The 72,089-nt window shown below is 43.0% G+C and overlaps 1 protein-coding gene across 2 annotated transcripts; it reads right to left on the bottom strand.

Annotated features, from left to right (window-relative positions):
• Window positions 1–16,452: 16,452 nt before the first annotated feature.
• On the bottom strand, window positions 16,453–64,590 carry zc4h2 (zinc finger, C4H2 domain containing). Of its 2 annotated transcripts, XM_078547415.1 has the most exons (6): window positions 64,448–64,584; window positions 45,946–45,985; window positions 37,418–37,589; window positions 27,460–27,632; window positions 23,646–23,808; window positions 16,453–17,833 (listed from the first exon to the last, which is right to left on the bottom strand). In XM_078547415.1, the coding sequence occupies exons 3-6, from the start codon at window positions 37,571–37,573 to the stop codon at window positions 17,720–17,722; spliced, it is 606 nt and encodes a 201-aa protein (XP_078403541.1). In that variant the 5' UTR covers window positions 37,574–37,589; window positions 45,946–45,985; window positions 64,448–64,584; the 3' UTR covers window positions 16,453–17,719. The 2 variants fall into 2 exon arrangements, with proteins under 2 accessions (XP_078403541.1, XP_078403540.1); XM_078547414.1 differs by lacking the exon at window positions 45,946–45,985 and having other exon boundaries at window positions 64,448–64,590.
• Between the last annotated feature and the right edge of the window lie 7,499 nt (window positions 64,591–72,089).

Here is a 72,089-nt window from a genome sequence, read left to right as displayed (position 1 = left end):
GATGTTTGCAAAAAGCTATATCTGGTGGCCAGGCATAGACAGTGACATTGAAAGCATGGTCAAGCATTGTCTCCAGTGTCAGCAACAACAGAAATTGCCTGTTTCAACTCCGCTGCATCCGTGGGAGTGGCCTGGTTGACCCTGGGTTAGACTACATATAGACTATGTAGGTCCATTCTTAAGTACCATGTTTTCATTGCTCATCGATACACATTTTAAGTGGATGGATGTGTATGAAATTAGATCACCAACATCGTGTGCAGCTATTGAAAAACTGCGCCAATGTTTTAGTGTACATAGCCTACCAGAAGTCATTGTTTCAGATAAAGGTACTGCCTTCACTAGAACAGAATTTCAGAGGGTCGTGAGTTTAAATGGAATTAAGCACATTAAAACAGCACCATATCATTCCTCATCAAATGGGCTAGCTGAAAGAACAGTGCAAACTTTCAAATCAGGAATGAAGAAGTTGTCCAAAGGTACATTAGAAACTTGAATTTCACGTTTTCTTCTCAATTATTGTATGACTCCTCATGCAACTAAGGGTTCAACACCGTATGAATTCCTGATGAAACGCCGCCTTCGTACAAGGTTAAGTCTGGTGTTTCCAAACTTAGAGGAGAAGGTAAAGAAGAGCCAGAATAGTCAGAAATTGAATCACAATATTCATAGCAAAGCTTGAAGATTTACTGTAGGAGATACAGTTTTCGTGCGGAATTTTGGAAATGGACCTAAGTGTTAGTTCCAGGTGTTATTGTCTCTGAACTGGACCTTTGTCAATCCAAGTGGAAATGGAAGACTGGATTGTTCGCAAACATGTGGATCATCTAAGGAGTAGAGGGAGACACTCCAACAACAGCTATTCCACCTGTAATTGATGTCAAACTATTAATCCCTGAGGTGACAGGTCGACCTAGAACAAACATACCTGATGTCTCTGTTGAATTGCCTAATCCTGAATTGCCATTGTCTAAGGATGTCCCTGATGTTGCAGTTCCTGATCATGTCGATCCATTGGGAGAATCTCAAGTTGTAGAGCTACGTTGCTCTAACCAAATTAGAAAACCACCTCAGAGACTTAATCTTTAATTGCATGACCTGTATATGTTGTGGATTCAAATATTCTTTGTAAATAAGAAATATAGAAAACTAAACGGGGAGGAAATGTAGTGATTGTAGGTATAACCTTTCCTACCGCCTTTAGGGGTCAAGTGATTGTACTGTTGTACTGACAAATAAGCCCTAAACGAGGATAATCTTAGGGGCAGAGTTTTATAGTCGTGAACCTGGTTTAAGCATGTAGCTTCTACAAGAGCTCTGCAATAAAGTTATCTGTTTCAAGTAAGAAACCTGTCCAGTACATCAAGTTTATTACATTTTGTGACTGTTACAAAGGTAAACTTTCCCTCCTTGTCCTTCTTGACCTGTCTGCAGCCTTTGACATGGGTGACCATACCACCCTCCTCCATGTGTGCCTTCACATTCTCCTGCACCTCAACCCAACCTGATGCCAACTGCCTAGGCCCTAAGCCCTGAATACCCTTGTTATATTTTTCCATCTCTCTACTTCAATTTCCTCTTCTAAGACATTCCTTAAAACCATCTCTTTGACCAGGATCTTGGTCATCGGACCTACTATCTCCTTATGTGGCTCAGTATCATATTTTGTTTTCTTACGCTCCTATGAAGCGCTTTAGGACAGTTTATTTTTCTCTCCATGCTTGTGAAAGTAAAAATCTTAAATATAATGGTAAATGAGGTTCCCCAATGCTGTGAATAGTACTGCTAATCCCCAGGCGCAACATGGTTGAAGGGAAATCCAAAATAGCCTTTTAATGTAAAGTCAAGTACCTTAGTGGAACCATGAGCCAGCATGAGCCTGCACCTTCACAAATGTGAGAAACCATTTGAGAAGGAGGGCAATGTCAATTTTTTTTTAATCTGATTGTAAGACCCTCACTAATTGGAGGCTGGAGGTTGATCACCACGGGCATGCTTTGTATGGTCATAAATCCACTGCAAGTGTTCCAGCAGCCTAACACTGATGCACAGACTGTCCCTTTACAGGTTTTCCAGAACTCGGTGTTCTCTCCTAAATTTCAAATTCAAGCTTTGAGAACCGAAACATTGGGTTTCATCATCATTGTAAGAGGAGGATGGGTGCTGCTTTTCAGCTCATGATTTGATCTTGCATTCTTCAGCTACCAACTTGAAAATGACAGGGCAGCGTGCACAGCCCGGTTTAGTTTAATCAGCGTCATTTTCCTGAACATAAGTTTCAAACTTTGGACAAAGTGTGTGACAAAGCAGCAAATTCAAGACGCGGTCAAAAAAATAAATTTTGGGAGCGAAATTGGGCTCGGTGCTGCCCATTTTTTCAGCGCAAGGTAGACTCTTAAACTACCAAAATAGCGTCTGCAATGTGCATGCAAACTTCCAACAGGAAGTCTGCTGAATGCCATACTTGTAAAGGGGTTTGTGCATGTGTACTTAACAACCACCAGCAGCATGCAGAGCAGGCATATCATGATGTTAATCACTATGTAATGTTCATTTAACTCCACCCTGCCATTTTGGCTGCTCCAGCCTTTAACTTCTTTAAAGTTTCATGAGTTGGCATGGATGCTCTAAAGGGCCAAGGGGGTAGGTGGGGGGGGGGGAATGAGTTGGCATGAATGGGGCATGGGGAGTGGGTGGGGAGTGATGGAGTGTGAGGAATGAGGGCTAGAGGGTTTAATATTAAAAAAAAAACAACTGGGATGAGATCCCAGAGAACAGAGGCAGGTCTTTTAAATATCCCCCTGTGGCTACCTCCGATCTGCATCCGGGGATGGTGTTTTAGACTCCATCCTGCACTGTACCCCACTCCCCTCCTGTGCAAAAATTGCATCATTAGGGGCACTTTTTCCTGAAGCGGGTGCGCTAAGCTGGGAAATTTCCTGACTCGAGCTACCTGCCTCAGAAAAAAATTCCGGCCCCATGTTCTTGCTATCTCACCAGGTTTATCCAGGGTACCTGAAAGGTGATTTAAGAACTCCTATAGTCTGCTCTTTAACACTTCTCCTGACATGGGCCTCATTATATTTGACGGATCTACCTTCCACCCCGTACCACCATGTCTTATAAATCTTCCAATCATCAGCCATTACTGCAAGGAATAGCCCTGATAACCAGAAAACAATCCTGAAACATGTCTTTAATTTTATGACTTTGGCTTTGTAGATTGACATATGACAAAAATGTTATGGCAGCTTCCTGGGGGGTATCTCCCATGCATGTGCAGCCTCCTGCTACAAACTTCCACTTCAGCTGCCGACCTGGCAGCTAGCTGGTTTCAGCTAGACTCCAGTTGAAGTTATAGTAATGAGGCCCAGTTGGTCCTTCACATCCACTGTGTCTTCCACTTTGGGGATCAAAACCACCTTCCCAAACAGAGGCCAAAGACTCATGTACAAGACATTCCATCCTGAATGCTGTTTTAAATTATCTTTCTTTTCTCCTTCTACAAGCCCTTCCCATTAGGCAGAAGGTTGATAGCATTTTACACATGTTATTCATACACTTCACCTTCTTATAAGCACTATGATAGGTCAAAGGCATTTATTTGTAAATTTGAGGAGAGAGCACTGGGTGAAGTACGGGTCATATGTGGAAAGTAGCAACTACAGATGGCAGCAGGGGCATAGGAAGCAGCTGACCAGTGTTTGAGCCTGAGTTGTTCCTCCGTTCATTACCAGGGCCTGCCTTCAGAACAACAGTTCATGGATGACCAAAACGCTCTCTTATAGGACAGTACTGAGCACTGAATATTGGCAAAAGTGCAAAATAAACCTCAAACCACCCCTGGCAACATGTGAAGGGTATTCACAACTGCAGAGCCCCTTGGAATGAGCCACTACCTCACAGCACCTATTGAAAAGCCTTCAAAGATGGAAGAATCAAAAGTTAACAAAAGCTACATATTAAAGTGTAACTCAGACAAATGTTCAGGAACCTGTCACAACTAGACTTGTCAGACTTGAGCTTTGATTTGAGAGCTGTGACTACAGAATTCATACATCTCAGTGTATCCTAAGTTCTGTTCTCAGGTAGATCACAGGCCTTCTTGTAGGAATAGCCTGCAATCTGTTGAAAGAAATCAGGGAGGGAATAGCAGAGCATCTGACTAAAATTCTTCAAGCCTCTTTATGTTTGTAATTTGTGCAGGAGACTGGAAAATAGTCAATGTATCACTTATTTTTATTTATTCACGGGATGTGGGTGTCATTGGCTAGGCCAGCATTATTGCCCATCCTTAATGGCCCTTGAGAAGGCGGTGGTGAGCTGCTTTCTTAAGCCGCTGCAGTCCATGTGGTGTAGGTACACCCACAGTTTCACGAAGGGAAAGAGGAATAAGCCTTATCTAACTATAAGTCAGGTAGACAAATGTCAGTTTTCAACGAACTCTTTTAGAAGTGCACAGGCTAAACAAGACGAGTCAGCATAGATCCCTCAAGGGAAAGTTTGCTGGACAAATTTGAGTTGTTTGAAGAAGTGACCAATTGGATAACGGGAATGCTATGTATATAGATTTCCCAAAAGTACACAATGAAGTGTCTCATCAAAGTTTTAGGGTGGAATTTTCCGCTCCTGCCACCAGCGGGGAATCTTGGTGGGCGGGAGCACTAAATTTGGCCAGAGGCAAATAATCTGTTTGCCGACGGCGGAATAAACTGCAAATTTTGTTCTCCAGACTTTCAAGGTGGGTTAAAGGCGGATTGAGTTTAGCGATGAATAATGTCGGGAACCCAATTTGCATGCATTAGCATTTGATGGATGCTAATTAAAAGGCCACCTCACCAGAATTAAGTTCGCCCTCCAAATTAAGTTCCCTGCCAGCGACAGCTTTCCACAACTTTGAGGTCAGTCAGTGTTGCTTTCACCTTCTTGGAGACCTCACAAAAACAGCAAACGCTACACAAGGCTGGACACGGGAGGCAGACAAAGGCTGGGGGCGGGGAGGGGGTCTGGGGGGGCAGTAGGGCAGAAGGGTGGAGCGAAGGCTTGAAAGGGGAGGCAGGCTTAGCAGGGAATAGGGTCGGGGGAGAAGTGTCTGGAGAAGCCGAGGGGAGAGGAAGTGTCTTAGAGGGCGGGTCAATGGTGCCGACGGTGGTGCCTGGGTTCTGAACTCAGGATACTGGTGATAAGAGTTATGGTCAGAGGGGGAGAGTGGGATGCGGTAGGAGGACTGGACAGGTGGCTCGGATAAAGAGGGTCAAGGTGGGCATGGGGACGGTAATGGGTGTGGCTTTGAGGAGAGGGAAGGCATGTTGGGGTGGATTATGATAGGGCTCAGGGTAATGGGGTGACAGACGGGAGAGGAGTGGTGATATTGGGTGGGCCAAGGGTGAATGGGGGGAAGTTGGTGGGTGACGGGGCAGGGTAGAAGGTGGTGGAGCGGGTTTGAAAGGTGACGTGCACCATTTTCCAAATCTGACCTTGACCATGCAGTTAGTCAAACAGTGAGCTCTCTCGAAGAGGAAGGAGGGTCCTTTAGGGTGCGTGGAGTTCAAGGTCAGCACAAGTGGCCAACTAAAGGGACACCCTAATAATTATGAGAGAACTGGATGTCAACCATACTCAATTGTGTTCCCCTTTCTGTGGTAAAGCTCACACGGCAACAGGTTTGTTCCCCACTCATGTGTCTCATAACATCGAGATCCTAGCAGTGCCTGGAGCTGCTGTTCATTCTGTGCCATTTGCTATTGGCTGCAGTAAGAAACAGGATAAAGGGAGGGAGAGAGGTGGATACCTTCAAGGGGCATGGCTGGTGGGCAGCAACCAATACGCCACTCCAAACCTCCATCCTCCCAGGTGAAAGGTCATGGCTCACAAGGGATCATGTGGTTAGTCTTTCCATGCTGCCAAGGTAATGGTCTCTCCATAGAGTCTTGAATGTAGTGGAGACAAGCAGAATAGCGTTAGAGAGAGGCTTCTTGCACATGGCTCTCATCACCCTGGTCAAAGAGCAATGTCTCCATATGCAGTCATGTATTAACGGCAGGAACACCCATCTTTGGGATGTCCTTTAACTGGAAGAGGTGGGGTGGGGATACCATGTCTAGACGGAGGTCAGGGGAAGAGCTTAGCACTGACCTACTGGCTTTGAGATGGAAGGAAACCTGTAAAGGACATGCTCACTTAAATATATCACTTCAATTTGTTCACACATCCATTGAGGTGTTGATGATGCAGGCTGCAGGCAACCCTGCCTTGGTAACGGCTCTGATTCAGATAAGGAAAAGGAGGCCCCATCGCTAGTTGGCAAAGGGGTAGGAGGAGCAAGGGCCTGAGCAGCAAGAGACAGCGGGGCCACTAGGAGGCCAAAATGCTGGCAAATATGGACCACTGCAATGGTGAGAAATGCCCCATAGGTGGGTGGATCGTAGGCTGTGTTCTTATCTAGAGATGAGCAAAAGGCAATGCCAGAGGTGCCCTCATACGCCCCAGGATGTGGTTGCTCACATCTGCCAGCTTCTCCAGCACGAGCCGCAGCTGCAGGGACACTATATGTGCAAAGCGGAGCTCCTGGTCTGCAATAAGTGAATGTCTGTCGGGGTGGCGTTTAAATATGGCGTCAGGACCTTCAATCCCATGAGGTAATGGTGGAAGAGCGACTTCCTGCCCATTTCGCCACAAGATTCATTGAGTTCCATGTGGATGTATAATTAATGAGTTGACTAGCAGAAGATTGCACATGTTCATCCATCCTGCTGCCCAGCGGGAATCATGCTGTCGTCCCCGCCCTCCACCAGACTTAGTCTCCGGAATGGAAAATTATACCTTTAATCTTTAACTCATTCCAGATTATGGCAAGATTAAATTTGTAAAAATGAGAGAAGATTTGGATTGGTTAATTGGGTGATTATATCAGGTAGCAGTTATTCCAATAAGTGTGAAAATGGTAAAAGCAAAACACTGTGGATGCAGGAAATCCAAAACAAAAACAGAAAATGCTGGAAAAACTCAGCAAATGTGGAGAGAGAAAAACAAAGTTAACATTCTGAGTCCGTATGACCCTTCTTCATTGTGAAAATGAAGTGCTTTTAAATCCTTACTTATGGACAAGGGAGCGACCATAGGTCCCCCAGACTCAAAAGAGGGTGCATGGTAAAACAAAAACAAAATGGCTTAATGATAATGCTGGAAGTATTTCACTGAGTATAAGCAAAACATCTCTCAAGAGGTTAGGGATGAGTATGAGACTAAGGTAGGAGTCATAAAATCTGATTTCTGATTGACCAAAAAGCAATGAAAAAGATTATGGATGGGTGTGGCAGTTGCCTTTTTAGTTATGTTAGGATTCAAAGAACGATGAAGGACCACATAGAACCCATAGAACCTTTGAAAAATTGTCCAGGGCAAGTTTGGGTGGAGTCTCAGGCTAGCGGAGATATTAGCCGGGTCTCATGGCTCATCATAGCTTCCTATGTGCTGCACCAACTGGCACTGCAAAGGGGGAAGGACTTGCCAGGTGCCAACATGGAGGAGCTGTACACGTCCTCTGATGAGGAGGACATTGAAAGAGATGAGGGCAATGAAGCCGAGGAAGCCAAGGATGCAAGGGAAGAGGCCATAGCATGGGCCAGATGAGGGAGGCATACACGTGAGGCAATCGTCGCCACCAGATTCCAGGAGGAGGGTGATGAGTTGTATTGAGAATCCTCTTGAACAAGTGCCCTCCATCATGGGCCCACATGAACACGAGTGTTGTTATTCCTCTCAGTTCAACCAAGCACTTCAATCTGTGAGTGAGTACTTACGCTTCAGACTCAGCATTGTTCTGATTCTTTGATGGATGATGAAGCCTTGGGAGAATGTGACCTTGCTGAGATGAGGTGCTAATAGGAGGAGGGTGTCCCGGCACCAGATGTCAGAAGGTGCTGCCTCTTCAAGCGTATTTCCAGCATCCAAGTCACTACAGCAAACTACGAGAGCCAGGAGCTGTTCTACAATCCTTAGTGGACTCGTAGCTGCATGCCTTCAGACTGACAAAGCTCCTCAAGATGATCCATCTCCAGCAATGGGACAACACATTCTGTGTAACCTTGATGATAATAGACCATAAGATAAGACCATAAGACATAGGAGCAGAAATTAAGCCATTCGGCCCATCGAGTCTGCTTCACCATTCAATCATGGCTGATAAGTTTCTCAACCCCATTCTCCTGCCTTCTCCCCGTAACCTTTGATCCCCTTACCAATCAAGAACCTATCTATCTCGGACTTAAATACACTCAATGACCTGGCCTCCACAGCCTTCTGTGGCAGTGAATTCCATAGATTCACCACTCTCTGGCTAAAGAAGTTTCTCCTCATCTCTGTTCTAAAAGGTCTTCCCTTTACTCTGAGGCTGTGCCCTCAGGTCCTAGTCTCTCCTACTAATGGAAATATCTTCCCCACGTCCACTCTATCCAGGCCTCTCAGTATTCTGTAAGTTTCAATCAGATCCCCCCTCATCCTTCTAAACTCCATCGAGTATAGACCCAGAGTCCTCAAACGTTCCTCATATGTTAAGCCTTTCATTCCTGGGATCGTTCTCGAGAACCTCCTCTGGACCCTCTCCAGGGCCAGAACATTCTTCCTGAGATACGGGGCCCAAAATTGCTCACAATATTCTAAATGTGGTCTGACCAGAGCCTTATAAAGCCTCAGCAGCACATCCCTGCCTTTATATTCTAGTACTCTCGAAATAAATGCCAACATTGCATTTGCCTTCCTAACTACCGACTCAACGTGCAAGTTAACCATAAGAGAATCCTGGACTAGGACTCCCAAGTCCCTTTGCACTCCAGATTTCTGAATTCTTTCCCCATTTAGAAAATAGTCTATGCCTCTATTCTTCCTACCAAAGTGCATGACCTCACACTTCCCCACATTGTATTCCATCTGCCACTTCTTTGCCCATTCTCCTAACCTGTCCAAATCCTTCTGCAGCCTCCCTGCCTCCTCAATACTACCTGTCCCTCCACCTATCTTTGTATCATCTGCAAACTTAGCCAGGATGACGTCAGTTCCTTCATCTAGATCTTTAATGTATAAAGTGAAAAGTTGTGGTCCCAACACTGACCCCTGTGGAACTCCACTAGTCACCGACCGCCATCCTGAGAAGGACACCCTTATCCCCACTCTCTGCCTCCTGCCAGACAGCCAATCTTCTATCCATGCTAGTACCTTGCCTCTAACACAATGGGCTCTTATCTTACTGAGCAGCCTCCTGTGCGGCACCTTGTCAAAGTCCTTCTGGAAGTCCAAGTAGATAACATCCATTGGCTCTCCTTTGTCTAACCTACTCGTTACCTCCTCAAAGAATTCTAACAGATTTGTTAGGCATGACCTCCCTTTGATGTAACCATGCTGACTTTGCTCTATTTTACCATGCACTTGCAAGTATTCTGAAATCCCATCCTTAATAATGGACTCTAAAATATTACCAACGACCGAGGTCAGGCTAATCGGCCTGTAATTTTCCGTCTTTTGCCTCACTCCCTTCTTAATCAGGGGGGTTACATTAGTGATTTTCCAGTCCTCTGGGACCCTCCCTGACTCCAGTGATTCCTGAAAGATCGCCACTAACGCCTCCACTATCTCTTCAGCTATCTCCTTCAGAATTCTGGGGTGTAATCCATCTGGTCCAGGTGATTTATCCACCTTCAGACCTTTCAGTTTTCCTAGCACCTTCTCCTTGGTAATGGCCACCATACTCACCTCTGCCCCCCGACTCTCTTGAACTTTGGGGATGTTACTCGTGTCTTCCACCATGAAGACTGACGCAAAGTACCTATTCAGTTCCTCCGCCATTTCTTTGTTCCCCACTACTACTTCTCCAGCGTCATTTTCCACCTTCCCAATATTCACTTTTGCCGCTCTCTTACCCTTTATATATCGAAAAAATCTCTTGCAATCTTCTTTTATATTACTGGCTAGTTTACCCTCATATTTAATCTTCTCCCTCCTTATTTCTTTTTTAGTTGTCCTCTGTTGGTCTTTGTAGGCTTCCCAATCCCCTGGTTTCCCACTGCTCTTCGCCGCATTGTATGCTTTCTCTTTAGCTTTTATGCTGTTCCTGACTTCCCTTGTCAGCCATGGTTGCCTCGTCCTCCCTTTATTATGCTTCTTCTTCCTAGGGATGAATTTTTGCTGTGTCTCCCAAATTACTCCCAGAAACTCCTGCCATTGCTGTTCCACTGTCTTTCCCGCTAGGCTCATCTCCCAGTCAATTCTTGCCAGCTCCTCCCTCATGCCTCTGTGGTTGCCTTTATTCAACTGTAATACCGTTACATCTGATTTCAGCTTTTTCCTCTCAAATTGCAGGGTAAATTCTATCATTTTATGGTCACTTCCTCCTAAGGATTCCTTCACCTTAAGCTCCCTTATCAAATCTGCCTCATTACACATCACTAAATCTAGAATTGCCTGTTCCCTAGTGGGCTCCACCACAAGCTGCTCCAAAAAGCCATCTCGTAGACATTCCATAAATTCCTTTTCTTGGGATCCACTACCAACCTAATTTTCCCAGTCTACCTGCATATTGAAATCCCCCATGATCACTGTAACCTTGCCTTTCTTACATGCCTTTTCTATCTCCTGGTGTATCTTGTGCCCCACATCCTGACTACTGTTCAGAGGCCTGTAAATAACTCCCGTTATGGTTTTTTTACCTTTGCGGTTCCTCAACTCTACCCACACAGATTCTACATCATCTGACTCTTCGTCATTTCTTGCTATCAATTTAATTTCATTTCTTGCTAACAAAGCAACCCCACCCCCTCTGCCAACCTGCCTATCTTTTCGATAGGATGTATATCCTTGGATATTTAGCTCCCAGTCCTGATCCCCTTGCAGCCATGTCTCCGTAATGCCCACCACATCATACCTGCCAATTTCAATCTGCACCACAAGCTCATTTACCTTATTTCATATACTGCGTGCATTCAGATACAACACCTTCAGTCCTGTATTTCCCGTCCCCTTTCTCATTGTCGTCCCTTTATCTGATGTGCTTGAAGTTAGATTCCTAGCGCTTTCCAAACACTCTGTCCTATTTTGTGTTCTAGCGATTTTAATAGCCTCTCCTGGGCTCTCCTTTCTTTTCAGTTTTTTCATAATTTTCCATGAAGTTGAATCCACCCCCCCACAAGCTAACCTGCTACTTTGTTTCCCATTAGTCATACTTCTTGGAGTTTTATACTTCCCTCCCCCCCCCCCCCCTTTCTAGTTTTAAGTTCTGTTGACCACCCTATTTACCCTTTTCGCTAGAACATTGGTCCCAGATCGGTTCAGGTGGAGACCATCCCAACGGTACAGATCCCTCCTGTTCTCTTCAATACTGATGCCAGTGCCCCACAAAATGGAACCCCTCTTTCCCATACCACTCCTTTAGCCACGTGTTTACTTCCGTTATTCTCGCGTCCCTATGCCAATTTGCACGTGGCTCGGGTTGTAATCCGGAGAATATAACCCTTGAGGACCTGTCCTTTAATTTAGTTCCTAGTTCCTAATAATCCCCAAACAGGTCCTCTTTCCTAGTTTTACCTATGTCATTTGTCCCGACGTGGACCACAACAACTGGATCCTCCCCCTCCCTCTCCAATATCCTTTCAAGCCGGTCAGAGATGTCCCTCACCCTGGCAGGCAACATACCATGCGGGACTCTCGATCCTGCTTACAAAGGATGCTATCAATTCCCCTAATTATAGAATCCCCTGCAACTACCACTTGTCTTTTTGCTGCCCCCTCTTGAATGGCCTCCTGTGCCACGGTGCCATGGTCAGCTGGCTCATCCTCCCTATAGCCCTGTTCCTCATCCACACAGGGAGCAAGTACCTCGTACCTGTTGGACAAGGTCAAGAGCTGAGGCTCCTCTGTTCCTGAACACAGGATCCCTCTACCTGCCTCACTTGCAGTCACACCCTGCTGACCCTGACCACTGACCGAACTTGAGGTACTTAATCTACCGGGCGTGACCGCCTCCTGAAACAAAGCATCCAGGTAACTCTTCCCCTCCCGGATGTGCCACAACGTCCGGAGCTCGGACTCTAGCTCATTAATTCTGAGCCAGAGTTCCTCCAGCAACCAACACTTGCTGCAGATGTGGTCACTGCCAGCTCCCACATCATATAGCTACAGCACATCACATGCCCAGCCATCTCAACTTACATAATTTTTTCAAATTTGGTGCAGATTTCCCACCAACCAATCAGGTCACAGCTTTCCTGTGATGTCACTTTTTCAGTTTTGGCTTCAGTTACTCTATGCCCCGAGGTCACCGCTCCGGTGCTCCTCCCTCTGAGTCTGCTCCCTAGAGACAAGGCCGCCAATCCCCAAGGTAAGCTAGATTTATACTCATCGCTCCGGTGCTCCTCCCTCCGAGTCTGCTCCTAGGATTTACTCACCAATCAACTGCTTTTTCTTTAAAATCCACTTTCAGAAGAGTGTCCCTCGCAGGTCTGGTGCACTCCTGAAGGCACTGCCTCTTGCTCTCTCTTTTTTTTTAGGTTTGAGGAGGAGGGAGGGATGGAAACACTACGGCAATGTAATGTTTGGGGCTATTCCGTTCTTTGACAGTGGGTCCTCCTCAATTCCCTCCTGAGTCGCGGTGGCTGCGGTGACTTCTCCCAGAATTTTTTTTTTTGAAAAATATACTTTATTCATAAAATATCTGGAAGAACATTCCAAACCATTTCAAAATCACCATCACATAAGTACAATCAGTCACTTCTCACCAGCACCTTCTGTTGGATACTCTTCCTCCTGTTGAGTGCAAGAGTCCTTCTCCTCAATTCCCTCCTGAGTCACAGTGGCTGCGGTGACTTCTCCCAGAATGATTCAGTCACTTCTCACCGGCGCCCTCTGTTGGATAATACTGATAAGTGACACTCGGGCAATGGCAACCAAGCGTGTTAATCCGTTTTGAGATCCCTCAGTCCTCTGTATTGCCTTCTCCATCACATCGACATCCAGCACTCTCAGTTAGGGATGCGGGCCTGCATTCCCCTTGACCTTTCTATAGATGTGGACCACCTGAGGGTGACAATGTTCACATACTTGCCTGCAAAACATTAAAATGCCTCCTCTTTAGCATGGACAGTCTGCCCTCATGGCCAACCCTGGCCCTTGTGTATTCCAAAATGCTAAGACATCATAAAGCCCTTAAGGTCACGCTTCGTTGATAATATAGAGCACACTTCAGCTTCACTGCATCCTCGCTCCTATCCCATTGCTCCCTCAACATTGACTAAAGCTGCAATGTGTGCTCCCAGAGCTCCAGGCTCCACCAGCCACCAGACATCACCATTTGGATTTATCATCACTGACCTTGGTGAGAGCTTAGGTGATGGGATACTACGCAGAATGTATGACACAGCACTGCAGCCCTACATTGTGATGAGAGCCTTGTGGCCACAATACAGACAACTGCAAGGTGAGAAACGCTCAAGGTTGTAGGCTCGAGTGCCAGGACAATAATGTGGCTGCAAGGGTCAGGGCTCTGGCACATTGAGGTGGCAAGGTGCTCATACTTATTGGTGAGCTTAGCAGATGTGCACTCAGAGAGCTGGCAATGTTTGAGGCAGACAGGGGCGCACAGGAACTCTGAGTATGGGCTCATAGATTGAGAGAGCAACATGGAGGTCCAGGATATATAACTCTTCTCCATGCGCTACAACATCTCTCCTTGTACACACCTTCACCTTTCAATAATGCAGACAAGACAGGTGAACACCTCAGCCTCAATCGTACACAGCCAAGAATGAACATGACATGACCCAGCAAAGCATGTGAACGTGGTTCCTTCCACAATTACACTTTACATTAAGGACGAGGCATCACTGATGTCGGAAATTATCCGAGAACACACTGTGGTGATATGGAAGCAGGCAACATTAACCAGAGGCACATGATAGTGACATCTGTGATAAGTGGGGGGTGGGACCATGGTGTCACACCTGACTGACAACACAGTTCATCATAAAGGGATGTGAAATGGGTGTGATTCTACTTACATTGGTGAAAATTATATACATGTGGTTAAAACCTGTGCCACCGTCGTGCTCCTAATATTTCTTAATTTTCCTGACCCCACTGCTACATCTTGGTGCATCCCTGACATCCACAGTGGAGGTGGAGGCAGCCTGCTACGCCCTGTTCTGTGTGATGACTTTGGCGGTCGTCCTCTGGTCGGCCGAGACTTAAGAGGGCCCCAGCCTGATTTGGGTGCCCTGCTGTGGGGCAGGTGCACCCTCCTCAACCTGTGGAGCTTTAGCTGATGGAGTCACAGGAAGAAGGGATTGGAATCAGCTGGACATTCCTGAAGCCACCTGGGTGGATGGCCCTGGGGTGTCCAGCTGCTGCTCCTCATCCCTATGGATGCCCAAGGGCCCTTGTTTGACTCCTTGAGGAGAAGGAGCAGCCGGGGCCAGACTGATTGTTCCACAACCCCTCTTGCATAGCCACTGATGGGTGCCACCAACGCCTACACTGAAGTGCAGCTCCTGCGTAATGCAGGACAAGATCTCCATCCTATCAGTGTTGACCTAGCTGTGCTGGCCTGCTGGTGCTGTAACCTCAGACTGAATGCGGGATAGACTCCTCCATCGTACGTTGAGATCTGAGGATGTAGTTGACAACTCTTCCTGATGTTCCCATAATTGTCACTGCAGCTTGACCGACTGAGTTAGGACCGAATCTGGAAGCTCGTCGTCTGACTCAGACTCAGCAGAATCCTGGCCTCCAGCAGTCCTCCAAATGCTGGCTAGCTTGGATTCCCTGCCTCCGCCTTCTCTGGACCAGATTCTACGCTGTGCACACTAGATTGTGGCCCTTAGGCTGCTAGGTCTCACCAAAGTGTGTGTCTCTGCGCTGGTTCCTTATCCGAGGTGTCCTCGCTGCTGGAGATGAGAGCCTAGCTTCTTGATGCCCTTGGGTGCTATTCAAAGGTGCCTCTGAAAGAAAGTAGAGATAGTTAGTGCATGGCAGGTGACTGGAAGACACAACCATGCTCTCACAGTCTTGCTATCTGAGGGATGAGCTGGTGAAGGGTCCTCACTTGGGTGTGCGCCGCCGACCAGAGGCATAGGCACAGTCCTCTCTGGCCAGTGCGATAGCTCCACATAAGGAGGAGCGAGGGCCTTAATTTCTGCCACTCACCTCAGTTTGGGACCTGTCCCTCCTATTGTGTGCAAGCTCGTCCTGCATAGACACAAATGGAGGGTGGAAGCAGAACACATGCCAAGACAGACGATAAGGATGCCTGCCTTGTGTGGGTGGTGAGTGGAGCTGTGCACGGGATGAGGACACAAGCTACACAGGATATGAGCTCAGATGGAGATGTGAAGGTGTGGGTGAGTGGTGATGCCCTTGAGCTGGCAGTGTTCGAGATTCCTATGGAGTGTCATCCTGCGAATGCCTGATGGGCTTGTGAGTGTGAGAGTAGAGAATGATGAGGTGATTGACTTGCCCTGGCAGCAAGGATGAGATCATTCATCCTCTTTCTGCACTGGATTGCTGACATATTCTGTGCGGTATTAGCGCTGACCACCGATGCCACCGCCTCCCAAGCCAGGGTAGTGAGATTGGTGGACCTACTCCAGCCATGACGGGGACAGACATCCTGGCAGGCCTCGATGGCATCCAGCAGGTGTTCCAGGGAGACATCACTGAATTCTGGAACAGCAGGTTTCTTCCCTTTGGGAGCCATGTCTTCCGCAGAGCAGTCCTGGGCTGCAGGCATTGCAAAGGCTGTGCGTGGGTGCAGTTTAAATATGGCACCCAGAGCAAAAATCCACTGAGGTTACGGTGGGGTGGGCAAATCAGAAGCTGCCCATCTGCGATCTAACAGGTTTCCTGCTAATGCATAATTAATGAAGCAGGAAGCAGACAATAGAGTGTGAAAACCCGCCATTGTGCATGATGGGAAAAACACTTCTCATGCCCACCACTGCACATGGTGCACGGGAGGGAAACTCCCGCCCCTTACTTAGCACCTGTTTTCACTACTGAAGATAATGCTGTATTTCCAATGCTGATTGGTAGAGGTAATGCTAAAATTGAAACAACGGAAATTAACTGTTTGAGCTAGAATTATTGATCTTAAGGCAGATCGCTCTGCCAATCCTAAGGGCGTTCACCTTAAGAGTATTAAAAGAAACTAGATCTGCATTATGTCAGCTGCTATCTCAACTATCTTATTGCTTGATGAGATTTGGGAGTCTTTCCATGGACTGGAGTGTGACCCATATGGTACATATACTTAAAACTAAATCAGAACCTGCAATGTAGGTTATATTTTCCTGGATGAATGAGCTAAAATTAAAATGAGAAAATCTTTATCTGTATCTATCTTGTGAAAAGGAACCATAAAACAGAAATGTACAGAAAGTACATTTATTGACTAAAAGAACAACAAACATATTATCTTATTATAATTGAATCTTGTTTTATTTCATCAAAAAACCCAGGCTATTTTACACCACACCTTATTATGTACAAGTGAGGATGTAGAATGGAATTTAGACAAAAGCCTTCAAAATTCAGATAAACATCGTGCTTCTCTGTAAATTAATAAAAAGGCACATGGCAATTACAAACTTTGGAATAATTTCTCACATTAAGTTGGACTATTTGGACAATTAATCTATTTTTTTCTACTTTAATAAGCCTAGAAATTGTGCTGTGTGCAATTTTATATAAAAACTCTCAATGTACTCATATGAAATTCTCCTGCTTAGGATCCAAGTTTGTTAAAATAATAAAGCAATCAAAAAAACAAAATGTATTTAAATAGCACCTTTCACAACTTCAGGATGTCCCAAAGTGCTTCACAGAAAATTAAATATTTTTGAAGTGTAGCTACTGTTGTAATGTATGAAATGAAATTCAATTTGCACACTGCAAGGTCCCACAAATAGCAATGAGATAATTACATCTTTTAGTGATGTTAGTTCAGGGGACCAGGAATGTTCCCCAGCTCTTCTTCAAATAATGTCTTTAGAATTGTATTCACCAGAAAAAAACCTTGGTTTAACGCCTCAACTTAAAAGATGGCATCACCAACACTGTCTAGGTAATGTGCTACCTAGTCTCTGCAGTAGGGTTTGACCCACAAAGTCTGACTTAAAGGCTCATGCTATATCACTGAGCCATGACTAACACATTAATTTCATACAGTTATGTTAAGCAGTCATTTGTTAATATGGCATTGTACAATTTCTAGGCTATATCTAAGTAATAAATGCTTGCTCTTCCAAAATGGGAACTAATGCACAACTTTTAAATTTGATTAATTTAGTAAGACTTGCTCTTCAGCAAATTATATAACCATTCAACCATGGTATGGCTTAATGTACATCTACAAACTCAATACATCCATGTGGACTATTTTCTAACAATTCAGTCCAGATAGTATTCCATACACCATTTTCAGTATTTTCCCTTCTATTCATTAAATATCCATTAGCATTCACAATCAAACAATTTGACATTCTATTCTATACTATCTGAAATACAATTTTTGGATAAGTTGCTATTGACACTAGGAGGATTTATTTTTCTAAAAGCAAAATACAGCTTTGTGCTTACGACACATGAATATATAAAACAACTACATAACACTTTATTTTGCGCTCGAGTAACATTGCCACATTTAAACTTTAGTTAATTTGTGCACATTTCAATGGAGGTATTATTCATCTTGCTTTCTCTTGGGTTTTTTAGGATTACGAGACCTGCTTTTTGCTTTGCAAAGAGGGCAGATAGGTGCATTCCGATGGATTTGTTGATGACAAGACAAGCAAGCCTGTGGACACAAAGACAGAATAGTTAATGTCTATACATAGAGCAACATAGACATTGATAGTAGAGAATTGGTGTTGCTACTTAAATGAGCTGTAAGTGGACAAAAATTTGGCAGATGGAGCATAATGTGGGAAAATGTGAACTTGCCCACTTTGACAGGAAGACTGGACAATCAATACACTATTCAAATGGAGAGAGATTGCAGAATTCGGTGGTATGGAGGGATCTGGAGTGTCCTGGTACATGAATCACCAAAGGTCAGTATGCAGGTACAGCAAATGATTTGGGAGGAAAATAGAATATTGATCTTTATTGCAAGGGGAATGGATTACAAAAATAAAGATGGTTTACTGCAGCCGTACAGGACATTGGTGAAACCATATCTGGAATATTGTGTACAGTTTTGGTGTCCTAATTAAAAAATATATATAATTGCATTAGAAGCAGTACAGAGAAGGTTCACTTGACTCATTCCTAGGATGAAGGACTTATTCTATGAAGAAAGGTTGAACAGGTTGGGCCTACACCCATTGGAGCTTAGAAGAATGAGAATGGATCTAATATATTTCTATAAGATCAAATGGGGACTTGATAGGGTAGATACCTGGAGGATGTTTCCACTTGCGGGGGAGACTAGGACTAGGGGGCACAGTTTAAGAATAAGAGGTCTCCCTTTTAGACTGAGATGAGGAGAACTTTTTTCTCTCTCAAAGGGAGTATGTGGAATTCTCTTCCCTAGAGAGCAGTGAAGACTGGGTAATTGAATTTATTCAAGGCTGAGTTAGACAGATTTTTGATAGATGAGGGAGTCAAGGGTTATGGGAGGCAGACCGGAAAGTGGCGTTGAGGCCACAACCAGATCAGCCATGATCTTATTTAACGGTGGAGTAGGCTCGAAGGGCCGAATGGCCTACTCCTCCTCCTAAGTCCTATGTACCTAATATAAGCTTAAACCACATGATGTAATGGGTGCAATACTCACCTCAATCTAGCTCCACCATTGCTACCATTTTCCATAGACCTGTAATCACCAAGTGTGATCAGGTCTAAATGCTCTCTCAGACATAACGCAAGTATCAAGGAATCAAACGTAAAATTTTATAATTTGAATTTTTACCGTTGAAGTGAGCATACTGTGCTCACCCTCATCAGTCTTCTTCATTCTGTATTCTACACACAAGAGTCTTATCTCGTGTCCTATTGATCCTAGAGAATCACTTAGGCAACTGGAAAGTCATAATGGTGAAGTTGTCAATATGTGATGGCTCACCCTCCTTTCTACAAAAAGGCAATCAATCAATCAGTTCATTTTCTCCAGAACTGGTACTTGCTGTTATCCACTTACACTCCTCATTCTATCCAGCCTAGCTGTTACATACTCTTCGACATAAACGTACCAATCATGCGACAAGGATTGGTAAAACAATAATGTGACTTCTTTATTTGGAAATAAGGCTATATACAAATAATTTTAACTAGGAGGCTAAGTATACATGTCTTACTCCTATCATCTGCCGCTATAGACTGAACACAAGTCATGGGACTAATACATCACATTCTGTCAAGGTAGTAGTGATTGACAGCAGTTTAAGATATGCCTCCTTAAAGGCACATGTACATCATATCATCCTCCTTTTATTCTAAACTAAAAGTTCACCTTTAAAGCATCAAACTATTCACATGACAGCAAAGATAATAGCATTGTGTTGGATGTTATTAACAATGTATAATTTTCAAGCTGAATATATATATTTTGTGTGTTAAGGTGTTCCAGCTTCATTTAGGTTTTCTGTGTGAACTTTGGTGCTGGGAAGTCTGGATAAAGTCCTGACTGAAAGGTCAGGTCTTTTGGGTTTGTTTGAATATGTACATTTTTAATGAGGTTTTACAACCCTGAAGGTAAAGAAATCGCTTAAAAGTTTAGTGATTGTGCAGAGGAAATCACAAAGTAGAAAAAAAACTTTGCTGTTGCCTAGCAACAGTGGTCATGTGACACAGGCATAGGAAAAGGACAGAGGAGAGAGTTCAGAGTGTGTTGGAGTGAAGACAGATTTTCAGTTCTCTGAGAAGAAAACATTACAAGGCTATTAGGACAGTAGTTGACTGAATAGTCAGCTACAGTTACAGAGCTCAAGTGATCAGTTTAGCAGAGGTGCTATTGGGACACTGAGTTTAGACTGTGGTTTTGTGTGTCTCAGGGAGAGATAAGAGTTGGGTGAAAAGCATCGAGTGAATGCTCAGGAATTTACTGGAAGAAAACCATTTGCAACAGTGCTACTCCCAAGCAAGAAGCCTTTGTGTCAAGCTAGTGGTAACTCTTCATTGGTTTGTGTGTTTGTACAGATATTGCTGAGCTAAAGGAATAGTGTGAATTTGAAGAGTCTTCTTGCATTTATATTGAGATCTTTCCAACCTTTTTGTCTGGTCTAATATAGTTCATTTTTCTTATTTAATAAATATTATACTCTGTGTTAAAAGTTCATCAGCAGACTCCTGTGAATTTGTTCACTTACTTTCCTCCATGGTTTCCAAAAAAAAGTTAGGATCTATCAAGCCAGGTTTCACTCTGGGACCTGACTTGTCCGATATTGTCAGCTAGGATCTCAACACTGAAGAAATGATTATACAAAGCAATAAATTTACAAGTCTCTGAAACGCACCGGCTGCTTGCTTATCCATCCAGATTTAGATACGCTGATCTTGGCTGGAGACTGTTGTATGTATTCAGAATGCTGGTTAGGGGTGCCTTGTTCGTCTTACATCCTATTCTATTCACAATAGGACTGCTCAGTGTTTTTGGTTGTGATATTGTTCTGATTTGACATCCGTTTTGTCACTGTCATGCCATTTGCTGTTCGAACTTGATGAAATCTTGGTTCTGGGCATATGCTGACAATTTCTGCTGTATTCCATATGCCATCAGTTGGGTGTTGTACTTGAACTTTCTGTTCCATGTTCACGTTGGGTAATTCATTAGCCGCATGCTGGTTGTGCGCATCTTTTACCTTACCCTGTTTTTTGATCATGGTGTCACATACTCCTCAAGTAATCGATGAGTGATGGCTGGGGAGGTTTGTCTGTACTTGTCTGCCAAATAGCAATTCCACAGGGGAGGGAATGGTCACGCTGAGTGGTGTCACTCTAAGGTGCAACATGGTCATGTATAGATTGTCTTTTGTTTGATGGCACTTCACAATTAAGGATTTCACAGCTCAAACCATACGTTCTACCATTCCATTGGATCTGGTGTAATGCGGTGAAGTGGTATGGCTGACTCCTCACTTCTCGCGCATTGCGTTAAAAGTTCGACCAATGTGTCATGAAGATGTGCTATATGGAAATAATTTGATATCTCATTGGCTGGTTTCCCATATTAAACTTTTTTAAAAAGGGATATTTCACTGAAATACAAAGACACTGACTGCCAATGGCTGCCAATTTACATCTGTGCAGCCACAGTACATTTCATGGGGGGGTCTATGGAGGCCTCAAAAGAGTCAAAGACTTCCCTGGAGGTGTGACAAGCTTCCTTCCTATCTCATCCAAATGGAAGGATAAATCATTCAGGGGTTAATTACTGAAGCATTAAAAATGAATCACCTTGGCTGTGCCAGACATGAGCTGCTCAACTTCCTTTTAGGGATATACAACCGACATGGAGAGGTCATGTGATATAACCTTTTGTGTGGGTACTTGAGTTTGGGATTTGGCAGAGATATTCTAGCTGCTGGAGTGAACAGCTGTCTCTTGCCCTCTCTCTACATTATTCCATCTAAGCTTTGAAACCAGTTCTGCTGAATTAAAAAAGTGTCAACATTCCTACAACAGGCAGGCTTTCCACTGCAAGCCATTGGATTTCTAGAACAGTGTTTCCAAGGGAAAAGGGACATACAAACCACGGCTTTAAACCAACTGCTTTAGCTGAAGAACCAACGCTCTGGATACAATCAGTGAATGTTTATTGATGGTTTTTCAAATCTGCACTTTAACTTGGCCAAGTTTAAAATCTGATACTCTGTAAAGTTGTATGTTTTCTGCATGCTTGGAGTTTGAGTGTGTGTTTGTGCAAATTAGCGGGAAGTAAGGTGTATTTGCATATTTTTTACCTGGGTGAGTTTTGGCACAATAAAACTAACCCCTTACATGTTTAACTCAAGAATACTTGTCTCGCTTCATTCTTACAAACGGCACACAGTCAAGTGCGTACTGAATTGGCAATCCTGCATCTTTTAAAATTCAAAGCCCCGGCTATACGGGGGCGTGGGAAAAGAGGAAAACCAGTCTATCCCTCCTCACCTGGTCGGAACAAGTATATTGGGGTCTGTTGTCAGAAACGATCTCCTGTGGTGCCCCAAATAGCCTGAAGATTGAACTTAATGTGTCTGCAATGGTTGCATTAGATGTGTCACGTAATTGACAGATAAAAGGAAATTTGAAAAATAATCTGTTACAATCAAGAGATCATCTTTACGGACGCTAAAGAGATCAGTTGCGAGTCAAGATCCATTGATGTGTGGGTACCTTGTGAAGCAATTGTGGTTCTTCCCGGTTGTTTGGCATGAAGGTTTGATATGCCTCATATTCCCTCATGGCCTTTAATTCAATAGATGTATCCTGTGGTTATATTAATATATATGCTTGATTGGCAGCTGTTTTGGAGTTTAAGAGAACCATGCTTAAATCTCAACTGTCCCTTTGGTTTTAAATGTATTTCTCACACTGCCTTGCTTAATTTGAGTGGTCAGTCTGAAGCCAGAGAGAGATAGATAGACCAGAGACTCAGTGGTCACCAATAAATCCCTATGTAAAGATGAATATACAAAGAATTGTGCCTGATTCAAGGTACACTGTAATTTAGCACAGCAAATAGCACTATTTACTGTACATTTACAATACATCAGTGTTATAGTTCACTTATCCATTTGGGTTTTTGATGCCTATTAGGCAATATTTAGTCTAAGCCACAATTCAATGAAGTTTCTATTCAACCACCGTGGTATTATACTGTCTATCCCTTGATGGTCCTAATGCCATCACAGGCTTCTTTTCTTTATTGATGAACCTGTAAAATATTTTTAGGTTTATGTTCCTTGATAATTAAAATTTCATAGTTCCTCTTTGCCTTCCTAATTGTATTCTTGGATTCTCTCCTAATCTCTTTGTATTGTCTCTTAACATGCTCCTCTGCTGTCTACTTAATGTATGCTTCTTTCCTAACCCTCAATTGAGTTGGGAGAAGGGGAGAAAAATTAATAAACGTTTAATTTGTTATTATTTAGTGAATTGCTCATAAAGAACTCATTCAGTGGCTAAATCAATCAGTGCACACTAAAAACTGCAGCAAGATGCCAATTTCACTACCAACTATCAACCACATAATTCGCATGATAAAGAAAGCAAATTTACTCTACTATGGACAAATGTAACAATAAATGCCTTATTACTACTAGCGACTAATATTTTTACATTAGAGAGAGCAGTGGAAGTATTCGCCCTACCAAAATATTCAGTTTTAAAGTTTCCACACAATTCAACGTTCAGCCTTGGCATATTTAAAATGTAGCTTTGCAGGGGGCAGGAGATTTACTGTAGTCAACGTAAGCTAAAAGAGGTGTGAGGTGGCCTTCTTGCAAGGGGGTGGTCACACATAGCTTGCCTTTGATGCACATGGGTATCCAGTCTGGACCTTAAACCGGAGGGTATAGCTCTGATTTTCACGATATAAAATAGTGACAGAATAGCTGCACTATGGGACAGGATCTGGACAATGACAACTTATTAAACACATCATGACAAACTTTTATCAGCTTTACCTTCATAGGTGGTGGTTGTTGTCGGAATGTGGCCGTTTGCCGAGCATCCTGTTTCCTGGCCACCTGAAGTTGCTGGGCAGCAGCAGCAGCTGCCGCAAGTGATTCCGGGATCGGTGGCTCCTGAGGTTCTGTCTGCCATTCTGCTTTCTGCTTCTCAAAGTAACTAAACAGCAAAAACATTGGAAGTCTTACTGACTGGCATCGTCAATGGCCCTCAGGTATTTTCAGAGGTTAGTGCAAGATTAATACATTAGCAATCACCCAAATGTTCAGGCAGTTATTAATAACAGCAATTCTAGTAGAGCTATCCTGTAATATTAAGTATTTCATCTTCCACGCCCTGTAAATCCAAAAGCACTGGGTATACAATTATCCCAAGCCAAATTCACACACTTTCTCCCAAAGACACAAAATTCTTGCTGGGATATATTTCTCTGGCTGCTGTCAATCCTCCAGTACTTTACTCAAGAGACCATTCAACAACAACGTATGTGTGCGTGCTGGAGTAAACATGTCTCAAGGCAAACCTAGAAAGTGAACGTTGGGAACCTATTCAGAGGGCATCACAACTGGGCCTGATCCAGTCCTTGTCTAAAATCCACATGTGCACTTAGCAGCATGGAGGGCACTCAGAAGCAGAAACCCTGACTTTGCCCTTTCATTTGTCAAGTGCACTGAGGCCAATTATAATGTTCCAACTGCTGTCCTGGCTATCAGATAATCCAGCACAGGCCTGGAAATGGAAATGGGAGTTTCTAATCTGTATGTCTCAATGTTATATTGAGTAATGTCTCTGCATACTAAGGTGTTAAGGAGCATTTGAGGAGGATTGTGAACATAGGCAAAATGCCACTACTTTTTTGGCACAGTATAATAAAACAATGTGCTGCAAAATAGCTTTCTATCTTTAGTTTGTTCATTGCCAATAGAATACTGTTAAAAGAACTTGCACATAATGTCCAAAATGTAGAAAAATGTTCCAAGATGTTTCATAACGGCAGAATCAATAAGAATGGGCACTGAGCTAAAGGCAGATGTTAGGAGAACTGGGTCAAAGAAGTGGGTTTTAGGGAGAATCTTAAAATATGAGGGGGGGAAGTGGAAAGGAATTCCAGAGTTTTGGGACTATGCAGCTGAAGGCATGGCTGCCAATGATGAGACAATAGAGGGGTACGCGTTTGGGGAATGTGGCCGACAGAAGAGAATAGACTTGGAGGACCAGAGAGTTTCAAAGGTGGAGTGAGGGAGCTTTATGACTGCAGTGATGAGGAAGATAGGGAGAGGGAAGGCCATGAAAAAATTCGAGGCATTGGCGAATTAGGATCCAATGTAGGTTGGTAAACGCAGGAGCGATAGGTGACCAGTGTTCAGTACTGGGCAACAGACTTATAGATGAGCTGAAGCTTATGGACGGTGGGAGGCTGGCCCAGAGAGCATTATACTACTCGTGACATGTGAAAAAGGCATAATTGAGGATTTTAGCAGGGGATTGGCTGAGGTAGTGGTGTAAGTGGGGGATGTTACAGAGATGAGAGTAGGTTGTCTTTGAAATGGAGAGCATCAGTATGAAATTTGTGACAGAGGCCACAGACAAAATGGACAAAAAGTTTCCGACTTTGTTTTTAAACAAGGGACTGGACCATTTCCAGGTCCCAATGCTTTCTGAGGTCTACCCACCTGCACAATCTTCCGGGAGGCAGCCAAGTAACAGGACAGGAGGACCAATGGGGATGTCCAGTGGCCAGCAGACCCAACAGGAGATTTGGGGGGTGCTGCTGCTGTAGGAAGTTAACAGCAAGGGTGCTTCAAGATGGAGCTGCCCTCTGAAGACTTTTGAACATGTAAAAATAAAATTTGGCCACAACTGCCAAGCCATCATTGTGGAAGGAAAATCTACCAGCAGCAGCTCCGGGGCAGGGGAATGAAAGGAGGCCTCGTGGGCCCAAGGCCTGCCAGCGGGAAAGGGAGGGAATGGGCCCATTTGCACTCAGAGATCTTGACAGCAACCTCAACCTGCCCCCAAGTGGCCAACTTAATTGCCACTCATTGCTCTCAGAATGAGGTCGCATACCTTTCCACAAGTCCCCACCACTCTCACCTCCAAAGCCATCTCTGTGCAACTGATAAGATTCTGCCCAATGCCTTAGGTCCTCCCAATGTTTAATTGAAGGAATTTGTGGCTCATCTAAGATTGGTTGTTGGACAAGCAGTCTGACAACACAGAGATTCACCTCAACAACGGGTTTCTATCTTGAAGTTAAGAAAGCAGTCGACCCTGCTCCAGCAACATCTCCTTTTCCCAGTTCTCACAACAACTGCCAGAATGCTTTAAGGTGATTTAGTTAGCTAAGTTATCCCAGTATCCTTTCACTTAGGTTTGTATTATTACAGCAATATGAGAGAAAAGGAAATTATAACTTTGTCTCTATATATGAACAATAGTTCCAAGACAGCAGATCCTCCAGTAAGAGATAAGATTCAGTCTATGCACTTCTTGTACCGTGAAGAAAGCTTGTAGCACAGAGACAAAGGCCGAAAGATGTAAGCTGTGTACACACTGTAAAATGCGGCCTCAACTAAATGTGCAATCTATCTATATACACAAGTACCTACATGACATTAGCACGGGTCAGACATTCTATTGTAGTATGAGAATAGGATCTTTAAGGCAGAGCGTTCTAGAGCTCAGGGGTCATGCAGCCCCACAGAGGGCCTGGAAGTTAGCAGCTGATCACTCCAGGGCTTAAAAGCTCTCTTGGGCCATAGATCTTTCTCGAAGATAGTTGGAGCCTGGGAACCATGTTATATTATTTGAACTTTGTTTTTTATTATAGATGGAAGATCAAATCAGTCACTGTAAAAAAGCTTATTATAAAAAATACACACACGCGTGAATCATAAGCAGTTACCATCGGTGGACTAACAGCCCTTTGTTGTGACAGTAACCACTAAAAAATCCGCCAACATCAGCCCTTCTTGCTCTTTAAAGTGAGGCCACTAACTAAAAAGAGTATTTTTTTGCTGTGGGCACATGCCTACTCTGCTTCAGATCAGTCTGCTTTTATTATTAAAAGAAAAAGTGCTGGAAAAACTCAAGCCTGTCTGGCGGCATCTGTAAAGAGACCAATAAAAACTCTTCTTCTTCAGGGTTCTTTCATAGGATGTGCATATTGCTGGCAGGGCCAGCATTTGTTCCCCATCTCTAAATGTCCTTGACTTGAGTGGCTTGCTAGGCCATTCCAGTGGGCAACTAAGAGTAAACCACATCGGTGTGGATCTGGAGTCACATGTAGGTCAGACCGGGCAAGGATGGTAGATTTCCTTCCCTAAAAGGACATTAGTGAACCAGATGGGTTTTTACAATAATAAATGCTGGTTTTAATGTCACCCTATTACTGAGATTAGCTTTCAATTCCAGGTTTTATTAATTGAATTCACATTCAACCAGCTGCCATATTGAGGTGTCAGCTGTGGCTCAGTTCATAGCACCCTCGCCTTTGAATCAGAGGGTTGTGGGTTCATGTCCCACTCCCGGAAACCAAGAACTGTGATTGTACTCAAAAGAGTTGCAATCTGTGACTGTTGATAATTTGAAAGAGTTTCAACCAGCTGCCATGATTAGATTTGAACCTATGTCCCCACAGCATTAACCTAGGCCACTGGATTACTAACCACATGATAGTACCACTATGCCACAGTCTCCCCATTAGCTGTCCAAACCTATTTTACGTTACAATTATGCTTTTAACTTCAACAAATAGATAAAACAGTAAATGCCTAAAAATTGTACATCATCAAAATCAAAGATACTTACTCAAGGGAAAGCTTTTCTTCTTCCTCGCACAACTCTGGTAACCGTTGCAAACCCAAAGTCATTCTCAAGGCATCCACATGTTCTTTAAGAGGCTTGTATTCCTCATGTAGACGTCTTGTAGATTCAAGCAGCTTATTTAAGTCGTTTTCAGATTGTTTTATTGTGTTTTCCATCTACAAAGGGGGGGGGGAATTCAATTAAATGAAGCAAGCTAATCAAGTTCTTTCCCTCCGCTCTCATATTTCTCTCCAAGTTATCTCCTAGTGGGCTTTAGGATATGGTTCCACATGCTTTGGGAGTTGTACTATATCTTACTTAGGTATCCACTCTTCACGTGTGAAATGAATGAATGTTGGTGGGATATATATATCTCCATGGCTGTGCCTTCCCTGCCGTCTAAACAGACATTTTCCAGCAGGGTTATTAGATAGTCATCAGGAATGGAAATTGGTGCTAATTTGTTCCCTTTCTACTCCAGGGGCTCCAAGATCAAATCTTAACACCCTTACCTCAACCTGAGATAACATCAATTGATTCAACACAGGTGAGGACTGAATCTTTGACCTTCGTGTTATGGTTCAGCCACTCGCCTCTTTAGCTTGATGAGCCTAGTGATGTGAATGGAGAAATCACCAGGGGAATTGACCTAAGATGATTTGTCCTGATATTTTCCTTCCCTCTGAATAAGGAATGACTATCAGTGCTGAGTGCTTTCTCATTTGGCACGGTCCATACAGCATCATTATGTTCCAAGACAGCAGCCAGAAGGTTCCCTATTTCTGAAAGTCAAGTACAAGAGCTTGGACCAGATTTTCCCCTCCCACGTCCTGAGGGTCAAATTGGAGGTGAGTGGGGCTGCAATTATAAACTTACCAGGCCAATCCCGATGGACAAAAACAAAAAGCTAAAAGCTACTGCGGATGCTGGAAATCCAAAACAAAAACAGAATTACCTGGAAAAACTCAGCAGGTCTGGCAGCATTGGTGGAGAAGAAATCAGTTAATGTTTCGAGTCCTCACGACCCTTCGGCAGCCGTTCAGGGCAGGAAAATTGATGGGTCGTGACCCAATGCTCAGGTAAAATGATGTCAGGATTGCAATTTAAATGCCTACTGCAAATGCAATTTTTTCCCTAATATTAGCACTTTCATCGAGGCAGGTGGGTTCCTGAAGTCTGTGGGAACCAGGACAGGTAAGTTAATTAATGAACCTTGGGGAAAGCCTGCTGGGGAGACAGGGGCCTTCTAACAGGCAACTTTAAAAGGTCTTGCCAACTCCAAATATCATAATGTAATGGTGTATGGTGATTTAAGTATGTTTTCAATGCAGTGATGGAACAGAGGGCTCTGTCCTTAAAAGCTAAGTGTCCATTAAATTGACTAACATTGTTTAAGAGTTCACATGCATTAGAGCACTTTATCCAGCGGAGAAGGTGTTCTCATACATTCAACCATAATTGGAATTTTATTTAAATGTGTCATCTGGGCATTGTGTTTTGAATTTTACATTGATTTAAAGCCTGGGGATCTGTTGAGACTTTGGAAAAAACTGAACAGATGCCAGACTTCTTTGACTAAACTCCACTGAACCTTTGAAAAAGGAACAGATGGCTGACATCTGGTCAGGTAACTTCAAAGACTCCATTGTTTTTAACTCCATAGGTTCAGAAGATCAAGATGTACAATCATCTTGGGCGGAGATAAGAAATAGCAAAGGAAGGAAGTCACTGGTTGGAATAGTTTATAGACCCCCCAACAGTAGCTACACTGTATGACTGAGTATAAATCGAGAATAATGAGGACTTGTAAGAGAGTTACTGCAATAATTGTAGGCAATTTAATCTCCATATAGATTGAACAAATCTAATTGGCAAAAATATACTGGAGCATGAGTTTACAAAGTGTATTAGGGACAGTTTCTTAGAGCAATATGTTCTGGAACCAACCAGGGAACAGGTTATATTAGACCTGGTAACATGTAATGAGAGGGGATTAATTAATGACCTCATAATGTAGAATCCTTTAGGCAAGAGCAATTGTAATATGTTAGAATTTCACATTCAGTTTGAAGGTGAGAAATGTGGATCCAAAACTAGCATCTTAAACTCAAATAAAGTCAATTACAAGAGTATGAAGAAGACAGAGTTGACTAAAGTGAACTGGGAAATAGGCTATGGGCAAGACAATAGAGAAGCAGTGACAGACATTTAAGGAAATAATTCATACCTCTCAACAAAGATATATTCCATTGAGAAAGGAAGGACGTTGTTTAATGGAGGTGATGGGCACCTTGCCCATCGACTGGATTACCAGCGAGAGCCCCCCATGAGGCCTCTTTTTGAGAAGGCCTGCCACATTAAGTGTGAACTGGGAGGCAGTGGGCCTTTGCTGGAATCAAGGACCCCAGAGACAGAAGTCCCGTCTGCCAAAAGCTGCTGGCCAAACAGAGGCTGGCAGCTCTTTATTGCTCAACAGTGCCACAGGGAAGGTGGTGGCTACTGCTGCTGAGGCCTAGGGTCAACGTAGTGAGTGATGGCAGGATGGAAGTTGCAGGGGAGGAGTTGGGGGGGCGGGGGGGGGTGGATTGGCAGTAAGCGCAGGGGGTGGCTCTCACCTACCCTATGCCAGGTCCCTCGATTCGGCATTGAATGCCTGACAATGAGGGACCCTCCTGGAACACTGCAGCCAAACACATCAGGGTTTACTTTTTAGATTTCCTGCATGGTGAGTCTACTGCCTGCTGCTGGGTGAATACTAGCAGCAGTGGGTGTTGTGAAGAGATATTAATGTGTATAACGTTATTGGGAATTATTTTTAAATTGGACTTGTAGTAGGGTCTGTGTCTATATGTGTGTATATATGTGTGTGGCTTAATTAGATTAAAGCCAGCTAATCTGGGTGCTTTGATGTATAGTAGTTTGAGATGTTAATTAGATAAATATAAATTAAAAGATGAAATGAAATTTGCATTTGTTGAATAAACCATTCAAAAGAATGGGTAAAATCTTGCAGCTAGCTGGGAGACATCAAGCAATGGGTTTATATTACTAATAAAATTGGTGGAATGAAAGGATTATTGTTAGCAGAGGTAAAATTTAAAGTTTAGTAATACAATGGAAAATTTACATTCAAAGGGGAAGCTAGGTATAAACAGAAAGGAGTTGTGTGTGTGCAGGTCAGAGGCATGTAAGATCTAACCAGCCTGCAAGCCTACAAATGGGTCTGCAAATTGAAAGGAACCTCATTTTGAATTTGTACAGTCAAATGTGCTTTGCCTGGTATCCGTTTTATGTCTATGGGTTATTGTTGCCTTGGTGAAGATTTACCTGGGAGTGATTAATTTGGGAGTTTGTTTAAAAGTTATTACGGCAGTAATTTGTAGACATGCGTATGTGTTTAAATTTGTTGGTAAATTAATAAATGTTGAATTTTTAGTTTTATATAAAAAAACCTCTTGAGGCTTGGTGGTTTTATTCCTGAATTCAGAGCTGCTTCTCAAACATACCAATTGAAAATATAGGTTATGACAGTTGTTCAAGTTTCCCTCTGGGATTTAAACAATGCAGCCTTTACCAACTGCTGTGTCATAACAGTGGGATGAGGCCCTTAAGTGAGCATAAATCGCCCACTTAAGAGCCACAATTTGAGGCAGGAAAGTCCGCGGATGGCCTTCCTGCCATTGACTTAATTGGGGCAGTGGGAATAAGGCAGTGGGATCTCCACCTGCCACCCTCCCACTTGATTAAATGCCCCCTCATCACCAAACTCACTATGGGGGAGGGCATTAAATTCCACCCAAAGACTCTATGAGAAGGATGCACAGTCTCTGGATAACTAAGAAAGTTAAGTCTGGTGTCAAATTGAAAAAAAAAGGCTTACAAATGCTGCAAAGCTTAATGGTAGACCAGAATATTTGGAAATTTTTAGAAACCAACAAAGGGTGACTTTAAAAAAGGAAAAAAATTACAGTATGAGAGAAAACTAGCAGGACATATAAAAACAAACAAGAAAAGCTTCTACATTTATATAAAAAGGAAACAAGAGTAACTAAAGTAAGCATTGGTTCCTTAGAAGATGAGAATGGGGAATTAATGGGAAACAAGGGAATGGTAGAGACTTTGAACAAGTATTTTGTTTCTGGATCTGTCTTCACAGTAGAAGACACAAACAGCATCCCAAGAATAGTAGAAAATCAACAGGCAAAAGGGATGGGAGGAACTTATAGTAGAAAAACATACTGGGAAAACTAATGGGACTAAAGGCTGACAAGCCCCCTGACTAATGGCCTGCATCCTAGGATCTTAAAAGAAGTGGTAGCAGAGATAGTGAATGTATTGGTGGCAATCTTCCAAAATTTCCTCTATTCTGGATAGGTCCCAGCAAACTGCAAGCATAACACCCCTATTCAAGAAAGGAGGTAGACAGAAAGCAGGAAACTATAGGCCAGTTAGATTAACATCTGTCATTGGGAAAATGTGAGAATCCTTTATTAAGAAGTAGCAGTAGGGCATTTAGAAAATCATAACACAATCAAGCAGAGTGAACATGGTTTTGTTGAAGGGAAATAATGTTTAACGAATTTATTAGCATTATTTGAGGAATTAACAAGCAGGGTGGATAAAGGGGAACCACAAGATGTAGGGGTGATTTTACAGTGGGACATATTCCTCATCCCCACCCACCCCGGTTGAAAAGTCAGCAGGCACCTTGCTGACTTTAAATCTGGCCACCCCGCAGCGGTGACACGCTCAGGGCGACATTAGTGACTGGACAATGGGACTGTCCCTCAGGGCCAGGAAGTCCCACCCACCAGAGTTGCCAGCCAATCACAGTACCTACGGTATTGTGTGCAGCTTTGGTCTCCTTACTTAAGGAGGGTGTACACGCATTGAAGGCGGTTCAGAGAACGTTTACTAAGTTGAGTCCTGGGATCAAGAGGTTGTCTTATGAGAAAAGGTTGAGCACATTGGGCCTTGTGCCTATGCTCATTGGAGTTTAGAAGAATGAGAAGTGATCTTATTGAAACATATAAGATTCTGAGGGAAAAATTGCTGGAAAAACTCAGCAGGTCTGACAGCATCTGTGGAAGAAAGAAAGACAGAGTTAACGTTCCAAGTCCTTATGACTCTTCTTCAGAGTCATAAGGACTCGAAACGTTAACTCTGTCTTTCTCTCCACAGATGCTGTCAGACCTGCTGAGTTTTCCCAGCAATTTTTGTTTTTGTTTCAGATTTCCAACATCTGCAGTATTTTGCTTTTATTAAGATTCTGAGGGACTTGACAGGGTGAATGCTGAAGATGTTCCCCTCGTGGGCGAATTTAGAACTAAGGGGCACAGTTTAAAGAAAAAGGATCCCATTTAAGATCGACATGAGGAGAAAGTTCTTCTCTCAAAGGATCATTAGTCTTTGGAGCTTTCTTCCACAGAAAGCAGGTAGAAGCTGAGTCATTCAATATATTTAAGGCTGAATTAGGCATATTGCAGATCAACAAGGCAGTTAAGGGTTATGGGGAGCAAGCAGGAAAGTGGGGTTAAGGCCACAATCAGATCAACCATGATCTTATTGAATGGCAGAACAAGCTCGAGGGACTGAATGGTTTACTCCTGCTCCTATTTTTTTTTCATTCTTATGAATGCATGGCTAAGTGCCAAACCCCACTGATGGATTTGGCTCAGCAGGGGATGTTGACACAGCTGTGAAGGGGACTGTGTGCTTTGTTTGACAGTTTTGAGCAGAGAATGGGATGAAATGTTTTGAAAAAGTTTTTGAATGGCTGTTTGTTTACTTTGACAGATTAATGAGTATTTGAAGGGAGTGTTTTTTTCAAGGGGTATTTCAATGGCTATTTGTTGACTGACAGTTTTATGTGATTCTAAGAGGGGCATTTTTATTTAAACAAAGTTTGAATGGCTTTTATTTTATCTATATGAGCATTCCGAAGATTTCCCAGTGTTATTAAATGGCTCATGAGTTCTGCACATAATGGATACTCGATGAGTGGGAATGGAGGCTGCATGGGGGCATAGGATGGGAGGGGGGTGCTGAGGGCTAGTCAGCCTAACCATGTAGAGAACTGGGCCGATGTCCCAGCAAATGAAGGCAGACCTACTAACCTACCGGCATCTGCCTGTCTCCGTTATCACCTGGGGCTTGCGTAGGGGGGCAGTGGCCCTGATTCCGGAAGATGAAAATTTCATGTTAATCAGAAAATGGCCCAACTCAAAGGGGGAAATCCTGCCCCTTGTACTGATGTGTTGATCTCAACAAAAATCATATGAACAGTCTGAGCAGCTTATATTTAGGAATATGAACATACTCCCCAATATCTCATTGTACAATGTTTAACCCAGTTTGCAACAATAAAATCCTCTTCAAAAACAGAATTACCTGGAAAAACTCAGCAGGTCTGGCAGCATCGGCGGAGAAGAAGAGAGTTGACGTTTCGAGTCCTCATGACCCTTCAGCAGAACTGAGTAAAGTTAGGAGAGGGGTGAAATATAAGCTGGTTTAAGGTGGGGGGAGAGAAGTTGGGGGGGGTGTGGTAGTGGGGACAAGCAAGCAGTGATAGGAGCAGATAATCAAAAGATATCACAGACAAAGGAACAAAGACGTGTTAAAGGTCTTTCCTATCTAAGAGAATGTGCTAATTAAGAATGGATGGCAGGACACTCAAGGTACAGCTCTAGTGGGGGTGGGGTGGAAAGACTGACAGGGCATTACAGGTATAGATTTAAAAATAATGGAAATAGGTGGGAAAAGAAAAATCTATATAAATTATTGGAAAAAACAAAAGGGAGGGGGAAGAAACGGAAAGGGGGTGGGGATGGGGGAGGGAGTTCAAGATCTAAAGTTGTTGAATTCAATATTCAGCCCGGAAGGCTGTAAAGTGCCTAGTCGGAAGATGAGGTGCTGTTCCTCCAGTTTGCATTGGGCTTCACTGGAACAATGCAGCAAGCCAAGGACAGACATGTGGGCAAGAGAGTAGGGTGGAGTGTTAAAATGGCAAGCAACAGGGAGGTTTGGGTCTTTCTTGCGGACAGACCGCAGGTGTTCTGCAAAGCGGTCGCCCAGTTTACGTTTGGTCTCTCCAATGTAGAGGAGACCGCATTGGGAGCAACGAATGCAGTAGACTAAGTTAGGGGAAATCCTCTTGTTACCTGAACTGAATGTCTTGTGTTTTGCATGTCCACTTCAATCTATCAACAGGTAGATTTATACACTTAAGTAGGATGAGGCAACTTATTAAATGCTGTCAATTTACAAACAGCACATTAATGTACAGAGTAAGTTATAATCAAATCTCATTTTAACTAACTTCAGATCCCTCCTCATAAACAAAAAAAGGTAATAAAAATTACTGCACTATTCCCATTAGTGAGTTTATTTAACTTCAAATCTTCAGTTTTGGCCAGCACTTGGCATGGGCAGGGCCAGATTTCTCTCAACTCAGCTGGGTAAGTTTCCCCTCATTGGACCAGGATCCCTTCCCAAACCTAGTGGCTGACTGCTAACTAGTTTCCTCTTGTTTTCACCACCAGCATTCACTGGAAGAGGATGGGCAATTCCACCGATTCCTTCTCCATTCAAGGATATACTAGCAAACATTCTTCCCTCTGTTTATGGAATACCTACCACTGCTCAGTGCCTTTTCATATGGCATGACACTTGTGCACCACGACATTATTCCAGCACAGTAGCCAGAAGGTACCGATTGTTGACGGCATTAGGCAAGGTTTTGTATTGATTGAATGAACATTGTGCCTACCTCAAATTATGTAATAATCTCGCCCACTGCAACACTGTTTTGTCACACAGCTGCCTTTTGTATCCTAAATCTGTGCTTTCTTCTTCTTCCTCCCAAGTTATCTGAAAACTTTTGCTCCAGGTTCACATTATATAGCCTATTAAGTATATCCCTTTCTCAAGAGTAACATTCTCATCAGACATCTCATGCTGGGGTCACATGAATAGAATCATTCCATGATAAAAGGTATGGATGTTTGTTAGGCCACCTGAGATAAGATTGAAAATTGTTTAATGTTCCAATCCCTATGGAAATCTTTTCAATGCTTGGCTCATTAACACTGGTTCAAAAACCTCTGTCTCTGTGCAACGTAACCTGTTGCTTTTCAAATCTGTACGAACTCACTTTGTTTCGAAATACACTTAAAGTTAACAAATAACTAAATCCTGAAATGCAACAGTCCCAGCTACATTTTGGGTTTCTGTTTTCAATTTTCTTTTACTCTAGATTTTTTTTGGTTTCAGTGTCAGTCACTGTCATAGGATGAACCATCTGTAATGCCCCAGAATGCTTTCAGTTGCCTCGATAGCAAAGTAAGTTTGTAATTTACCACAGGATCAAACAGAGAAACCTCTTCACTTAGTTTAGGTTTACTGATTTTGATCATCTGTTCTCAATTAATATTCTGTGACCAACGAAGGCCACAGAATAACACACCACTAGACTGTAACTTAGGTTTCAAAGCCCAAACATAATTAAACAGTAATAGAATAATTGAACAGTAAGTGATGCAACATAGATTTTACAGTACTTATTGGATTTTAATATTTCCTGTCAAAACTAGGAAATAAAGTTGCAATAGCTATGCTGAATGTTGTCTTCTTACACAGGCACTTCTTTTCTTTTTAATAGTGTCCAGCAAGCTATTTGGCCTAATTTCACTCTGAAGGCTTCAGACAGACTCGCCACTTTGAACCAATTCGACAGAGAACTTGACCAGAACCAAGCAAATCAATTTTCTTATTAAATTCAAAAATAGGTCGGCAAACACAGATTTAAACAAATCCCACAAATTATTAAACTGAAATAAAAACAGAAAATGCTGGAAGTACACAGCAGGTCAGGCAGCATTTGCAGAAAGAGAAAAAGAGTTAATGGCCAGAACTTTCCCGTTGGCGATTTGGGGGCGGGGCCGACGGGAAAACGACATGGAATGACATTGGGAGGAACCCCTGACATCATCCCGGTCCCTTTAAATTTTTAGGAAAGCAGGCAGACAGCGAAATCAGCTGTTCGCCCGCCGACCTGTCAATGGCCAATTAAGGTCATTGACAGGCTAATTAAGATTATTAAAGACCTGCCCGTCCAACCTTAAGGCTGGCGGGCAGGCCAGGAGTCCCATCGGGCTCCTGATAATACATGAAACCTCATTCACTGGTGGGATGAGGTTTCATGTCCGTTTTTAAAAAGTTTAATAAAGTTTATGTTGTTTTTATTAACATGTCCCATCTTGTGTGACATTGTCTCTTCCACATGGGACATGTTAATAATATTTTTATTTTTCTATTTTTTAAACTTTGAAGCACTGTCACTAATCTCCCTGAGACAGCACTTATGCGCGCGAAAGAGCGCACTTTGACAGCTGGGGATTCCCTCCACCCTTCCTGTCGGGCAGGCCGCTGGGCTGGCCTTAATTGGCCCACCCACTCAAAATGGCGGCAGGCCCCGTTTCAGGGGTGGGGGTTGGCTGTCCACCCGCCGCCGAGGCGGTGGGGCCTGCATGCCCACCAAGGGCAAAATTCTGCCCAATGTTTCAGGTCGATGACCTTCCTTCGAATGGAGGAAAGGTCATTGACCTGAAACATTAACTTTGCTTCTCCTCACAGATGCTGCCTGACCTGCTGAGTATTTTCAGTGTTTTCTGTTTTTATTTCAAATTTTCAGCATCTGCAGTATTCTGCTTTTTTATTAGACATTTAAACTGAATGACTTGATCACTATCTTCGACACAAGAAAAAAAGACCCACTTTTATAACTATATCCAAAATAAACTAGGACATGTTTGATTAGTTTTAACCCCATATGCACCAGAATTAAAGAAATCAAAAGCATGTTTAACTCTTAACGTTCATTTTTGTCACAGTCCCCTTTTTTTGAGGCTGAAGAGTTCCAGCAAATTAAAAACCAATCATGTGCAATATGCCTTCAACATACCACATTGATGTCAGCATGGATCAGTCGCAGTTCTTCCACATGGGCCATCTTCTCTTGGAGCAAAAGGTCCATTTCGTGTTTGTAATCTTTCAGGTGCCTTTCTTCAGACTCCAGTGCATCAAATTCTGCCTTCAACCGGGTTTTAATTTTTTCCATTTGCACCGTCTTAGCTCTGCAATTTCATACAAATACAGTTTAAAGCTGCATGATGCCGAGTTCCAAAGACTTGCTTTCAGACATGCACTCCATAATTTTGTTTCACAGGATATGAGTAAATTACTATTTATTACGTTGAAGCAATTCGATTTTATTAATAAATCTGTCTTTATCTACTGAGTATTTAAAACACTTTTGAGCACAGGCAAAATCCATTTTATCAAAGCTGGTGTGTTAATGGTCTTCCAATGGCCCAGTATATAGTAGCAACACTCAGTGTGCTACTTGGCCTAGACCAGATGGTCCCTTTCCTGGTCTGTCTCCAGTTTTCTGATCTCAGGAGGGGCAGCATTTAGAATACTACAATTGGCCTCAGCTGCCCTGGGCTAAGGGTGTAAACGGTAGTGAGGGGAGTAGCCAGCTTCATACTCCTGAATGCTATGCAATGCAACAGTTCCTGGTAGAGAGTGCTTGTGTACAAATATTTTGTTGAGGGATTGAGTTTAACTGTGCTACCTCAAATGGCTGAGTCCTGTTAGAGAGCTGCCAGCACCTGTAGAATCATACCAGAGTATGAGTCAACAGATTCAGGTGAGAAAAAAGTTCCAACTCTGCAACATAGAAATGCATCTTTAAAATCAATCTACTCTAATCAAAAAGAATAATGGAGCTGCAGTTTGATGTCCCAGCTGAAGAATAGCACCTCCAGCATTGCAGCATTGGCACAGCAGCCTAATAGGTTCAAGTCTTGGAGGAGAGTTTGAACCCACAACCTTCTAATTCAGATGCAACAGGCTACCTTCTGTAAGTTGCAACTTTGACATGGTGAAGAGGCTTGTGTGCTCCGACAATCCCTTCACCGATGCTGTCGGGAGCTCCTTGCTCCTGGTAGGGCAATCCATGCCGGCAAGGTTGGAGGGAGGTGCCAGATAAAGTGCGTCCAAAGAGTCCTCAACAGCAGAAAAGGCGAAGGAAGACTGTGCGTCTCACTGGATGCAAAGGCTGCAGTGGCAATGTGATCCCGGCCATCATGGTTCAACGTGTCACCAAAATCTGACCACCAAGTCGTCCAGATCAGGTGGACAATGACGGCGCCCCAAGGTCCCCACATTAAATTAAGTCACGCACAGACTTCGACGAGGACCCATTTGCCAAGTCCTATGGAAGTGGAGAATTGGCGACAGACACAGGGCTGTGAACCTGGGAGTCCCTGGTCTACATCTGCACTCAGCCAACAGATGGATGAAGGGCATTGGACACCTATGTTTGGACAGAGGTGTCTCTGGGCAGTAGCATCCGTGACTGAGCGTTCCTCTTTAGGCTACCCTCTGCTCACCCCAAATGGGGAGGGGTCTAGAAAAGGTACCCTGGAAATAGGCTGTCCCACTTCCTCCTGGCTGGGGAAAGCACAACCTTCAGGATCACCATCTTTGTGGCCAAAGAAAGAAAAATTTAAATTTTGCAACTTGGATTGTTAGAACACTCATGGATAATCTCAAGAGTGATCATCCGGAAAGAAGAATTGCAATCTTTTCACATGAGCTATCAAGACACCAAATTGACAAGGCCACCCTCAGTGAAACCCGCCTTCCTGGGAAGGATCCGGCTAAAGGAACAAGCAGGAGGTGCACCTTCTACTGGAAAAGAAAGGCTGACAGAAACCCTCATGTCCGTGAAGTTGGTTTTGCCATCTGGAATAGGATCTTGGATGCACTGCCAAAACTCCCTAATTGTATAAACGAAAGGTTCATGACACTTTACCTACAGCTCAGCCGCAACCAATATGCCACCGTCATCAGCATTTATGCCCCAACCCTTGGACTCCAATGAAGGCGTTAAGGAAAAGTTCTATTCTGACCTTGAAGAAGTCCTCGCTGCCATCCCAAAAGAAGGAAAGAGCGTCCTTCTAAGCGACTTTAATGCCAGGGTTAGTGTAGTAATTGTAGTTTGGATAAGCGTAGGGCTATAGCTCTAAGAATAATCCTGTGTTGTAAGATCACATGATCTGTATAAACCAATGTGTTGACAGCTTGGGGAACCTCTAGTGGAGAGATCTACTTTAGTTATAGAATTTGATGCACACATGTAGTTGCTGCTGCTGTCTTGTAAGTAAAGTTAAATGTGTCCACTAAGAAAAGTTGTCTGGAAGATCAACTCTATAACAAACAGGCGACGAGGATAACTTAGATTCGGTGCTGTACCTCGCCCAGGTGATTGAGAGTATCTAGGTTCATTAAAAAGAAAGGAAGATATGCTCATCCCAAATGCCACAGTTTGGCAGAATCAATCCCTTTGAGCCAGCCATAGACAACTGGTCTTTATATATAGAATGTCTTGCGTTCTTCTTTCAAGCCAACAAAATCACAGGGGAAGAAAAGAGGAGAGCGATTCTCCTCAGTATTTGTGGGACCAAGACCTACAGTTTAATTTGAAGCTTGACAGCCCCCAGTGCCCCAGATTCGAAGACTTTTAGTGAATTAGTAGACCTCATTGAGAGACATTTTTAACCCAAGCCCTCAGTTATAATACAGAGGTTCAGGTTCAATTCACAGAATAGAGCCCTGTGGGAGACCATTGCTACCTACATGGCGAAATTAAAACAACTAACGGAATATTATGATTTCAGTGAATGATATGCTCAGGGATTGTTTGGTATGTGGTGTGCAGGAGGATGATATTCAGTGATGATTGCTGGCTGAAGTGGATCTTGATTTTAAGAAAGCATTAGAAATAGCGCTGACGATGAAAAGTGCTGCAAGGGGTTCACAAGCAATCCAAGAGGCGCAAAATGTCACCATTCTCCTAGTTGGGCGGGAACAGTCAGCCGAAAATGGCGTGAAAAGCTGGGACTCCGCCACAATGCGGGAAACAGCCACCGCTAACCAAAAAATGAGAGGAAACAGCTTAACAACAAAGTCGAAAATTAATTTTTATCAACGTGGAAACAATCATTCTTCTAGCAATTGGCAATTTTAAAAAGTGTTATTTTTGTCACAGAAGTGAACACGTAATGAAATTGTGCAAAGCCAGACTTAAACAGGCTTCCAAACAACAAACAAAATCCAATGAGGTATATAATGCAGAGGAACCAGAAACAACCAATTCTGACATTTATTCATTATTCAACTTGAAAGTTGGGAAGACAGAGCCAATTATTGACACAGTTCAAACGAATATAAACCCTTAAAAAATGGAAGTAGGCAAGATTGCTTCTACCCCTGTAATAGGAGAACACACGTTCAGATATTTAAATAGAGGTGATCAACAATTAAATTTGGAACAAACATCTGCCATGTTGAAAACGTACACAGGTGAAGAAATCCAGGTAAAAGGTATCACCAGAGTAACTGTTCATTATAGACACCAATCAGCACAGCTACCAGTGGTGGTATTAGAAGGTAGAGGAACAAGCCTTCGAAATTGGTTGAGGGAAATTAACTTTGATTGGCCGCTCGTGAGGTTTCAAAAGGAAGCTGGACAAGTTCCTAAGCTGTAAAAGGAACAAGACAAGGTACTTCAGAAAGAGCCTGAAGAGTCCAAGGACTGCAACAGGATGAAAAAGGAGTGTGTAGCCATTCAGCAACCTGAAGAAATGAAGATGTCTTAAACAATGATATAGAAGAACAACAGAAGAAACTCAAAGAGACTCTGCTGAATCACAAAATTCAAGGTGAAGCGAGAGAGTTTCGCAAAGAAAGGGGAAACCTAATGCAAGGCCTTCACACGCTACAAGGATCCCTCAGGTCCAAATTTGTGCCTCTGGAAAAGTATGAAGAGGAGCAGGAAGAATTTAACATTTCTTTGAACAAACTGAAGAACCAGTTAGCAGAGAAGACGTAGCAATGTTCAAGTTTCTAGGAGGAAGCCAACAGATACAAGGAGGAGACAGAACAGCTGAAGAATCAGCTCAATGAAGCTAAAGAGACTTTAAAAGCAAAAGTCGTAGAACTTTCCAAGATGCGAGTAGATAATGAAGTCATGGATAGCTCAACTACTGAACTAAGACAAGTTGAGATTTTACCTGAGAGAAGTCTAGCCCACAATGAAGTCAAAAAGAAGGCCGAGAGTAAATTCTGTGGTAGAAAGAAGACATGTAGAAAGAGGATGCAGAGTTATTGATAAGGCACCGACTTTTTAAAAAATCATACTCTGTTGGATTCAGCATTGCTCAAAACTTCCCAGCAACATGCCGCCACTGCTGAGAATACAATGGCACAACAACAAATAACCAGAATTAACATACTCAAACACTAGTCAATCACAAGTCAATCCAGCGATACAAGTGCCAGTTCGCACCATTTGCTTATCCAAGAGTTCTGAAAATGCCTCTATCTTTTTACCAAGGAACCATCTTCGGACAAGACTAATCCTAATACTTCCCAATTTGGAGGGGAAGGTGGGGAGAAGTCAAGGCAACCAAAAAGCGACTCATGATTTGCATAGTCGTGAACGTCAATTTACTGTTGGAGAAGCAGTACATGTAAAAAATTTCGGTGGAGGGCGGAAGTGATTACCTGGTAAAGTAAGTTCTGTGACCGGACCATTGACTTACCAAATGGAAGTGGAGGGCCGGATCACCTGTAAGGGCGTTTAAGAAAAAGGGAGATGCCCCAATCATTGCTGAACCAGTGGTTCCTATTGAAGTTGCTCAACCAAGGACAGCCATGCCCGATGTCTCCGTCAGAGTGGAAGACACTGAATTACATGTGCCTAATGAGGTACCTGGAGTTAATGCAGTTCCAGAAAATGTGTTTCCTACAAAAGAATCTGAAGTCGTGGAGCTGCGATGTTCCACACGGATCAGGAAACCACCTTAAAGACTGAACATGTAATTTCATGACCTGTGTAAATATTGTAATGTCATGAGATAAATACCCTTGTAAATACAAAATGTACAGAGAAGTTAAAAGGGGAGGAATGTAATTAAAGTTTGGATAAACGTAGAACTGTAGCTTTAAGAATAACCCTGTGCTATAAGATCACATGATCTGTGTAAACTAATGCGTTGGCAGCGCGGGGAACCTCTGGTGGAGAATTCTTCTTTAGTTATAGGGCAGAATTTTACGAGAGGGCGAGCGGGGGAAGGGCCCACTCGCCAGCGCATAAAATGGTGTGCGGTGACTTGGGAGGGGGGGGGAGGACTCCCGACATCACCGCACCCGATTTAAATTTTCAGGAAGGCGGAAGCGCAGCAAAATCAGCTGCACGCCCGCCGACCTGTCAATGGCCGATTGAGGCCATTGACAGGGTCAATTAAGTAATTAAAGGACCTGCCCGTCCAACCTTAAGGTTGGCCGGCAGACCAGGAGCCCTGGCGGCAAATAGAGAAAATGTGAAACCTCATCAACAGGCGGGATGAGGTTTCATGTAGGCTTTAAAAAATTTTACTAATGATTTTGTAAAAATTATGGACATGTCCCAACTCATGTGACTTTGTCACATGATGGGGCATGTAAGGGAATTTTTTTTTTCTATTTTTAATATTTTTGAAAGTACTGGCGATCTCCCTGAGGCAGCACTTAGCCTCAGGGAGATGAGTGCGCTCTTTCGTGCGCATGCGCGAAAGAGTGCACTCTCGATTTTGGGAATCTCCTCCCGCCCGCACAGGGAGCGCATAGCGCTTCCCTGCAGTCGTCACGCTGGGCGGGCCTTAATTGGCCCGCCCACGTAAAATGGCACCATGCCTCCAATCGGGGGCGCCGATCCGAAGCATGCCCATCAACTTCCCCACCAACGAGGCAAAAATTCAGCCCATAGAGTTTGATGCACACATGTAATTGCTGCTGCTGTAGTTGCTGCTGCTGTATTGTAAATTAAGTTAAATATGTCCACTAAGAAAAGCTGTCTGGAAGATCAACTGTATAACAGTTAGCCATAACTCTGATGTCTGGACTGGAACCAATGGGAAAGGCCGATGTAAATTGAGTCCTCCTGATGACTAATTGTGCTCAGCATAGTCTCATTATAACAAACACCCTCTTCCAGAAGGACAAATACAAAACCACATGGAGACATCCTAGGTCAAAGCATTGGCACTTCCTGGATTATGTTATTGTTCAGGTCAACGGTCTAAGTGATGTCAGTATCACTTAACCCATGTGGGGGGCTAATGGCCACTGGACAGACACAGAATTGTTCAATCGGTGATGAACATCCACCTACCAGCAAGATATCACAAGGTCTAAAAAGTCCGTGTCATGAAAAGATATTAATGTCTATATGTTATTGGAAATTGTTTTTTAAAAATAGAGTTTAGTAGTGTCTGTGTGTGTGTCTAAATTGGATTAAAGCCAGCTGGTCTAGAGGCTTGGATGTATAGAGAGAAGTAGGTTTGAAATGATAATTAGATGAACATGGGGAAGTTTAGAAACACAGGTGTCAAGGAGGCAATTTGCATTTTTAAATAAACCATTTAAAAAGAATGGGTGAAATCTTGCACCTAGCTAGAAGACACCAAGCAATGTGTTTATTTTTTTCAGCTTAATAAAATTGGTGGAATGAAAGGATGTTGTTGTTAGAAGAGGTAAAATTAAAAGCCTAGTGATAAAATGGAAAATTTATATTCAAGGAGAAAGATATGTATAAAGGAGAAAGGAGATTGTGGTTCAGGCAGAGGCATTTTAAGATCCAACAAGTGTGAGAAGCCTCCAGCCTGTAAACCTCAAGTCTGTCTGCAAAGACCCAGAGCTGAAAGAAACTCATTTTGATTGCGACTGTCCAGGGTGTGCTCTGCCAGCTGTCTCTTTAAATCTGAGTTTTACTGTTGCCTTAACAGGGGTGTAACTGAGAGTCAGATTAATTAGAGGATTTTTGTAGTTATTATAGTGGTAATTTTGTAGACATATGTATGTGCTTACAATTTTTCTTGTATTAATGAATGTTTAGTTTAGTTTTATAAAAAAAAATCTCTTGAGACTGGGTGCTCTTATTACCACTGAATTCAAAGCCTGCATCTCAAAATATACATATTGCAAAAATGGGTTATGACAGTTGTTTCAAGTTTCCCTCTGGGATTTGAACAACTTAGTCTTTACCATTGGCTGTGTCATAATAGTCCAAGAGAAAGAAGATCAATGTCTCAGCCCTAAATCAGCTCACAACCAAGCTAGAAAATCCTCACACATCCAACTCAATTCTGAACACTGGGATCAAATGAAGTCAGCTGTACTAGACTCCTATGCCCAGACCATTGGGTTCAAGCATTGTCAACACCAGGACAAGTTCGATGAAAACAATGCTGAAATATGTGACCTCCTGGAACAACAATGAGGAGCCTTCATTGCCTCATTCCACAACTCTATGCTCTTTCAGCTAACGAATTCCACAAGACTGTTCTTCTAATTTTAACTTACTAAACACTTCCCAGTTACTCCATTCTGTGACAGGCTGCCTGCTCATTACTACAGGTAAATTATTATCAGTCTTAGGGGAAAATTAAAAATGCTAAAAGAGAACACTAAGAATTTACTGAAGAACACTTAAAATCTCCAGGCAGCCATTGATGCTAAACATATTGACAGTTGAGGATAGCAGATGGACATTTCCCACAAAGAGGCTTTGAGTTTTTGTGTGATTTATACAGAAGTCAAGAGATGAGCTAATGTCCAGTAACAGGCAGGACAATTCAAGTGATGCAATGATGCGGTGAAGCCTTGAGAGCCAGACTGGAGATAAAACATGACAAAGTTAGATTAAGTTGGTAACCAATCCATCAAACAGCAATGAAATAACTGACTAAATAATCTGTTTTAATGATGTCAGTTAAGGAATAAATAATAGGCAAGCACTGGGAGAATTCCCCTTCTCTGCTTCCAAACAATGCTATGGGATCTTTTACATCCACCTGAGGAGCAGACAGAGCCTCTATAATGTCTCATCTGAAAGGCAGCACCTCCAACAAGGTAGGCCCTCTCTACTGCACTGAAGCATCAGCCTAGATTTATGACCTCAAGCTGCTAGAGTGGGGGTTGGATCCAGAGGAGGAAGTGTTAATACTGAGCCAAAGCTGACACTTAGATTTGATTGCTTAGTTCTTGCAGGTTAACTGTTCCTCTCGGTACTTTCTGATATGCTTCCATTTCATTTAGTTCCATTTAGTTGTTTGATAACTTACATCATTTTTTCAACTTGACCTTTGGGAGGTGCAATAGTTTTGAGGCCACTCTTCTAGCTGTGTTGTCTTTTAAAAAGTAAGCTACCATGTATGGACTGGATGCATGGTTTTCATTACATAGATAGTTATAAATTTTACATATTTAAAAATACACAGCAAACTTGGGAAGGAGCTATCTTAAGAAACAGCTTTGCCCATTAAAAAAGGATAAAGCCATTCAGATGACCCAAGATTCAATTCTTGCAGTAATGGGATTTACCTGCCAGCATTTACTGTCTCACAGCCGCTTGGTTCAGGAACTGAAGGGTTTGTCCATCAGCATCGGGAGAAGATGGGAAAAAATTGGAACAAAAGAAAACTTAAGAAATAACTTTGCAGTTTGTTTTATATCACCGTTTTCCCCCCTCCATGTAAAATCCCAAATGCAGCTCTAGAGGTCAACCAGCATCTGTAAAACCTTGAATTTCGACAGGATCGGGCTCAACTGCAACACCTTTCCAACTTCATCAGATGATGCAAGCCTAAGATGTGGCCACTTGAGACAAGTACAAGAGGGTTTCCAGTACTTTGGAACTAAACTCTGATAGGCGGGAATGAGGCATGTAATTTAGTGTTAGGACACGACAGGGAACAACAGAAGAGTGGGTGTTGGGGGAGGACAGGTTTGTGAAGAAAAAATAAAGACTGAGCATTCACAGGGCAATGAATGGAGATTGTGTGCAATGTCAGGACTCTGAACAGAACAAACTTGAGTGCTTTCTCTCATTTCATGCAGATTTGTATTCCCATTTTCCAAGGATTTATTTTAATAGCGATTCTGGCAATGCACCAGAGCAGATGCAAATAATTTACATCATTCTTCATTATATTTTTATTACAATTGGTCCATGTTCAATCTGGCACACACTCAGTCTCCTGACATACTTATTTTCTTTTTGATCTATCTACTGATCTGTAGTGTACTTTCTGTTTTCAATTTAACTCGACTGTAATACATGTTCTGAAGAATAGTCTCACAAATGATCTGGTGGGTAAAGAATTCTGCCCCTATGGATCAATGTCTACCTAAATCAGAGCTATCATTGGAAAAAACTGCATTAGAATAAGCAAGCAAAAAGCATCGAGGCATGAGTAGGTTGAACATGACCTATTAAAGGTTACGAGGCTATGCCCCTTTACTTTTGAAAATATGATTTTTCAACTGACTGGAACTTTTGCAATTTGAATGAAGAGAGAGCACTGCTTAAAATTGTAAGGCTACCTTCCAAGGTGAAGGTGAGAAACAAACAATTCACCATCAGGGGAGTGTGAAGACAGAGATTTCCTATAATCCAGATACCCATCGAAACTCGGAACTGTCTAAGGAAGAGACATTAAAAATGCACGATATTGGATATTGAAATAATGGCTGCCACAGACAGTCCCATCCAAAATCTCTTGGAAATACACAATGGCTGAAGTATTTCAAGGCAAAGCTGCCAGCTCCACTAGAGTGAGATTGCAAGTGACACAATAGTGTCCAGAAAGTCTTCAACAGGGGAAACAAGCTTAGGGCTGCTCGCTCTCTCCTTCTCTTTCTTTTGGAATTAGTATGTCACCTAATTTGAGAAGCCAACTCTACCAGAAACCTACCAGCGAACCAAGATCTCATAATAATTGCAACATCTTCTACATCTGACCGCATCCAAGAAACCAGCTAACCTAAAATCGTTTAAAATCGTCGCCTCAAGGACAATCAAAGGGCACAAAACCATATATTCTTTTACTATTTTTATTGGACCCTGTAGTTCCATTGCAAAGGTGGAGGTTTGGCTATTAGACATCTTTTAGTACATCAGTAGAAGCAGAGATTCTTCATGAACAAGCCCTTATATTCCTTTAACACTTAATCTAAAGCTCCCCCTCCCCTAGCAGCTTTCTTTAATTTTTACCTATCTCCCCTCATGTCCTCTGAACTCACCTTGTCCATGAGACCCACCTCCTGGCCCCTTCGATCCTATTCCTGTTAAACTGCTGATCACACAACTTCCCTTCCTGGCTCCCATGTTAGCCGATAATCTAAATGATTCTCACTCTTTAGTTCTGTCCCACTCTGCTTTAAATCTGCCATCATCACCCCTTTCCACAAAACAAAAGCCAACCCTTAACCCACACCATCCTTGCAAACTATTGTCCTGTTTCTAACCTCTCTCTCTCCTTTCTAAAAACCTTGAACATGTTGCCTCCCAAATCTGTTTTCATCTTTCCCAGAACTCAATGTTCGAATCCCTCCAGTCAGGTTTCTGCCCCCGACACAGCACTGAAACAGCTTTTATCCAAGTCACAAATTATGTCCTGTGTGACCATGACAAAGGTAACATATTAAAATACAAATTAGGAGCAGGAGGCCATTCAGCCCCTAGAGCCTGTTCTGCCATTTGATAAGATCATGGATGATCTGATTGTGGCCTCAACTCCACTTCACTGCCTACCCCCTACACCCTTAGATTCTTGACTAACAAGGGAGTCAATCAAATTCTGCCTTAAAAATATTCAGTGACCCTGCCTCCTCCCTCTCTGGACTATAAGATGTAGGAGCAGCAGTAGGTCATTCAGCCCATCGAATCTGCTCTTCCGTTCAATAAGATCATAGCTGATCTGACAATCCTCAATTCCACTTTCCTGCTTTTTCCTCATAACCCTCAATTCCCTTACTGATTAAAAATCTGTCTATCTCAGCCTTGAATATACTTAACGACCCAGCCTCTGCAGCCCTCTGCGGTAAAGAATTCCACTTAAATGAGTGACCCCTTACTCTGAGGTTATGCCCTCTGGTCCTAGACTCTTCTGCAAGGGGAAACAACCCCTCAGCATCTACCCTGTCAAGCCCCCTAACAATCTTATATGTGTCAATAAGGTCGCCTCTCATTCTTCCAAACTGGAGAAGAGAAAAGAGGCTCACAAACCTCAGAACAAAACTTTCTCCTCATTTCCATCTTAAATGGGAGACACCTTAGTTTTAAACTGTGTCCCCTAGTCCTAGTCTCTCCCACAAGGAAAACATTTTTACAGCATCTATCCTGTCAAGTCCCCTCAGGACCTTGTATGTTTCAATAAGATCACATCTCAGTCTTCTAAACTCCAATGGATACAGGCCCAACCTGTCCAACCATTCCTCATAAGATTACCCCCTCATCCCAGGAAGCAGTTGAGTGAACCTTCTCTGAAATGCTTCTGATGTAATTATGTCTTTTCTTAAATAAGACGACCAAAGCTGTATACAGTATTCCAGCTGTGGTCTCGACAATGCCCTGTACAACTGTGGCAAAACTTCCCTACTTTCATATTCCGTTCCACTTGCAATAAACGGCAACATTCTATTTGCATTTCTAATCACTTGCTGTAACTGGATACTAACTTTGCGATTTATCTATCAGGTTGCCCAGATCCCTCTGTGCCACAGTTCTGCAATCTCTTTCCATTTAAATAATATGCTGCCTTTCTATTCTTGCTAAAGTGGACAAGTTCACTCACTCAATCCACTAAATTTTTGTCCAATCCCTTAACCTACCTACATCCCTTTCCAGATTCTTTGTCCTCTTCACAACTTACTCTCTTAGCTATCTTTGTATAAATTTAGCAACCATACATTCGGTCCCTTCATCCAGGTCATTGAGAGGTTGTGAATAGTTCAGACACTCCACTCGTTACATCTTGCTAGATTCCAGCATTTTCCCTATGACAGACGTTAGGTTAGCTGGCCTGTAATTTCCTGCTTTCTGTCTCTCTCCTGTCTTGAATAGAGGAGTTACATTCCATATTTTCCAATTTATTGTTTCTAATCCATTTACGCGATCCAGTAGGCATCGCTGGCTAGGCCAGAATTTATTGCTGATCCCTAATTGCCCTTCAGGTGGTGGTGAGCTGCCTTCTTGAACCTCTGCAGTCCATGTGGTGTAGGTACACCCACAGTGCTGTTAGGAAGGGTGTTCCAGGATTTTAACCCAACGACAGCAAAGGAACGGCGATATATTTCCAAGCCAGGATGGTGAGTGGCTTGGAGGGGTACTTCCAGGTGGTGGTGTTCCCATGTGTTTGCTGCCCTTGATCTTCTAGATGGTAGTGGTCATGGGTTTGTAAAGTGCTCAGTAGAGTTCCTGCAGTGTATCTTGTAGATGGTACACATTGCTGCCACTGTGCAGTGGTGGAGGAAGTGAATGTTTGTGGATGTGGTGCCTATCAAGTGGGCTGCTTTGTCCTGGATGGTGTCAAGCTTCTTGAGTGTTGTGGGAGATGCACTCATCCAGGCAAGTGGGGATTATTCCATTACACTCCTGACTTGTGCCTTGTAAATGGTGAACAGGCTTTGGGGAGTCAGGTTACTCGTCACACGATTCCTAGCCTCTGACTTGCTCTTGTAGCGACAGTATTTATATGGCTAGTCTAGTTCAGTTTCTGGTCAATGGTAACCCCCAGGATGTTAATAGTGGGGAATTCAACAAAGCAATGCCATTGAATGTCAAACGGGTGATGGTTATATTCCCTCTCGTTGGAAATGGTCATTGCTTGGCACTGTGTGGCACGAATGTTACTTGCCACTTGTCAACCCAAGCCTGGATACTGTCCAGGTCTTGCTGCATTTGGAAATGGGGGGGTTCAGTATCTAAGTTGTCATGAATGGTGATGAACATTGATGATTAATGAACATCCCTTGCTTCTGAACTTATGATGGAGGGAAGGTCATTGATGAAGCAGCTGAAGATGGGTTGGGTGAGGACACTATTCTGAGGAACTCCTGCAGTGATGTCTTGGAACTGAAATGATTAACCTCCAACAACCACAACCATCTTCCTTTGTGTTAGTTATGACTCCAACCAGCAGAGATTCCATTGACTCCAGTTTTGCTAGGGTTCCTTGAAGCCACGCTCGGCCAAATGCTGCCTTGATGTCAAAGGCAGTCACTCTCATCTTACCTCTGGAGTTCAGCTCTTGTCCATGTTTGAACCAAGGTTGTAATGAGGTCAGGAGCTGGAGTGACCCTGGTGGAACACAAACTGAGCTTCAGTGAGCAGGTTATTGCTAAGCAAGTACCGCTTGATAGCACTGTTGATGATCCCTTACATCACTTTACTGATGACCGAGAGTAAACCAATGGGGCATTGGCCGGGTTGGATTTGTCCTGGTTTTTGTGTACAGGATATACCTGGGCAATTTCCCAGATTGCCAGGTAGATGCCAGCGTGTTGCTGTACTGGAACAGCTTGGCTAGGGGCATGGCAAGTTCCGGAGCACAAGTCTTCAGTGCTATTACTGGAATATTGTCAGGGCCCATAACCTTGGCAGTATCTAGTGCCTTCAGCCTTTTCTTGATATCAAGTAGAGCGAATCAGATTGGCTGAAGGCTGACATCTGGTAATGCTGGGGACCTCCGGAGGAGGCTGAGATGGATCATCCACTTGGCACTTCTGGCTGATGATTGTTGCAAATGCTTCAGCCTTATTTTTTGCAAGGATGTGCTGAGCTCCCCTATCACTGAGGATGGGGCTGTTTGTAGAGCCGCCTCCTCCAGTGAGTTGTTTAATTGTCCACCACCATTCACGGCTGGACGTAGCAGAGCAGCAGAGCTTAGATCTGTTCCGTTGGTTGTGGAATCACTTAGCTCTGTCTATCGTCTGTTGCTTATGCTGTTTGGCACACAAGCAGTCCTGTGTTGTAGCTTCACCAGGTTGACATCTCGTTTTTAGGTATGCCTGGTGCTGCTCCTGGCAGACCCTCCTGCGCTCTGCATTGAACCAGGGTTGATCCCCTGGCTTGATGGTAATGGTAGAGTGGAGATATGCCGGACCAGGGGATTACAGATTGTGGTTGAGTACATTTCTGCTGCTACTGATGGCCCACAGCGCCTCATGGTTGCCTAGTCTTGAGTTGCTAGATCTGTTCAAAATCTATCCCATTTAACACGGTGGTAGTGCCACACAACACGATGGAGAGTTTCCTCAATGTGAAGACGGAACTTCGTCTCCATTAGGACTGTGCTGTGGTCACTCCTACCAATACTGTCATGCACAGATGTATCTGCAGCAGGCAGGTGGTGAGGATGAGGTCAAGTATGTTTTGGTGCTACTGAGCCACTGCTGGTGATGGACCATGAGTCCTCCACCCAGAGTACATTCTGCGTCCTAGTCACCCTCAGTGCTTCCTCCAAGTGGCATTCAACATGGAGGAGCACTGATTCATCAGCTGAGGGAGGGTGGTATGTGGTAATCAGCAGGAGGTTTCCTTTCCTATGTTTGACCTGATGCCACAAGACTTCATGGGGTCTGGAATTGATGTTGACGACTCCCAGGGCAACTCCCTTCTGACTGTATACCATTGTGCTGCCACTTCTGCTGGGTCTGCCCTGCCAATGGGACAGTACATACTCAGGGATGGTGATGGTAGTGTCTGGAACATTATCTGTAAGGTATGATTCCATGAGTATGACTATGTCAGGAATTTGCTTGACTAGTCTGTGAGACAGCTCTCCCAAATGTGACCCTAGCCCCCACATTAGTAAGGAGGTCTTTGCAGGGTCGATGGGGCTGACTTTGCCATTGTCGTTTCTGCTACCTAGGTCAATGCCAGGTGGTCCGTCCGGTTTCATTATTTATTAACTAGTTTTTAGCGGTTTGACACAACTGAGTGGCTTGCTAGGCCATTTCAGAGGGCATTCAAGAGTCAACCACATTGCTGCGGGTCTGGAGTCAAGTATAGGCCAGACCAGGTAAGGACAGCAGATTTCCTTCTCTAAAGGACATTAGAGAACCAGATGGGTTTTTACGACAATCGACAATGTTTTCATGGTCATCATTAGACTTTTAATTCCAGATTTTTACTGAATTCAAATTCCACCATCTGCTGTGGTGGGATTCAAACCAGAGGCCCGAGGGCATTACCCTGGGTCTTCTGGATTACCAGTCCAGTGACAATAGCACTACACCACCGCCATCCCAACAATATGATGGGACCTTTCCAGAATCTAGGGGCTTTTGGAAAATTAAAACCAATGCATCTACTATCTCAGCAGCCACTTCTTTTAAGACCCTAGGATTAAGTCCATCAGGACCTAGAGACTTGTCAGTCTTTAGTTCTAATAATTTTCTCAGGACCCTTTCCTTGCTGATTGTAATTTTTTTTTGGTTCCACCTTTTCTTTCGCCCCTTGGTTTACAATTATTTCTGGGATGTTATTTGTCCTCTACAATAAGGACAGATGCAAAATATCTGTTCAATTCATCCGCCATTTCCTTATTTTCCATGGTTAATTCCCCATAGTCATGCTTTAGGACCAACACTCACTATACTTACTCTTTTCCTTTTTAACTACCTGTAGAAACTCTTATTACGTTTTTATATTTCTAGCTAGCTTTCTCTCATACTCTAATTTCTCCCTCCTTATTTTTTAAAGTAATTCTTTGCTTTTTTATTATATTCTGTCCAATCTTCTGACCTACCACCAATCTTTGCAGAACTGTACGCCTTTCCTTTCAATTTGATGCTCTCTTTAACTTGCTTAGTTAGCCACAGGTGGTGCATCCTTCCCCTAGAGATTTTCTGACTCGCTGGAATGTATCTTTTCTGAGGGTTATCACATAACTCCTTAAATGTCTGCCCCTGCTACTCCATATATAGTGACCTATCCCTTAACCTAATTTCTAGGTTCACTTTATCCAGTTCTGTCTTCATACCCTCATAATTGCCCCTATTTATGTTTAAAACACCATTCTTAGGCTGACTCTTCTCGCCCTCAAACTGGATATAAATTCAATCATGTTATGATCCCTGCTGCCTAGGGACGCCTTTACTAATGAGGTTATTAATTAATCTCGTCTCATTGCACGTTACTAGATCTAGAATAGCCAGCTCTCTGGTTGCCTCTAGAACATGCTGCTCTGAGAAACTGCCCTGAAACCACTCTATGAACCCACCTTCCAGACTACCTTTACCAATCCCATTCATCTAATCTATATGTAGATTAAAACCACCCATAATTAACACCATACCTTTCTCGCAAGCACCCATTATTTCTTCTTGAATATCCCATCCTACTGGTTATTATTAGAGGGCCTATAAACTACTTCCACAAGTGGCTTCTTACCTTTGCTATTTCTTATCTCTACCCAAACTGATTCTACATCTTGATCTGCAGAACGAAGGTCATCTCTCTTTATTGTACTAATATCATCCTTAATTAACAGAGTTACCCCTCCTTTTCCTAGCTTCCTGTCCTTCCAAAATGTCACATACCCTTGAATATTCAAGTCCCAGCCTTTGTCATCTTGCAGCCATGTCCCTGAAATGGTTGTCAGATCATATGTACTTATTTCTATTTGAACTGACAATTTTCTCTCCTCATCCTTCTCAACTGGTCTGCATTCTTTGACACACTGACGACACCATCCTCCTCAATGCCTCTCCACCGTCATCCAGCTGGATGGGACTGCTCTCACCTGGTTCCATTCTTACCTACCCAAATATAGGCAGAGTGTCACTTGCAATGGCTCCTCTTCCAGCTCCTGCATGATCACCATAGAAAAGTCACAGCACAGAAAGAGACCATTCAGCCCATCATGTCTACGCCAGCCAGAAGAAATTAGCCGCTCATTTTGAATCCCACTTTCCAGCAACTGGTCCATAGCATTGAAGGTTACAGCACATTACGTGCAGATTCAGGTACTTTTTAAATGAGTTGAGCATTTCGGCCTCAGCCACCAATTTAGGCAGTGAATTCCAGATACCCCCTACCCTCTGAGTGTCCCCCCTAATCCTTCTATCACCTTAAATCTATGCCCCCTGGTAATTGACCCCTCAGTTAGGGGAAACAGATCTATCCTATCTCAGCCCCTCAATTTTGTACACCTCAATTCAGTCACCCCTCAGCCTCCTCTGATCTAAGGTAAACAACCCCAGCCTATCCAATCTTTCCTCATAACTGCAATTTTCAAGTCCTGGCAACATTCTTGTAAAGCTCCTCTGTACTCTCTCCAGAGCAATTATGTCCTTCCTGTAATGTGGTGACCAGAACTGTACACAGAATTCCAGCTGTGGCCCAACCAGCATTTTATACAGTTCCATCATTGCATTCCTGCTTTTGTATTCCATACCTCATCCAGTAAAGGAAATAATTCCATATGCTTTCTTTACCATCTTATTCACCTGTCCTGCCATCTTCAGGGACCTGTGGACATGCACATACTCTGGTGTCCCCCAATGATTACCCCTGGACCACCGCCCCCCGGCCCCCCCAGCCCCCCCAAACCCAGTGCCACACAAGGATCTATTCCTGGACCCCTCCTATTTTTCATCTATATGCTGTCTCTTGGTGGCATCATCCAAAGGCACAGTGTTAGTTTTCACATGCATGCAGACACCCAGCTTTACTTCACTATCACCTCTCACAGCTCCTCCACCATTGCTAAATTGTCATTCTGCTTATCCGACATCTAGTACTGGATAAGCAAACATTTCATCCAATTAAGTATTGGGAAGACTGAAGCCATTTTTTCAGTTCCACTCCAAGTTCCATTCCCTAGCTACCGACTCCAGTCCTCTCCCTAGCGATGGTCTGTGATTAAGGTTCACAACCTTGGTGTCACATTTGACCCTGAAATGAGCTTCCAACCACATATTCGTGCCATCACGAAGGCCAGCTATTTCCACATCCATAACATGGCCCAACTTCGCACCTATTTCAGCTCATCTGCTGCTGAAACCCTCATTCATGCCTTCGTTACCTCTAGACTTGACTATTTTAATGTACTCATAGCTGGTCTCCCACATTCCACCCTATGTATACTTGACATCATCCAAACTCTGCTGCCTATGTCTTAGCTTGCAGCAAGTCCCGTTCCTAAATCTCCCCAGTGCCCGCTAACCTGCACTGGCTCCTGGTCGAGCAAGGTCTTGATTTTAAAATTCTCTTCCTCGTTTTCAAATCCATCCATGACTTCGCCCCGGTACCCTGGTTAATATTTATTCCTCAATTAAAAATTTTTTTAAAACAGATTATCGGATCATTTCACATTGCTATTTGTGGGAACTGACAGTGTTCAAGGTGGCTGCCATGTTTCCTACTATACAACAGCGAGTACATTTCAGGTTCTGCAAAGAGCTTCGGGATCTGTTGTGGTCATTAAAGGCACTATATAAATGCAAGTCTTTTTTCTTTTACAGTGGTGACTGGTGGCTTTACCCTTTTGTCATTGGGGCACCTACTCAATTTTATTTTTATAACCTCAAGAATTTGGCACCATCCTTCAACAGATCCGATTTTGATTTGAAAATTTGCCAAACAAGTCACAAAAAAAAAAAGTTTGGTAACTTTAAGACCAACACATGTTAATAGCATCACATCCTTCAAAAGGCACTGCACCTGAAAGAATGAATTCAGGGGTGTAACAGCTCAGGCATCACATATCCATGGGACAGAAAGTCATTGTGATTGGCTATTCTCATTCACTATTTCCTTTCTTCACTCATCTTAGTTTATATACCTAAAAATCATTTTTATAACATAAACAGATAAAAAGTTACAACATTCTGGAAACAAGCCCTTTGGTCATTTAATGTTAGAAATGCCTGTAATAAATTTCCTCCTATAAAACTACCCTTCTGTCTGGAGCTCTGGGGAGTTGTACTTTTCATCTGGCTTCTGTGGAACTACAAGCACTACTGTGACATGGCATAAGAATTTACAAACACCAACTATGAAGTACAAATGGCAATGGAAAAAATGCTTTCATTTATTTCAGTGTTTTATGTTTAAGCCATTAAATATAAATTCGGATTATTGTTTGGTTTGAGGATTCCTTTATACTGCTGAGAAAGGAACCTTTTGTGCAAGGGATTCATTTACAAGGTGCCACTCTTTGGCATCATAATAGAGGTTAGTCAGATTATTGGCCCACCCTAGACCATGACAAATAATCACCTTGTTAAGCACTGGTTATTAAGGACTCGACAGAGGGGAAAAAAATCTCCTTGGTTGTACTGCATCTGTGACAGTGTCAGAACTGTATATTCAATGTGGAAGAGAAGGTCTTCCTTCATACTCATGCAGTGAAAATGGGAAGGTTTGGAGGAGGAAATAACTAAATAAAGCTCCTACTTTCTAAGCAAATTCTGACAATCTACCAAGAAGGTTAGAATAATGAAGGCATCCTGCAGAATAATGGCTACCCTGATCACATCATTTCACGCTGTATATCATGCAAACTCATGAATGGACTGAAGGCTGTCACTTTCAGCCTTGAATAATGCCCAGTCTACCTCAAATTACCCTGGAAGGGCAAGGTATCTCAAAACTTGAGCAACAGGTGAAGCTAGCCATTTCATGCTGCTACTATGCAGTAGCAACATTTGTGGTATTCGCCATTAACAGGATGCTGCTGTCGAGCCAAAAAGGTGTTCTGTCTATCACACAAATGAGTAATTTGGTATATGAACTTCAGTGTCAGTGTGATGTGGGGGCGTACGTCCCAAAGACGGGTGGATCATATCAAACAGCATGATCCAGTGGCTGTTCACAACAGGCAGGATACAGACCGTACCCAACTGGCCCATGCTTGCAAAACTCAAAAGTGTCCAACATTAGATGTGATTCTCCGATTGGACAACGTTTGCTAAATAATCCTCAATGTGCTAAGAATTATGTTGACAACTAATTTAAGTTTGTCAGTTGGGCTCGCAATGTGGCAGATTTGCATGTACTGGAAGCTACATTTATTAATACATAGGGGGCCCTGTTCTTTGCAGACAGAGTGAACATGTACCTACATTGTGCCTGTTTCAGCTAAACAAAATAAGTGACAGCCATTCGCTGACTCATTCCTCAGAGCAATGCCTTAACCAATCAGGGTCAAGCTGGCTAGGTAAATTTCAAACAATGCTTGGCAGTTAACTGTCAGTCGCCATCAATGGTGCACTCCCCATGACAACGCCACTTGCCAACCAACTCTCTTCGCATACAGTATAAATCGTTGTTTTCCCCTTTTTTGACATTCTTGCGAGTGTCCTGATGGGCGCAAGACGAAAAGCTTAGACATGTCTCTTTCTTCAGAAATACTCAAGTTCTGAATTACCAAACAACTATGTGTAATGAATATTTTTATTATGTAAATAACAAGGAATGAATGAGGGGGGAGGGGAGAAAAGGGGGGTGTTAGAGAAAAAAGTTACTTCCATCCTAGGTGCATTCTCTGAAGTGTAGGCAAATAGTATTACAGTACAAATATATCTTTCTAAACTTGAGGCAGAATTTTAAGCTTCCCCACCGACGGGTTTGTAGGCGGGGGTGGGGGCTATAAAATTCCTCGGATGGCTTTCCCACCAAGCTCCTGTCCACCCTGACCTCTCCACAATTTTATGGTGGGTTGGGTGAGGCCCAGGCCAGCCAGCCATTGCCCCAATTGAGACTCTTAAGTAGCCAATTAATGATCACTTAAGGGCCATTTCCCACTCAGCCTCAATTTTCAGATTGGCGGGAGGAGTTCATGGGTGAGATGGGGGGGGGCAGTAGAAGTCAGAAAAGTGACCCTGCTTAGTCCTATCGAGTGGGTGGACGGGTAGGCACGGCTCGCCTCCATCAACAGCCTCCCTTCAGCATCTAGCCCCTCCCGCCCCACCACCCCCACCACCCAAAAAAGGTCTGGCCCCTGCAGGTGCTCCCTCCCCCACTGGTCTCTCCACTAATATCCACACCACCCCACCCCACCCCCACTCCAAGCCTCACCTCCCATGCCCACTTTGTGGCCTCTGCACTTGCCTGGTCCTGTACACAATGGACCGTCCCAGTTCTAGCCACTGCAGCTTCTGGTGCTGCTGGGGCTAGGGAGCTGCTGGCTAGTCAGATTGGTCAGCAGCTCTGAGGTAGGACTTCCTCCTGAGTGAGGGGTGGAAGTCCCACCTCCAGTCAATTAACACTCATTGGAGCAATAAATAGCTACTAGGCAGCCAGTATTGGTGGCAAACATCTCAGATGACAGGAAGGGAAAGCCCGCTATCCTAAAAATCCCTGCCCTGGACTCAGTATTAGCAAGGTGTGTATCATATTTTTCCTGGTATTATTGTGGGATACTTTAAAGGAAGCTTACGGTTGTGTGTGTGTGTGTGTGTGTGTGTGTATGATTGTGTGTGCGTGAATAATTTAAGTAAAATGCAGACTGTTAGACTGCAAGGTTTGAATCATCAAAGGGATTAAATGTAAAAAACAGGTATTTGAAATGCTAAAGGACAAGCTCAGTAAAATGGAGTTTGCATTTTTAGATGTGGAGAGGTTGGTGGCTTTTTAAAGGGACATGGTAAGATGTTTACAACTGGCAAGGTAAATAAGGCAAAGTTTTAACATTAATTTTTCCCAAACTGCTGGCCATAATGACAACAAAAAGGTTTTTATATTCTCGGAAAAATAAATTCCAAAGACAGGTGGAAACAATGGGATTTAAAGATCAAAAAGAAAATATATTTAAAGAAAGATGGAAAGCTGTATGGGGTGTGGCCGTGTGAGGTCTTGAAGAGTGTACTGTGAAGTAGCAGTTTCTAGCCACCCTGGGGAAGTTTGCTGTTCCAGTAACCAAGGTTGTGTTAAAAGACTTTGGAGTTTCATCGTCCAGTGAGAGGGAGTGAAGCTTTGAAACACCTGCCTTACAGCAACAGTGGGTGCTTGTAGTAATCTTATTGAATGTTTTATAGATTAATAATCTATTTTGGACTGTTGCCTGAAAGGGCTGTGTCCAGTCAAGTAGAAACTTTGAGAACTGTTATAAGACTAAATAACTGCACAACTGTAATCTTCTGTGTGTTTAACCTTTTTATTTTCTTTTGTTAATAAATATTTTAATTTAATCTTTAAAATATCTAAAGGTGGTAGTGGACTTGTTACTTCTGACTTCAGTGCACAAGCCTTCTCGTAATAAATACAAATTGCAAAAAATTGTTGTGATAGCCTGGCCAAGTTTCCCTTTGGGATTTGGTCAGCCTGGCAAATACCACCTGCCATATCATAACACAAAGTATATAATATTTTCACCTCAGCTCAATCATGTAAATTTGCTATATCAAATGACTGATGTAGTGCTGTAAAATTAAGACTGCAGCAGGACATCAGAAACTGCACTCAGTTCCAAACTATTCTTGAGCAGTGCCACCCATATTCGATCTACTAAAATTTCAAGTTACTGATCACTGTTCAGTTAACTTGTCTGACATGTTTTGCCTCATCGATTTATCAGTGACGAGCTTTCTGTAGAAGTATTCCTGAAGATATTACCTTGGTTCCATCTTAAAAGACAATGGTTTGCGCCATGGTGGTTAACTCTGTGTTAAGCATTGTCTGGTGTGGCTCAGGAGCCCCACCATGATCTGGTAGTCTCTGCTGCATTTACTGTAGAGTAAGGTAGTGGGCTGAGATGGTGCACAACTGGCTGGGTCTCTGTTCTCTCTGGGCCCTCTTCCTTGCCTAGTTAAGCTTTTCGTTTCTGCTCACCTCTACCAACGCCCTTCCAAAATGGTCAGCTTCCAGAGGTCATGGCTGTCAGTGCCTGCCTCCAATGTCTGCCATTTTCATATCTCGTTTGCAGGTGTCCTTGTAGCAGGGGTATGGAAGTGCAGGAGGTCGTGACACAGTGGTCAGTTCACCATACAGAAGGTCTTTGAATATATGGCCGTTATCCATCCAATGAACATGGCCAAGCCAGCTCAGATGTCGATGGCTTAGCAATGAGTGTATACTGATAGAATTAGCACCATCCAGGAGCTGAGTTGGTGAGCTTGTCCTGCCAAGAGATGCTGTGGATACATCTGAGACAGCAAGGGTGGAAACTATTCAGCTTTTTCTCCTGCCGAGCATTTGTTGTCCAGATCTCACCACTGTAGAGGAGTGCACAGAGGACACAGGCTTGATAGACTCACAGTTTGGTGTTCTCAGTCAGACTGCTGTTGTTCCACACTCTCTCACTCAGCTTGGATAATAACAGCTGCACCATTTGCAGCGTGTGTTGATTTCAACATCAAGTGACAGATTGTTAGTTTCATATATCTAAGCTCCACAGTCACCATCAACAAACTCCAGTGTCACATTGACAATGCTGATAGATGGCTGTATGGCAACATCTTGAACCATTATATTTGTTTTCCTGATGCTGATGATCAAACCAATCACCTTACAGGCATAAGAAAGTCTGTCCATTTGGTGCTGAAGATGTTCCTTGGTATGGAATGCTACTGTGGCATCGTCAGTATAGAGCAGCTATCTGATGAGGACTTAGTGCACCTTTGGCTTGGATTGGAGGTAAGCAAGGCTGATCAGCTTTCAGTTCAGGTGTGTAAGTAGACAACCTCTGCAGATGACCTGAAGGGATATGACAGCAGCAAAGAGAAGAACATGCCAAAGAGTGTTGGTGCCAGAACACAACTCTGTTTGACCTCACTGTGAATCTCAAAGGGTTCCGATGTTGCCCCGTCATGGCTGACCTTATCGATCATGTTGTCATGGAAAGAGGTGATCACATTGAGCAGCTTCAGCAGGCAGCCAATTTTCTTCAGCAGCTTAATTACACCACTTCTGCTCACATAGTTGAATGCCTTGGGGAGATCGATGTACATAGTAGTTTCCTTTGTTCACAGCATTTCTCTTGCAGCTGCCGGACTGAGAAGGGCACGTCAATTGTAGCTCTTCCAGTTCTGAAACAACATTGGAATCTGGGGTAGATGCATTCAGCCAAGATCTGCAGTCTGACAAGAGCAACATGGATAAATACTTTTCCCACAATGCTCAGCAGGGCAATGTCCTCATGGTTTTTGAAATTGCTGCAGTCACCCTGTACAGGATCACAATCTTTGCAAAACGCAGATCCTGAGGCACTGCACCTTGTCTCCAGCAGAGACACAGAAGTTTGTGCAGATGCTACAAGAGTGCCAGTTTCTCATGCTTGATGAGTTCAGGCAGAATGGCATCAGCACCTGGACCTTTTCCCATGCCACCCTATTCAATAGCTTTGTTATTGCCCTGTATGTTCGCTATCCAGCTCTGCCATGACAGGCAGGCTTTTTATAGTCTCCAGAGCTTCCTCGGTGACAGTGTTCTCTCTAAGCTCCAACTCCAGTTAGATACTGAAGCACCCATCTCTCCAACTGTTTATTGCAGTCAGTGATGACCTCCCTGCCTTTGTTTTCAATAGAGCAGTTTTTTTGCTGATGGACCTGTTGCCTCTTTGATCCCTCATACGTGCCCCTGACATTCCCTGTATCGAAGGCTATCTGGATATTCTGGAAAAGTTGTAACCAATAGTATTTGGTGCACTCAGTAGCAGTCTGTTGGACTTCGCTTCAAGTGGCTGTTAGAGCATTCAGAGTCTTCTCGTTTGGGTCTCTCTTGTAATTAACGAAAGCAGACTGCTTGGTTTCAAAATCAGGTTCTATCAGTGATGTTAGTCTCGAACCAGGTCAGCATTTTTCCGCTCTTGCTTCCCATATGTTGAGAGTGTGGTTTTGTAAATAGTGTATCAAAGTATGTTCCATTTCTCTGTGTGGGAATGCCGGTGAGCACCTGTTCAATCAAGCCGAGGAACTGTTGGTTTTCATCTGGATAGGTAGTATGGCTGACATTGATATGAGTACAACATTTCTGCTTTGAATGAAAAAACTTCAAGGATTGTGTCCTAACCCTGGGAGTGAGCTGTATCACAATCAGTACTGTAGTAGCTGTGTGTGTTGAAAGTACTGTTCAGAGAGTCACATCTGGCGATGATCAGATTCAGTGCCCTGATCTTGGATGTCTCTAGGACACTTTGTGACATGGTTTGTTCTGAAAGAAGGTGCTAGTTACACAAAGCTCAAGATGGCAACCAAGTTCAAGAAGTCTGTCAGTTTTCATTTATCTTTCCCAACCCATGATGTTCAAGGCACGAATGCCATGTCTCATGGTCCACGCCCACTCTTGCGTTGAAATCCCTTTGTAGGTAAAGGGGTTCTGTCCTAGGGATTCTACTAATAGCAATGACAAGCTCCTCATAGAACTGATCTTTTGCCTCTGTAGTAGAGCACAGTGTTGGAGCATAGATACACATGAGGTTAACTGTTTGAGTTGAGAGGTGATTGCAGAGGACATGTTCTGAAACATTTGTGGGGAGTTCTACCAATGAGAGTAGTGAGTTCCATACAGGAAAGCCTACACCTTGCTCATGCGTTTCCTCCCTGCCAGATGAATGTGTAATGTTTTTCTTTCAGTGGTCCACTTTCGGTGAGCCTGGTCTCATGTGTGGAAGCCATGTTAATGTTCAGCCTATCAAGGTCCATGTTGATCATGGCTGCCTTGCGTGCATTTATCAACCATCTGCAAGTCATCTGTCAGTACCATGCACATGGTCCAGGTGTTCCAGCGTGCGAACTGAAGAGTTGGCATCTTCTTTCTTTCCTTTTTTTGCCTGGTGCAATGGATTCTGTCTACTTGTTGAGCAAAGACTCTAAGCTCCAAGCACCTCTTGAAGCAGGTGGACTATGGGTTAATAAGCATCTTAACAGTCAGGGGCTGCCTGACTTGAGGTTGGCAGTGGCTGACCGGTAGGACACAATGTTCTCTCCCACCGTCAGAGTCAGCTCGCAACACCTGTTCTCTATGCCAATCGAGTTTGTCTGATTACTCATAACTGCTGTCTCCCACATGGTGTTAACGTTCTAGAGTGCCCTCTACAGAGCACAAGCCTGGGCAAAATTTATGGAGACCCTAGGGTGCCCAAACGCCAGCGTCCCCTCTCAATTTCCCCAATTCAGTCCAAAGGAACACAAAGCACTACGCTGGGTACTGGCTAAGTTGCAGGAGTTGCTGGAAAGGTGACATATTTAGACATCAGTCCATCTTTGGTCTACACTCCAGATTTTTTTTGTCAGGGTTACTCCCTTAGCCTTCAACTAAATATTAGTTTCATATATGTAGCACCAGATCAATCTGCATTAAAAAAAATTTGAAAACTCAATATCTAGTTTTGCATTAGGCTCCCCAATTATAACATCACCGTAAACCATAAAACTACGCAACAGTCTCGAGCTGAAAACTGACTTCGTAGGATCTAATTTTTCTCTTGAAAGCCACTCAGAACGCAATAAAGTTCAATGGCAATTCATACATCTTCCAGGTGACTCAGGATATACCACCTGCCTTAGGATTGTTCCCCCTCTCGAGTGGTGAACATGTTTCAATACCGAGGACTTGTTACAAAAATCTACAGCATATTTTGTTTCTGTTCATTAATTCTTAAACTGTATTGGCTAAAGGAATCAGTATGCGTGGCAGGATACACAGACCAGCGCCGAAAGGTACGATAGAAAGCACAATTCACCAGCTGTACTCATGTGGTAACAATAAGTGATTACAATTTGGTTGAAAACAGTACGGGACGCTACATAAGATCTAGGCGTGGAACTGTCAACATCAGGGAACTGTTCAGATGTGACTAGAGAGCGAAACAGATCAGAGACTTTACTTGAAACAAATTGAGTTCTGTTTAAAAGTAACATCATTCAAAATATGCTAAATATTTACTCAGTGAAATTTGACAGATCTGCAAATTCATTCTAGTCACAGTGAAAGTGAATATACTGAATAATGTGCACAGACTTTGTAAAGAGGAAAATCGAGAGTGGATACCACCATTGCAAATGGGTATAAAGCATCAGCCCACATATTGTTGGGGACCGCATTCTCGGTGCTAAATAAACGCATTAACAGAGCGTTTAAATACTTTATCCTCACCTTATTTCTTTAATGCTTTCCAATTTGCACATGATCTCTTGCTCGTCAGTCATGTTGCTTCCAGTTGATGTGTAGTAAGAATCTGAAAAATGCTAACAAAAGAACTCTCCCAGTGGCTGTTTCATACATCAAACAGCGAGCATGCACACGGTGCAGGGAGCCGGGAGTTGCAGTTTTTTACACACAAAACAGAAAGAAAACTCCCGAGTATAAACTACCACTCCCGGCAGGCTTTATATAATCCCTCACTTCCTGTCCTTCAGGATTTCACGCGGAAAGTAGGGTAAAGGAAGCACTGTTTAAATAATTTGTTGCACTTAATTTCATTTTTAGCCCTTATTTATTAACGACCCATCAATGAAGCGGAACCGATTTGAAGTCAGGCTTCTTATTTTGGGTTAGAAATAACTAATGGCGTTTCCCATTCCTTAAAAAGCCACATATGTTTAAAATTAGATTAAAAAGATAAACTGCAAATATTAAATAAAAGCAGCAAATACTATAAATAGAAAGCTGGTCTTCCCGCATGTAGAAAACATGCAGGTTAACATTTTGAATTTAGCCTTTTCATCTGAAAAGTGTACCTCCAAAATCTTAACTTACATGTTTTCAGATGAGGGCACCTGCTGATACGTCCAGTTTTGATTTTCTACATGGATTTGAGGCTCTCTCTTTTTGGTCATAAATCTTTCCCATAACAGTTACTTGAAGTTAACAGCTCTAGTTAAACACACCACTTTGTAACAGAGAAGAATTGTTAACATTGGGTGCGGAATTATATATAATTTGATAGAGCAAACCCATACAACGAGAAATTACCAGGACAAATCCTGGGTCTAATATTTTTCCAGTCACAAAGTCAGCTGCATACACAAGGGTGGATTTTCAATTTGATAGTTGGTCTTTAATCCAGACTTGTAGAACAGCAACCCATTATAAACACCATCTGGTTTTCATTTGCTTTGAAATCAAGTTGAAAATTTACCCAGTGAGTCACTTTACACCAAAAGGGATTGGAAATGGTGAGCTGCAACTATCACAAAGATCACAAGTACTAGTTTGTTTATAATTTATTCTGAATTTCCTGTCCTCTTACTGTTGATATGACTGTTGTAGATCCAACAGTTCCAGTAACTGCTCAATTTTACTGAACTTTGGCAACCCATAAAGAGTCAGCTTCAGCACCAATGATATCAGTAAGATTCTCAATAGTTTTGAGGATCACTAGGGTCCTCTTACTTTGACCTGCTTATTACATACTATACAAATAAATTTTCCATTTTGTTTCACAACTACACATTCCTAACACCCACAAATACCAATATAACTTACTTAAACTATCTATATTTCCTAACATCTTTCATCAGAAGGGTTTTATGCATGTGTGTGCTCGCGATCCATGCAGCTACCATGACGCCTCCATCCACAGTCAATAGTACTGCTGCTGTTTATGTCACTGCTAAGACTCCATGGATGGATTCTAGGTGGCAAGGGATATTCTTTAATAAGAGGCTACTTACCGCTTTACCCTACCCCAAGACAAAGGTACAGAAGTGCTACAACCGAAGCCATCTATTCACAAGAACTACCATCAAATAGGTCATCGGGCTTCTGAAGATGCAATACCAGTGCCTGGACTGACTGGGCAAATATACTCCCATAAGGGTCTTGTACATTGTGCGGTCTGCTGCACTCTCCAAAACATAGATCTCCAGAGAGGTCTGGACCTTGAAGAAAATGAACTGCTAGATCAACATAGTTCAGTAGAGTAAGAAGAGGAAGATACGGAGCAGAAAGGTGCCAATGTTATGCAGGGATGTGGCCTAGGCCAACTTAGGAGTCAAAGCTCTCATCAGGATGTTATGAACACCAGGGCACATCAGCCACCTTTCACCTGAGCACCACTCATCCAGCAGGACTACATGCTCTGGAACTCACTTTGGTTCAACTGTGAGAACTTATCCATTAAACACACCACTTTGAATAGCTCCATTCTTAGCGACAATGTATAGTACACATCTCTCCAGTGGTCTCATTGTCCCTGTACAAACACCACTGCTTCCCTCCACCACTTCTTCTGGCTTTTGCCGTTTTGCCATCAAAGAATGGAAGCTCACAAGTCTGGGATCATACATGGCACAACATCTTCAATGTAAATAAATCACACAAACACAAATGAAAGTCACCCAAGTGAACTACTCAGTGCGATGAAGTACAGAGTGGCTTTCCTCTTTACCACTTCTACTTGGTGCTTCTTTAGTGGTCTCAGATGAGGTGGAGGCAGCCTGATCGTGCGCGTGTTTGCTTGTGGCTGAAGTGCCTGTAGCAGTTGTCCTCGACATGGAGGTGCCAGTGGGGACACTTCCAGAGGCTGCTGCACCAGCATTAATGCAGTGGCAGCCTCTGACCCTGGGTCCTGTGACATAAATAATTCCCCTGTCAGAGGGGCCAATGGGGATGGCATCCTGTGAGGGGTGACGCCCTCATCCTCATTGGTGACTATATTAGTCCTTAGATGTCACTCTGGATCACTGGAGAGAACCAGCAGCTGGGGTGCAACTGGCTTCCACTCCATGCATCTTTGCACCATCAATGCCACTGACTGGTCAATGGCTTAGCCACCATGCTTAAGCCTCCCACGGCTATGTATATATGTTCAGCTGAGCATGGCTGTGTCTGTCCTCCATCGCCCGGGGTGTGGGGGAGATTGCCCAAAGCTTCCTTTGCCTTTCTCACCTCCTCCTGCTCACTCATGACATGCTCTTCACCCAATGTCACACTTACCAATCATGCTTAAGGACCCACCAATGTGAATGTAACTGCGCTGCTGGAGGATGTGCTTGAATGATGTGACGGTGTTGGCTTTGCAGCATCTATCTCCTCTGAGGACCCCAGTGATTTTGCTGCAGCACTGACATATTACCCCTCTCCAACCGGGCCTGTGGGAATTATAAGAAGGAGATCATGAGAACCCTCTGACAGCAGGTGCCATTACAAATCTGAGGCTTCCCAATGCAACTGGAGTTTTGGCATGCTGTTGGATGAGGAGGAGTGCACTCCGTCCCCCCTATCTACAGGTTTCAATATATCTTCACCCTCTCCTGCAGGTTTCCCATTTCTCCATTACCACTTCTAAATATGACACCGCCCTCCTGATGTTCAGTGCCACTTCCTCCGTTCCAGTAAGGATGGCAAGCTGGACACTCCTCTATCTGTCCAAGCCTTCTCCCTAGCATTTTGTGACCTTGTCTCCTGCAAGGACAAGAAAGAGAGGGAGGAAGAGATACAGCAATACCAGCCTCCCTCACCAATTCCAGTGGCAGCAGTTCATTTAACTGAGGTGCTGCATTTATCAGTGCTGCCAGCTCCTTAGTTGAGATTTGAGTCTCATATACAGCTGTGTTTATTGGACTCACATTCTGGGTTACCAATTTCTTTTTCTTAATATATTTATAACACCTCTATTGTTACCTTTGAAATCCTTTGCAGTTTTTAAACCCATGCTCCTTTTTGCATTTCTTATTATTTTATTTGTATTCCTTTGTTGGTTCTATAATTCTGTCAGTCCATTGAATTTCCATGTCTTATTGCATTTGTGTACCCACTGGTGCTGCTTCATCTACTTAATGATCTTCCTAACCTCACAATGTGCTGCATTCTAATCTTCATTTATAGCAGCTTTTGATTTCTCTGAAGAACTTCAAGTACCACTCTAGAGACGCTCTGCTTTCATCTAACAGCTCTACTTCCCTTTGCGGTACCTTAACAGGACCCTGATTAGTGGATAAAAGCTTACCAAACTTTAGCTTCAGTTAGTTTATGCTGTCAGATGGTGAGACATGGAAACCATTGGCTACATCATCTCCAATCAAGTTTGCTCTATCAGCAATCACAAATCCCAGCCTTTGTGATCACTAATATCCTATCTGTGGCTGAGCACCTTAGCCTGATTGTTCATGTTAATGTTCATGTCACCTTTGTCTCAAGACCAGTCAATACTCTGACATTTCCCAAACAATGCAATTGCAAAGCAAAGGGACATTCATAATTATATGATTGATTGCTATGTCAATTTGGATCCCATACTGATGCAATACAATTGATGAATCCCAGAACAGAAACATAGACCATGATTATTCTAGGGATTGCACCATCTTTGAAACTTTAGACCTATTCCAGTCACCCATGCAGAGTAATGGACAATCGGGAAGCCAATCTTTGAGATAATCGATATGCACCTACAACCTTAAGGTTCCTTCGAGGCTGAGAACCATACAGTTTCTGAGAACTACCCAGATCTCTTAAGGGGTATTTTTGCTCAGACAATGTTCACCAAAAATACCTTAACTTCAACTGCAAGTAGGTCCTAGTCAATGAAGAGGACCATGCCATGGACATTATCGATACAGAAACTATTTGATGGCCAATAGAAATTTGGTGACAGACATTGACCTCTGCAAGCATTTACTGTCAGGTAAGACCACAAATTCATTCCTGGGAAAGGAAAGTCTAATTTCAGAATTTGTCCCACCTACAGAATTGGTTATCAGCAGGATCCCTTCATAATCTTATACTTTTTGGGTGGGGTGATCATTGCTGCAGATCAAGATATTGCCTGATATGGCACCCAGATGAATGTGCATGCCACCCTTTTCATGACTAACAACCTTGAATACACTGACCACACCATTTTTCAACTCCAGTCCATTTCAGATCTCAAACTCTTGAGTGTTTAAAGATCTGGTGCAGTGGTTTCAAGCCCCACATCAATTGCAACAAAATTCTTGCACCTTTGCAATATGGCTAGCCTCTTCCCCTACTGGTGGATCTGGGTTTTACACAGATCAGCAAAGTTTCCAGGAGAATCATTGTGGTTAAAATAAAGGAGGCCTGATCTGAAGAAAGTTGCTGTACTCACGGTTTCTCTCTTAATTCACTGTGGGCTATGATAAATATTTGATTTGGATTGTGTTTTTTATATATTGTATTAGAATGAAGAAGAGGAGGAGGAAGAGGAGCAATAGCAACAAGGTTGTGAAGAGGGAGGAGCTACAGGAGGGGTGCAAAGAAGGCAGTAAGAGAGTGGGCATGGACATGATGTACTGTAAAGATACTGTGATAGAATCAGGCCCAGACCAAGTGCAAGCTTTCTGAACTTTGTGCAACTTATTCATCCAGATTTACACATGAAGAATGACTATTTGGATGAGTACAGATGATTCCAATACCTGTGGAATTTGGAGCAGTCACTTAGCACAAGTTAGGTCCTTCAGAAGACAGAAGAGCATGACTAAGGACTCAATTGAGTGAGGACTAAATATTTTGTGATCTCATTAAAAAAGGTGAGTGTGCCCAAAGGAAGTGGCATGCAGGTAAATAAAATTTGGATTTCTCAAATTATGTGCTAACATGATCTAAATTTTCCAGGGAGGAACATTGATGTATGGGTTTCTCCTGTGGAGGTTTGTCTAAATTGTTTATAACCCTTTGTGAATGCATTGCATAGCAGACAGATTATTTAAATTATGCATATGCATTGAAATTTATTATATTGAGGAAGATAAAAATTAATAAATTAAGAAAGAGAAGCAGCTGAATACAGAATTTGAATACAGAATCTGAAAAGCCAATTTGTAACCAGGCCTTAAAGATTAGGAAAGTTCCCAGGTTTGATCCAAGGCCTGTACTAATTTAACCAATTTCAGCTCAGGCAGCAGGAGGAGAGTTAAAATGAGCTTCATTGTTCCTAGGCTAGGAATGAGGAAATTAACCAAGTTTCCCACTCTGATTGGTACTCAGCAATTCTTGGCTGGATGAGTGCAGCTCCAACACACTCAAGCAGCTTGATACCATCCAGGACAAAGCAGCCCAGTTGATTGGCACCCCATCTGCAAACATTCACTCCCTCCATCACCGACGCACAGTGGCAACAGTGTGTATCATCTACAAGATGCACTGCAGAAATTCACCAAGCCTCCTTAGATAGCGCCTTCCAAACTCACAACCACTACCATCTAGAAGGACAAGAGCAGCAGACACATGGGAACACCACCACCTGGAAGTTCACCTCCAAGCCATTCACCATCCTGATTAGGAAATATATCGCCGTTCCTTCACTGTCGCTGGGTCAAAATCCTGGAACTCTCTCCATAACAGCACTGTGGGTGTACCAAACCACATGGACTGCAATGGTTCAAAAAGGCAGCTCACCACCACCTTCTCAAGGGCAATTCGGGATGTGCAATAAATGATGGCCTAGCCAGCAACACCCACATCCCAGGAATGAATAAAAAACAACTCTTATCAGTAAGAAAGAATCCATGGACATTCAGAAAGAGTATGGATGGGCTTATATATAATGCTTCCCATAATCTACCTTCACATTTTCCTGATGCCTCCACTGCATCACAAGCTCCAGAGAATTACTTAAATGAACTGGCCACGTGTTACTAGGTGACATTAACCCATTTTTCACAAGCACATTCAGCAACTAAAAAGCAGTGTACAGGCACATATTATTTTTGGTTTAGCCTCTCATTTCTATATGCAACTGAAAAGAAAATAACTTGGAAGCGGCTCAAGCAACCGAGGAAATTCACAAGCAGCAAAGTTTCTGTGTAAAAATGATGTAAGTCAGCTACACAAGAACTTCTCAGAAGAAAAAGCCCAACACTACCCCTGCACCATAGTTACAGCAAAACTTCCTCAGGAAATTCCAGGCCAATAATTCATGAAAACTGAGTTGTATAAATCCTACTGATGGTGCAATACATTCCAAATACAGTGATATCATACCACAGGTATTATTATGATATAGCATACATAGGACAAAAATTACATTTTGGACTCATTACTTCAATTAAACAAGTTGAACAAAGTACTATTAAACATATTAAGAAGTTCTCAGAGCTTAAAGCACACATGCAGTCAGCACGTATAAGGTGGAAATTATTGTTGGAAAATTATTGGATGAACATTTAACATAGATGACATTCTCCTGTCCATATTTTAGTCAGGTCATTAAATCATTTAAAACAGAGGAAATTTTCATGAACGCATTAAATGTTTATCTGCTAATGTTACTCCTTGGAAATAATAACATTCTGTATCCAAGTCTCACTGCACAAACAGTATTACTTCCTGTGTTTTTTTAATATTATTCATTCTTGGCATGTGAGCATCACTGGTAAAGCTAGCATTTATTGCCTATCCCTAATTTCCCATGAGCAGGTGGTGACGAGACACCTACAACTGAATGACTTTCTAGACCATTTCAGAGAGTAGTTAAGAGTCAACCACACTGGTGTGGGTCTAGAGTCACATGTAGCAGACCAGGTAAAGATGGCTTCCTCCCCTGAAGCACATTAGTGAACCAGTTGGGATTTTTCATCAATTTAATTAGTTTATTGATCATTATTAATAAGACTAGCATTGTACTCCAGATTAATTAATTAAATTGAAATGCCCCCAGCTGCTATGGTGGGATTTGAACTCCTGACCTCAGAGAATTCGTCTGGACCACTAATTCAGTAACCATTATCGCTGTGCTCCCATTCTAGTAATGCTCCCACTGCAATCATGATAATGCTTTAAGTATAATCAGACAAGAAATTTTAACACATCTGTAACTTGCCAAAAGATT

Source organism: Cetorhinus maximus, chromosome 8 (assembly GCF_964194155.1).
Source record: "Cetorhinus maximus chromosome 8, sCetMax3.hap1.1, whole genome shotgun sequence".
Lineage (NCBI taxonomy): Eukaryota > Metazoa > Chordata > Chondrichthyes > Lamniformes > Cetorhinidae > Cetorhinus > Cetorhinus maximus.
The sequence above is the reverse complement of the archived record's forward strand: the minus strand, read 5'-3'. Positions and strand labels throughout refer to the sequence as shown.

Coding starts and splice junctions, on each gene's coding strand:
- zc4h2 (XM_078547414.1), bottom strand. CDS start 64,500: ATGACTGACGAGCAAGAGATCATGTGCAAATTGGAAAGCATTAAAGAA. Junction 27,633..37,417: donor TCCATGCTGACATCAATGTG/GTATGTTGAAGG, acceptor CCCCCTTTGTAG/ATGGAAAACACAATAAAACA. Junction 17,834..23,645: donor AACAACCACCACCTATGAAG/GTAAAGCTGATA, acceptor TTGTGTCCACAG/GCTTGCTTGTCTTGTCATCA.